Raw genomic sequence first — 72089 nt, 5'->3', positions numbered from 1 at the left:
TGAGACACTTGATGCACACTGCTGTGAGCTAGATCGGTATTAGGCATGGTAAAACATAGTAATTGTGGTAAATCAAGAAAATGAGATTTAAACAATAAGACTTACTGTGTTGAGCTATATAACATGATTAGTTTTCTGTCGATGAATGTATCCAAACAGTTGCTCACCGGTCTAATAAAACATGTAATATATTAAAGTGTCTTTGGTGTTTCCATGGTTTCTACAAAATAAAACCAAGGATAACGCCGTTTCCTGGTTAAAACTGCATATTTCTCTGGATTTAAACATTCTTGGAAACATTTGGGATAATGTAAGTACACAAGTCAACATGGTTCAAGTGGTTTTTGGATATTTTAATCTAAAAATCTTACAAATCGTGCCTTTAAAATAAAGGTTCCAAAAGGGGATTTTCACAGCAATTAACCATTTTGGGTTCCTCAAAAAAGCTTTCATTGAACCGTTCTTAAAGCATTTTCCACTTGTTTTTACCACTATAAAGACCATTTTGTGGAATGAAAAGTTTTCATGGATGTTACAGAACATCTTGCTGGGCATCTAGGTTTCTCCTCCCTAGATAACGCTGAATATTTAGTGTCAGATCTTTGGCCTGTGTGTTTGTATGTGTGTGTGAGGCATGAGTGGGAGTGTAGTTCATGGCCAAAGACTCTCAACCAAAGATATCTGTAGCACTCTGCATGCTCCATTATCTGTTTGGTACACAAAGTAGTCTTTCATTTTGCTTCTGTTGGTGTGAACATCCAGACAACATCTTCTTCAAAAAGGTCTTTGTTCCAACTCAGAACAGCACCCATTTAATCTTATCTCATCGCTCCTTTCTCGCTCGGACTATCTGCAGCTGAACTATGTTGTCACAACAAGCAGAACTCAAATCCTCAACAAAGCCTTTGTCTTAGCACTTATTCCCTTAGCAAAGAAATATGGCTTATTCATCAGGCTTAAAAGGAGCAGGAATGCTGCCATATTTTATGCATTAAGGATGGCCGAGAGGACAGTAGACTTTAAATGTCATAAAAATGAAAAAGAAGTTATGGAGATCATCAGTCATTCAGTATTCTGATGGCCGCTGAGAGAGATATAGAGGCTTACGGGCAGACGAGTGACCTAATAAATTATAAAATGACAATAAACCTCCACAACAGGATGCCATCATAGATTTACCATGCAAATCCATGAAATAAAGCAAATCCGTGTGCCGGTGAAACCGGTTTTCTGCTCAGTCAACAAATAAAAGTACTTTCAGTGCATGCTTAACTGTATATATTACACATATTACTATTAAATACACAAATCTCTGAAATACTTAATTCTGATTGGTCATTTGCAGCATTATGTGGTCAAATGTAATGATGATGTGTATATTTGATTGTTGGCAACCAGTTTCCTACATAGCTGTGCTGGTTTTATAATTCTTGTGGCACTTGTCTGGAATCTCTTCCTTCTCAGTTATACTAAATATTTGATATCTATTTTATTAATTAGGGGACTTGAGCCATCCAATAAGCACAAAAATTTACAGTCAGACATTATTGAAAAATAAACCTTTTATAGAAGATTAAAGACTCTTCTGCTTCACATCAGGGTCATGATCATCCTATCTAGTTTTGCGATGATGTACTTTATACTTGGATCAAATTCAAGACAAATTATTTCCATTTTCAGGCAACATACACGTTCAAAAAGTGCAGTTTTAAGAAGCTATTTGATTCCTTGTTGAATCAGTAATATTAAATATTAAAATTCCAATTTTTAAAAGTCATATTGATAAAAGCTCTTGAACTGATTTTGTGCTATTCTCCACACTTCCTGCATTTAATATGTGACTTTCTGTAACACAGCAAACATGACATATGTGCATCCCAACACATATGTCTACTTTATTGCAATCTCTGCAGTTTTCTGTTCAGAAATGTGTCCAGAAAAGGTCATAATATTGGTGACCTTTTGGAAACGTATTCAGGTTTTAGCAAATGGCCATAGCAGGTATATGGTGATGTTTTGAGAGGGACTGAGATTGAGAAAGAGAGAGAGAGATGTGTTGTATGTCAGACTCAGCAGGTCTGCTGAGAGTTTGATTGTATTTCCTGGGCGTGCTGCGCTGTGCCTAGTCCTGTCCCCTCTCTCCCCAACCACGCGCCATCTGCCTCTCCTCCAGTATCCAAACAGCATTTCACCCCGCCCACAAATCCCCCCACCCTCGTGGCCTGGTTCGAGCAGGGCCAGGCAATGATGATGTGACACGAGGAAAGGTTTTCTCTCCTCTCTAGCACTCTTTGTTCCCTGTTGGCATGCTGCTCTCTTACGGCAGAACAGGGTGGATAAAAACATGCCGCTCTAATGCCTCAAGTGAGAAAAGTTGCTGGGTTTCCAACTTTTATGTGGTGGAGTGAGTAATACCCAGACTTGTTTTTGTAAGACTATGAAAACAGTTGTGCAGCGTTGCGTTGCTGCTTAGATCTCAGTGAACCAGTGACGAGTAGGATGATGCTATTTGAACAGCTCACATAAATGACTGATAAAGTGAAAGAGGATTAAATGCACTTTTTCCTCCAAGTAGTTCACTAATGGGAGATTTGCACGGTAGAATTAACACTCAAAACTAGTAATTATAGCCCACTCATTGCTCAGCAAGCAGAGCCCTTTTCTGAGACAGCTTTTGTTTTTGCCTCATTTAGTTTTCTACATCATTGGACTAGTCTTTGTCAATGCATTCGCTCTTAAAGTGACAGCAGCCTAATATTCCTGCTGCCGTCTGTGTCATTAATGTTAATAAAACAACAAAAGACAGAGAAAATCACTATTAGAATTAGTGTATATTTAAAGGTGCCCTAGAACCAGTTTTCACAAGATGTAATATAGGTCTAATGTGTCCCCTGAATGTGTCTGTGAAGTTTCAGCTCAAAATACCCCATAGATTTTTTTTTATTAATTTTTTTAACTGCCTATTTTTGGGCATCATTAACTATGCACTGATTCAGGCTGCAGCCCCTTTAAATCTCACGCTCCCCGCCCCCCAAGCTCTCGACTATAATACAGTTCATTTACAAAGTTCACACAGCTAATATAACCCTCAAATGGATCTTTACAAGATGTTCGTCATGCATACTGCATGCATGCGTCGGATCATGTGAGTATAGTATTTATTTGAATGTTTACATTTGATTCTGAATGAGTTTGATGGTGCTTCATGGTTAAAGCTAACATTATACACTGTTGGGGAGATTTATAAAGAATGAAGTTTGTGCATTATACAGACTGCAAGTGTTTACAAATAAAAATAGCGACGGCTCTCTTGTCTCCGTGAATACAGTAAGAAACGATGGTAACTTTAACCACATTTAACAGTAATATTTAACATTTAACAGTGCCCTTGTGTAATGCCTTGAACATGAGCTGGCATATGCAAATATTGGGGTCATATGTTGAGATTCGCCTGTTCTTCGGAGGTCTTTTAAACAAATGAGATTTATATAAGGAGGAGGAAACAATGGAGTTTGAGACTCACTGTATGTCATTTCCATGTACTGAACTCTTGTTATTCAACTATGCCATGATAAATTCAATTTTTGATTCTAGGGCACCTTTAATTTACAGTGAAGTCTATGCAGTTTTGAAAACATTTGTGCCGCTTAAATTTTTTGTGGATTCTTTGATGAATTAAAAATCCATAAGAACAGTATTTATTTGAAATCTTTTGTAACATTATAAATGTCTTTACTGTCACTTTTAAACAATTTAATGCATAATTGTTGAATAAACTTGTGCGGTGTTTCAGTGTTCAGTATCTATCAAAAGTGGTCCTAGGAAGGAACAGTGGTGAACCGGAGACAGGGTCATGAGCAGCCAAGACTCAGCGAAGACTGGCCCGTGTGGTCCGATCCAACAGACGAGCTACTGAAGCTCAAACTGCTCAAGAAGTTAATGCTGGTTCTGATAGAAAGGTGTCAGAATACACACATATGGAGCTGCATAGCTGCTGACCAGTCAGGGTGCCCATGCTGACCCCTATCCACCACTGAATGCACCAACAGCGGACACGTGAGCATCAGAACTGGACCACAGAGCAATGGAAGAAGGTGACCTGGTCTGATGAATCATGTTTTATTTTACATCACATGGATGGCCGGGTTTGTGTGCGTCGCTTACTTGGGGAACACACGGCACCAGGATGCACTATGGGAAGAAGGCAAGCCGGCGGAGAACAAACTTGGGTCCTGCCATCCATGTGGATGTTACTTTGACACAAACCACCTACCTAAGCATTGTTGCAGACCATGTACAGCTTTTCATGGAAACGGTATTCCCTGGTGGCTGTGGCCTCTTTCAGCAGGATAATGCTCCTGCCAAAAAGCAAAAATGGTTCAGGAATGGTTTGAGGAGCACAGTTTGAGGTGTTGACAAATCCAATCCAATTGAGCATCTGTGGGATGTGCTGAACAAACAAGTCTGATCCATGGAGGCTCCACCTCGCAACTTACAGGACTTAAAGGATCTGCTGCAATCATCTTGATGTCAGATACCACATTTAACCCAGCCGCTGGGTTTAAACAGTTGTCCATTTTCAACACAACTTGGGTTGTTTTTAACCCAGCATTTTTTTAGAGTGTAGTATATGATGACAGATAACTATGTTATTGTTTATATAAATATATTGCACAAATGGGACGTCAAAAGTCATAACTGGACGATATATATTCTGAGGGTGAGTAAATAAATGATGATTCATTTTAAGTCAATTCTCTCTTTAAAATTATTCATTCAAATTGAATGGTTCCATGAAGAATGGAAGGTCCATGAAACCTTTCCATTGAACAAAAGGTTCTTTCTAGTAGAATAGCAAGAACTCTGACAAACAACTATGGCATCACTGCAAAAAAAACTTTATTTTTAAGAGTGTAGGTGGGAGAGTTTTATCCTCCAGTCTGACCCATTGAACTTTACATCTGAAATGTTTGGTCTTTAAATTTCGACAGGTCCACTTGATCTTCTACAATCAAAACAACAATGCATACACATAGACTAGCCCAAAAAAGCCTTATTTTTCCAAGTGACTTCGATCCACTTTTTCATGTACCTGCAAGCAAAAGTCACACATATTTAACAATAAATAGTTCCATCTATTTCCTCCACTATCTGACAAAAAGGCCAGTTGAAAGAAAATTGCTCTCATCTCAGTAAAGAAGATGGAATGCAGCATACTTTTGAATAGAAGGGTCTACAAGTGATTTGCTTGCCTTGGCAAACTCTAATGCCTGTAACAAAACATCTGTGTCACAGTCGGGCAGGGTTGACACTAGAAGAAAACTGCAAACAGTTGAGCGATCGAAACATAAACCTTTTTTAGAAGGTACTCTTAAAGCATTGATGATTACATGTGTAGTTGCAGTTTATCATGCACAACATGTTTTGCAGTCATTTAGATGAACTGAACTGACAGGACTTCTTTGTGCGCTTGGACAATGCAGTCTAAAGCTGAGCATGAAATAGCATTCAACCAAGCTTGGACTTGATTCAGATTAATATCTCTCTATTCAATACCCTTATTTGTTAAATAATACAGGAGGATCATAGTCTTCCCTGTCATGTGAACACAATAACCCAGTGATTTGCACCTTCATTATCTTATAGAAACAGGCAGCAAGGGAATCTTCAGATTAGCACTGCAGAGTCAGACTGACATATGAGTGAGCTCAAACTCGTAGCTGTCCTGATCCCTCTCCTGCTGCTGCTGTGATCTCAGTGTGAATTGTTATGCAGGCCGTGAGCAGCTGTTCTCATTCTAATGATGTATTTAATGCATCCATGACAGGTCCAAACACAATAAACATTAGTAGCAACTGCGCTGTTCATTGGCCAGCATTTCAATGAGATCATTGAAAGCTGTCTAATCTCAATGAAACCAATATCGTATTAAGTTCTTAAAGGAATACAGGAAAATTCACATTCACCTTCAAAGTAATTGATTCGCAATTTAAAATAATTTTTATCTCATTCCAAACGTGTGATTTCTTCAAACGAACAAAAAAGGAGAAGTTTAGCACAATGTTCATGCTGCTCTTTTCCATACAGTTAAAGGGTTAGTTCACCCAAAGATGAAAATTCTGTCATTAATTACTCACCCTCATGTCGTTCCACACTCGTAAGACCTTCATTCATCTTTGGAACACAAATGAAGATATTTTTGATAAAATCCGATGGCTGAGTGAGGCCTGCATTGACAGCAAGTGAATTTATACTTTCAGATGCCCAGAAAGCTACTAAAGACATTTTTAAAACAGTTCATGTGACTACAGTGGGTCAATCTTAATGTTATGAAGTGACGAGAATACTTTTTGTGCACCAAAAAGCAAAATAACGACTTTATTCAACAATATCTAGTGATGGACGATTTCAAAACACTGCTTCATGAAGCTTTACGAATCATTTGTTTCGAATCAGTTGTTCGGAGCGTGTATCAAACCGCCAAAGTCACGCCCCCCAGTGGTGAACCATTGAAATTTTGAAACACTTATGAAGAAACAAAGCCTTATTTACTGAAATCACGTGACTTTCATGCTCTGAACCACTGATTTGAAACAAAAGATTCGTAAAGCTTCGAAGCTTCATGGAGCAGTGTTTTGAAATTGGCACACAAAAAGTATTCTCATCACTTCATAACATTAAGTTTGAACCACTGTAGTTACATGAACTGTTTTAAATATGTCTTTAGTAGCTTTCTGGACATTGAAATTGTTAATGATCTTGCTGTCAAGGCCTCACTGAACCATCAGATTTCATCAAAAATATCTTAATTTGTGTTCTGAAGATGAACGAAGGTCTTACGGGTGTAGAACGACATGAGGGTGAGTAATAAATGACAGAATTTTCATTTTTGGGTGAACTAACACTTTAACGGTGACCAGGGTCAAGCTGAAAAACATCACCATGAACATCTTTTTTGTGGTCATCTAGGTCTGGAATGACATTAAGGTAAACAAAGACAGATTTTAATTTTTGAGTGAGCTGTTACTTTAATCAGGAGGAAAAATAAGCGATTTGATATTTCAAAGACAAATGTGTTTCATTGTACCTCTGTGGCATTGCCCCATGTTTGTTTAATGGCAGCTTTCATCAGGTGTTTTCAGGAAGCAAACTAATAATGGAGCATCTGTCAATGCACTGTAAGGACGTTAATCTGTTTCATTCATCCTCCTTATTGTGGTTGTAACTATATTAAAATTCACATAATAATCAATGTTATCATGTATAGTTTTGAGAACCAAGTACTCACATTGAGAGAAAGTCACTGAAAGGGCTTTAGTCTTAAACAGTTGATCAGTAAAATTTGCATTGGCTCTTGCCATCAAAGAACATTCTGCCCTCAGCCTAATATGAAATATAGTTAAAGACAAATTCTCAGTTGTGATGATTTGATGACAAGTTTTATTCTGTGTATGTTTACAATAAATAAAACAGTACTTGCCAACTTCTTTTAAAAAAAAAAACGTGTTATTGTTTTGACACTATTGGAATATAATTAATAGCCCTGGAGGAAAGAGATCACTGTTGTGCCGCCTGTGCTCAAGTGATCAAAGTCAGATGTATTAGATTCAAGCAGGAGATAAAAATACACGTTTTGGCTATTTGCCTTTTTCAGTGACAGGCTGCAAAAATCAGAAAAAAGTCCTGCAAAATGGAGGGACTGATTTATTATAAAATAATAACGAAAGGCAGTAATAATAATTTGAACAATATATTTTATTTGTGAACTGTTCTTTTTATAGTCACCTCATTTTCGGATCATCATCAGTCATCATGCTCGATAAACACTGGATTATTTTCTCATCCATTTTTTTGAGCAGGCACTGCCTCTCAACGGCCCTGATGTTTGTCTTCATATTAGATACTTTAAGATGTTGGAAATGAGATAAACAAACAGATCCAGATTGCTCCACAAATGCTCATCGGAACAGACAGTCTGAAAAGAAAGATACTCGTCATATGTAGTTCTATAGCTAAGTTTTTTATAGCTAAAACTGTGAAAATCCTAATATTAATTCAAATAATGTTACATTTATGATTTGTATTGTAGCACAGAGGTTGCATAAGTGCATTTATTCAGAAACCACAATTGCAAACAGTATTGCAAAGAATCATGTTTGGATTTATTACACTTCGTCACAGAGAAGCTTTCGCTCACAGATTTAGTAGCAGCAAACGGCAAGGAACACAATACTGGCTGTATGATACTTTCATTCAAGCAAAATTTCACAATGGACGTAACGCTAAACTCCAACATATACTGTACTTGTTTGTTGGTGTCAGATCATCAGCACATTTTTCCTGCCCAGAGAGCACATTAATTATTAATCAAGAGAAGCAGAAATGGTTAGCATGATTAAAATATGATTAATTACACAGCCCTATACAGTTTACTTGAAGGGATACTTCACCACTGGCAAAATGAGCTTTCAATTAAATTTGACTGTCAGTAGAAAGGCGAAAAAATTGAAATCTGTGCTACCTGACTAGAGAAAACAGAGGAAAAAAAGAGCTATTGTCTTCCCTTTTGCCAAACAGGTAGGAAAACTTTAACACCCAATGCATCCAAGTCTACTCCCCCCAGTCTGCTATGGATGCTTATGTTTCGCCAGAGGAGAACTGGCCCCCCCGACTAAGCCTGGTTTCTCCCAAGGTTTTTTTCTCCATTTTAACACCTATTTGCCACCTGTTTGCCACCTGATGTCACCTGTTGGAGTTTGGGTTCCTTGACGCTGTCGCCTTTGGCTTGCTTAGTTGGGGACACTTGACATTTGACTTGACACTCGACAGTATTCTTGACATTTATTCAACAGTGCTTTTGATCTGCCTGCATTGACACTATTCTTGAAGAGCTGCTGTGCAGCCAAAATTATGTACCAGTTATCACTGTAAAGCTGCTTTGACACAATCTGCATTGTAAAAAGCGCTATATAAATAAAGGTGACTTGACTTGACTTAATTATGAGGCAAATAATGCCTTGCTTTAGTAGGAAATACTTCCTAGCAAACTTTTAGTTATAATGGTGTTGACTTGTATTGTTTGCGGGTACAAGAATTCAAGGAGTAAATGTTTAATTGGGAGTGAGTTACTTTCGCTTTCCAGTAAAACAGCGGTTCCCAAACTGGGGTACGCGTACCCCTGGGGGTACGTGAGGTGACAAAAGGGGGTACGCAAACAAAATGCTGAGTAGTTCATTTAATTCTACCTTAAAATAATATTAAAATCGAGCATGTATTTCTAACTGCCAAAATGTCGTAAATCCAGTACATGTAATCAAATTACCTCATCATTTGCAGTCAAAAATGACTGTATCCACACAAGCAGCATGCATATGATAGATTGCGTGCCGAATCTGCTGCCTTAAATCGCGCTAAATTACTGTCGTTCTCGACAAGGCACCTTTGTAACAGTAGGGATTTAGCACTTACTCACATGAAGAACAAATATAGACACAGATAATGGATTCATTTCGATTTAAGAATCAAACTTTCTCCGATACAAAAATGCCTTGTGTGAGTTTTTGTATTTAATGATGATAACGAGCAAGAATGCAATTGTTCCCAAATATCCACATGACTGCGAACGTGACATTATTATACAACAGGTCAAAAAATAAAACGTACATTTTAAACACAGTAGTAGCCTATTTACTGTATTTTGCAATGAAATAATAGTTCTAACGAAAACCACAGCAGAACTACATCACACGTCTGTGTTTCGCGAACAATTCTGCGGCTTTGAATGAATCGTGAGAGTCAATGATTCAATGGTTCTTTCACAGCCACTTGCTTCATTAATGAATGAATGACTCGATGACTCACTCATAAAAACAGTGACTTGCTGCCACCTGCTGGTGGTTTTAGTTTAATATTTAAAAGTTTTACTTAGTTTTACCATCATTGCATATTTCTCTATTGAACATTTTTTATTTAAAACATTATTTATTTTAGAAAATTATTCATAAAGGTAAAAAAATGCACTGGAAAATCAATTTAGGGGGCAAATATTGTCCCTTAATGCTAAAGGTGTGACTGCAGTCGAAGTGGAAGAGAGGTCCAAGCAAAAAAGTTTGGGAACCACTGCAGTAAAGGATCCAGCGTGTTTGTAGGTAGTGGTTAAGGCTGCAAAAATGATACATGTTTTAAGCCAAATGTAGAGGAAAACTGAAAGAATCTGCCATTCCATCGGTTTCTGCCTGAATAAAAACGTTGTCGCGTAGACAGCTAAGAAAGCTGGTGCCATAGTGCTCCATTTTTACTATAATGTTGTTTAAAGAGTAGACATACGACACAATTTTCAGTGATAAACCTACTCTTACAATAACTATTGTGTTAATAACCCTCTGTCGATCCAACTTGGAATATAATGCAAGAGTTGGAATATCGCATAAAATATTTGCAAATAAAACACTTTGCATCTAATGTGTTCAAAAGAACAAAATTTCCTGGAGGGAAATATCTAATAAAAATGGAAGTTGCTGAAATCGGGGAAGCTACTGTGGCTCTTTTTTTATACATAATAAATGATTTTTGTCTCAGAGCATGCAGATGAAATTCAATAATCACTGTCATGTTAAGAAAGCAATCATGTGAGACACTTCTGGAAGGGAATTATACCCAAACATTTTGATGACAATCTTTGGCTCAGGCATTTCAGAACGACCAAACCAACATTTGAGATGCAGCTAAATTGTTCCGCTCGTTAGTCTGATTATCCAATCACATCCTCTGTCGTGCATTGAGGGATTTATTATATGTGTTTCTATCATAGTTTTTTCACATCTTCTTATAGAATAAAGAAATTATCTGCCTAAAATACATTTTTATGCCTGTTTTTAGAATTTTGATGCACATCTTAACATTTGAGTTTTTCTTAAGATATCCCAAAATTCACATAAAAATAATGGAGGCAAAATAGCTATACATTACTTTGTCCATATTAGAGCCACTATTAATTGTTGCTGTATGGGAAAGAGCTGCATAAAGATTCTTCAAAGAAAACTAACTGATATCAACCAATTTGATATCAGCACTTTCCCATCAGTCATCAGCACTGTGTCCAAGTAAACATCCCTGAGGAGTCTCCTGACATATCTGACAGCCATGTGTTCAGTGACTGCAGGATACTGTTTACAAGGAGCAGGCAGTTGTGTATTTCAGTCATTCATCTGCTCCTTACTTTGGCAGATAAACGACGAGGTCTGTGTGACAGCCAGTGAATGTGACAAGTGGTTTATAGTATTTCCTCTCCACATTCGCCATGTTTGCTATTACTCAGAACACTGCAGGTGAGTGTCTGTAGCTTATTCCTGGACTTTTGTTTGCTAGATCGTGTATATACACAAAAATGAAGTCAGTAATTTGCATGACTGTTGAATTTTGTTGAACAACTTCAAAATACAAGTAGCCATGAAGTTATATTGTTCTCTTTGGTCTGGAATTGTTTTATTTTCTGCTTCATCTATTATAAATGTTTGTCTTTGAGAGCAAAATAATTATCTCTTGATAACATTTGATGGACCCTCATCACATGGACACTCAAGAGACGAATATATTTTTTGAAGTACTATGAACAGATCTCAAGACTTGAGAAAGGGTAAAATGGACTAGCCGATCATTTTGAGTACAGGAACACATTCGTGACAACAAGTTAAATGATAAAACAATGCAACCATATGTGACCCTGCACCACAAAACCAGTCATAATGAGATTTATATATCATCTGAATAGCTGAATAAATAAGCTTTCCGTTGCTGTATGGTTTTTAGGATATGACAGTATTTGGCCGAGATCCAACTATTTGAAAATCTGGAATCTGAGGGTGCTAAATAATCAAAATACTGAGAAAATCGTCTTTGTCCAAATGAAGTCCTTAGCAATGCATATCCACTCAAAAAAATACATTTTTGATTTATTTATGGTAGGAAATTTACAAAATATCTTCATGAAACATGATCTTTACTTAATATCCTCTTTGTCTATGTGTCAGTAAATCAAACCAGTGACTAAATGGTCAACTTAACGTTGTTTGTCTTAGTAGGATGAAAATAATCTGTTAAATGGTGATTATATATAGAAAGCGATCAAACAACGCTCCCTTTACCATCGCTGGAGCTGTCAATCAAACAGCAAGAGTAAACTCCCGTTTTATTCAACAAATCTCTTAGTTACATCACGTTTGCACTGTTAGTTATGATGAAAGCATTCATTAGTGTGCAGAAATTTAGTTGCAATGACGAGATCACTGCTTTCATAAGCTCAACATGTCTGTGATCAGCTACAATGTTCATCACTGCAACCTTTCATGCCACGATCTAAATATAATGCCATAGATCTAAATGTAATGCAACACTTTACCTTGAGAGCTGTAATAGTAAAAACATGCTAAAAGTTTTTGAGAGAGTAATACTTAGCTATTTCATATGCAAAGATTCTATTGCGTTTACACCGAAGTCTCACAGCAGACACGCCCCTTAAAACAGAGCGTTCAAATAAGATGGCTAAAATCAGGGTAGAAAAAGTCTTTTATTTCTAAATGATGACAATTTTGATGTAAAAAGCATACTGACATTTGAAGTGCACCCCAGGAAACATTATAAAACAATAAAACAACACAGTTCATGACCCCTTTAAAGTTTACAGAGTTTAACAAGGGAAGCTACTGTGAACTCAAGAACATGCACTGTTTCACATAGCCCTCTGACGGTTAATGCAAATCCAAGGCAAATGAAGACATAAAGAATCAAAGAAGCTCACAATGAGGAAGGTCAACGCATTATCTGAGAGGAAAGAAACAGAGCTGTCACTCAAGCCATGTGTGCATGTCAAACACAGACCAGACCGCTTATTTTGCTGACTGATAGTGAACATTTCACTCTGAGGCTGTGCCAAGAAATGCTTCATATCTTTTAGTGTCTGAATCCTGGGATTAAGGGCTTTGGTTTCCTTCCTTGCATTTTTGTAAGCGATGATTGATCCATTATCAAGATACGGTTTGAAATCATGACAATGCGCAAGATCTTGAAGGACAGGATGTTACTAAATACAGATACAAACTTGGTTGTAATCCACTCATAAAACTGTCCATATAAGCAGCATTGTGAAATAGAGATGCATGTGGTTTTCATTAATGCCCTTAGGGTTGCACATTTTTCACTTCATCCTCAAAGTGCACTTCGGCAAAGTCCACCTGCTGCCAGTGGCCCGGTGCCCACCGTCTGTTGAGTCTTATTTGTGGGCCATGCCTGCTCCATGTGCTCATCCTCTCTCGCTCCATGGCAGGTCTTGGCACCAAGTGTGGGGTCTGTTTACATCATCACTGGTGGGTATCTGGACGTACCTCAATGTACAGTTCTGAAGCCATTTTGGGTCTTTATCATAAGGTGACTGTGGAGAACTTTTAATTGGGAAACTGCTAAAGAAATACCGATCACCTTGCGTCTCAACATGACACGCATTACACTAGTCTGAGTGTGAATGGAGATCTCTGTTTACATAACAGTCAAACAAAGACTACATGCTTCAGGCTGTTAGCAGTAGCGCTAGCAATAATAATAGATAATTGCCTTTGGTATCTGTTTAAAACAGTTTTGTGTTTTGCTTTCGTGAGTTAATCAGGCATTAATTTTCTTAAGTCTGTTTCGATATATTGTCCACAGTCTTCAAAAGCATTGAGGTCTACCACAAAGCACAGAGTCGGAATATGAAACCTATGAGGTGTGTATTTACTTTGAACAGGACTGCTTTAACTTTTGTGTAAAACTTAGAGCTCTACCTCACCCAAAGCTTAAAACAAACAGAAAGAGACACACACAGAGAGAAAGAAAGGGTAAAAACGCCTGCAATCTGCGTGCCCGGCTGATGGTTGATGGGTGTTGGGCTGAGTTTAGGGAGAGGGGGAGGGTTTTAGAGGGAGGGACAGTGTCATCAGGATTGGGGAGGAGAAGATCAACCTGATTCCTCAGGGAATAAGGTGTCTCAACAGCCTTGCAACTCTCTACTCTTGTGAACATGGTAAATTCGCTGGAATCGTCAACCCTAGCTTTTCTGGCAGAGTCTTAGTGTTCATTATGGATGAAAGGCGATTCGTTTTATTTCCGCACTGGAATACTGTCATACCAAAGGTGTGAGGACTTTGGGAAAAGTTTTATGTGTAGCGGCAGTCAAGGACCTCAGGTGAGTTTCGGAGATGTCAAGCATGCGGCGTCAGTTTGCCTCATTTCTGTTAGTGGATTTTAGCACAAAATCTACATATGTAAGTGTGCTAATGGTGCTTTAATTGTGGGATTTTATACATATTGTTATTTTTCTGTGGTAAGCATTTCTTTGGGCTACAGTCAAGCTGTTAGAAGTGTTGCAATGTTTTTTTTTTTTTTTTTTTTTTTCTCTTTTTCTAAATGCAGGTAAAAGTACATTTAAAGTGGATCAAAACCTTTCACCAAAGTTGTCCTAAAACCTTCTTCTTAGCCCAACTTTGATGCACTTTTTTTGATCCACTTCAAATGCTGACTACTATATTTTTAAATAAATCATGAAATAATTCCTGGTATCAAACAAGATGGTGCTACTAATTACTAATGGTCAAGTGCACTTCCCAGGTCGCTGTATGTTGATGAAGTTAATAAGATAATTGTCAGTTTTCAATATTCTAATAATTATAATATTAATATTATAAATTATTATTATTAATTCAAATCTTTGACTTGTCATTTACAACAGTGGCTAACCTCTCTTCTGAACACTTTTTGGCTGGGGCCTAATGCAATGTCAGTCAGAATTAAATTTACTAATTAAACTATTTCTTCTTAAATAAACCTAGCAGTTTCCCATCTCATCCATCAAGGGTTTTTAACATGGTGTGGTCATTAGAGATTATATATCAAACATTAAGCTGATTACATATTGAATATTTTGTGGTGTCACACATGATCAGAAGATGGTGATACATGAAGGTGGTCACCTTAAAGGGTTAGTTCACCCAAAAATTACTCACCCTCATGTCAAACCTGTAGGACTTTTGTTCGTCTTCGAAACACAAATGAAGAGCTTTTTGATTAAATCTAAGAGTTTTCTGTCCCTCCATAGACAGCTACACAACTACCACTTTGACACTTTAAAAAGTTCATAAAGAAATCGTAAAACTAATCCATATGCATTGAGTGGTTTAGTCCAAATTTATGCTTGATCGCTTTATATGATGAACAGATTGAATTTAGGCATTTATTCACATAAACATTCATCATCTCAAACATCAGTTGTGGTAAATGGAAGCTCAAGCATGTTTGCTTGATGTGTGCAAGAACCAATGAGGTTCGTTCTCGTGTTACGCAGCAAGTTTGAGCTTCCACAAGAAGTTTGTTCTTGCACGTCAAGCAAGTTCAGCTAAACTTCTGTTTATGTTCACTGATCAGTGTTTATATGTTAATAAAATCCGAAATTCAATCTGTTCATCATATAAAGTCTCTTCAGAAAATTTGGACTAAACTCCTTAATTCATATGGATTAGTTTTACGCTCTCTTTATGAACTTTTTGAAGCGTCAAAGTGGTAGTTGCAGAGGCTGTCAGTAGAGGGGCGGAAATCTGTCTGATTTCATTAAAATGATCTTCATTCATGTTCTGAAGCTGAATGAAGGTCTTATGGGTGTGGAAGGACATGAGGGTGAAATTTTTTTGGGTGAACTAACCCTTTAAGTGTCCAAGTAAACTGGGATTAAGCCAGTTGTCTAAACTGTCTATTCTCTGAAGCCCCCTAGTAATTTAGATAATTGCCTCCCTGTAGCACTAGGTGTGGACACGAGGGCATTGTGTGGTCCTCATGTTCATTTCCATAGACAGATAAAGGGATGTACTGAGACACAAAAATGTTGTCAAACCTTTTCAGAAATTGTACATTAATCTTTAATCTCCTATACAGTGGGAAATATACAGTATGCACTAAATGCTTCACTTGAAACAAAAATAACTGCATATGTCTTAATCTTATTAGCAGTTTTGCTAGGATGTTATATTCAACGTCATTCGTAATGCTTCAGCACAGTTGAAATAGCTGCTCAGTCGAAAATGACGCATCCATGGACATGTTGATGCATGGCTTTGGCCACAACTTTTGCAAACAATAAACTAACAGCAAGAGCTTGTGTAATCCTCTAGTAACCCATGCACCACAAAGCATTTAACACTTGCAGGGGAAAGTAATAATAAGTCCTGTAGAGTTTGTTAAAAAGGGAATGATAAATTACAGTATGCACGATAGATGAAGTGTGCAGTTTTTTGGCTTACTACGTAGAGGTACATGTTTTGCTACAGTTTGCTTTCTTGAGTAGTCTTATTAGTGTCTACACTTAAATTTGATTTATTATCACACAGAAACTTTACAAGGGTGCTAGCATGCTACTGTTCAGAGTATCCTTAAAAGTCATTACATCTAACTAAACTGGCAAAGTGAGAACTGATAGTGAAATATGATCCGAGTGTGTGCTGCCTGGCTGAGCGTGTGGCGGCAGGTAGCCGTAAGAGTGTGTGCTGGAGGGCAGAACACATCCTACTGCTAACAGAATCACCCTGGGGGATTTCACAACTTTTACCTGTTTGATTTCAGGAGAATTCAAAAGAGTTAAAAAGTATTGTTTCATAAACTTACCCACGCAGAAGCACAAGGTTTCCTTATCAGTTTTAGGTTTAATCAGTGTAGCACAGATTAGTGGTGCCTCTATCTAAAGTGCATTCCACGAAATATTGCTCCATATCCCCCACCCTCATGTAGAGAGATTTATGGCAGTTAGAACTGTTATCATACATTTACATAAATATACAGTAGACTGACAGAGAATAGTACTTTAAATAATTGTTAATTAGCTAGCTCTGCTCGCCTTTAACCTCTTGCATCCCTCTGACCTTGTACGAGGACATTATATTTTGGTGAATTTCTCTGACACCATACATGTCACAGATGTAAAGAGCACATTCAGGGCTTTTCAGAAGACAACAACTTCTCATTGGTCTTTAAAAATGACTAAATGATCAAATTTAGCACTCCTATGAAAATTGTTTGTTATAAATCAACATCTCAGGAAAATTTTATGGGGTTTCTAATCAAAAAATGACTTTCTGTTAAGGGCATTGATTTCATATATGTCCTCAGTAGAGGACACCAGGACTTAAATCTTGTTTATCAGGCATTTTAGGAGACACAACAAGTGAATAGGGAAAGAAATTATATATTAATGTTCCTATGAAATATTGCATATTATTATGAAAATGTTGCGTGCTATTACTTCCATTATTACACTTCTTTTTTCATTATATGTTGCTCCAAGAACACATTAATATGCAAATTACAGTGTATAAATGCATTGCATTGAATGGGAAAAACCATGTTTGGCCATTTTACCCACATATTGCAAAATGGTGATAAAATGGTATATCAATTCATTCCATTATATCATTCATAATATATTTGAGAATCATCTTTAAACAAAGTTTGTTTAAAAAACCTAAAAATTGTTTGGTAAATGAAAAAAAAAATTGTTTTTGCCTTTACATGTAATTTTATGTCATTTTATTGCTGTTGTCTACTTATGAGGACATAGCATAACATATGAATATATATATATATATATATATATATATATATATATATATATATATATATATATATATATATATATATATATATATATTATTCTATTTGTTTCTTATTGTCTAAGCAATGTAATGACATGAAAAAATACTAAATTCAAAAAACATTTTTTCCCAGGTCTTAGGAGGTATAAAAAAAAAAAAAAATATATATATATATATATATATATATATATATTTACAGTTATTTGTTTCCACACACTAGTGTAGTTGTAGTCAAACCAGGGGCATAACAACATTTTTGAGGGTTAATGCAACACAATATTTGACCCCTCTGAAAGTGTTATTTCAGTCAGTGTGATTATTTTTAACCAAATTAAAACAAAATTTAATTTAACTGTAAAAAAAACGAAAATACACTAAAATACTAAAAACTAAACTGAAGTTGTAATAACTCCTAAACTAAACTAAAATAAACATTGATTTTAGTTTTTAATAAAGAATATATTGTTATTTGAAACTGGGCTGGGTGGGATGATAAATATCTTGTTGAACGAGAGGATAAGGAGGGAGAGATCAGTGTCAGATGCCCCCAAATATATGAGATTTTGGTGCACTTCATAGGTTAAAAGTCCCATTTTCATATGATAATTATTATAGTTTACTTGTAGTTAAAAAAGACTGGCTAACCAAGTGAAAATGCATCACCTTGTTTAAAGAATTCTAGTGCTCTTCTCACGGTTAAACAATGTAACGTAGCTTGACCAGACATGTCAAAACAGGAGAAAAAAATACCTGACTATGGTTTTTTACTAGGTGAAACAGACAATGAGATGAGTGAGTATGTGTATGCTTGCGTGTTTTGTCCTTTCAGGGTTCAGTATGTGTTTATATAATGGTCATTGCAATAATACTTTGCCATATCAGCTCATTGTAAGACCATGTATTGGCACAGCATGGTCTACTTGTCAGAAAAATAATGATTTTTTCCTTCTCTTCAGGTCTGCGGGTCCATGTTGAGACGGTGAGAATGGCTTTCACAGCTATAATTCTCACTGTCATAGCAGTCCTAGGAATGTTAACCAGATGTCAGGGGAGCCTGGTTAAAGACAACTCTCTACTGAGGTTCACCCATCATTTGTATAATGCGAGCATTTATGAGAACTCTGCCCCCAGGACCTATGTGGAGAGCCCAGTCCGAATGGGCATCTTACTATCTGATCACTTCTGGGACATCAAGTACAAGGTTGTCTCTGGTGATGATGACGGCCTTTTCAAAGCCGAGGAGGAAAGCGTAGGAGATTTCTGCTTTCTGAGAATCAAAACCAGAAGCAGTAACTCAGCTGTGCTGAACAGAGAAGTACGAGACATTTACACTCTCACCGTCGAGGCTATAGAAAGTACCTACGAGAACCGAGCTAGAACAAAGGTATCGATCCAGGTGCTTGACACAAATGACCTGAAACCGCTCTTTTACCCTGCCTCTTATCATGTGCTAATCAAAGAGGACACGCCGATCAAGTCGAGCCTGGTGAGAGTGAGCGCAACGGATGCCGATATCGGCAGCAATGCAGACTTTTATTACTCATTCACCACAAGATCACACCCATTTGCCGTTGATCCTTTCACGGGGACCGTTACCCTCGTCAAGAGACTAGACGCCAGTCAGAGAGACAGGTATGACCTAACAGTGCTGGCAGAGGACAGGACAAAGAAAATTTCTGGTGTGCAGAAGTTTGGAAATGTAGCAACGGTTGTTGTGACCATACAAAAGGTGGCAGAAAACTTTACCCTCATTGCACCCACTAGTGCAGCGAGTCCACGAACGGATGACGACAAAATAATCGTGAATGTCAAGATGGAACCCAAGGAGAAAGAGAAAGTGGCGTCTTTAAGTATAGTTGAAGGCGATCCACAAAAGAGCTTTCAGATTATTCCATCTACATTGCATGAGGCTGGCTTTCAGCTTGTCTCAACAAAATGGATTGACTGGTCACAAAACCCACTTGGACTAAACATTTCCCTTCAGGCCAAAGACAGAAGTATCCCTCCTCTGCAAACACCAATACAAACAGTGCATATCCCTCCTCCTCCGCAGCAAGTTAAACCCTTGACATTTGAACAAGAACTCTATTATGTCAGCCTCAGTGAATTTTCTCCACCGAAAAGTCACGTGGTTAGAGTATCTGTAGGTTTGAGTTTCAAAAACACAACCTTCAGGATCAAAGAAAACCCTGATAGCAATAAATTCAAAATCAGTGCCAAAACTGGTGTAATTGTGACTTCTCAGTCCCTTGATTTTGAAAAGCACTCTCATTATGAGTTTGACGTTACTGTGAACGACGGAGAAGCGGTTACCCGTGTCGTTGTAGATGTAATTGATGAAAATGATAATGCCCCTAGGTTCACATTGCCTTCATACCAGGCTTCTCTGCCTGAAAATGCCCCAATCGGAACAAGCATCTTAGCTGTCTCTGCTATTGATGTGGACAAAGATATCAATGGTTTTGTAACCTACGCTATAGCAAACACCGGTCCCGTTCCTTTCAGTATCGACCCACTGACCGGTGTGATTTCGACCTCTCAGGAGTTCGATTATGAGCTCATGAAGAGATGGTACCACCTGAGAATATGGGCCTCTGATAGCGGCAGCCCTTTTAACAGAGTGAGCGAATGCTCTGCAACAATCACCATGACCAACATCAACGACAACGCTCCAGTGTTTGAGCGGGTGGCATGCAATGCCTCCATACCCAAGACTTTGCTGTGGGGAGGAGTATTACAGAGATGTCAGCACTCGATCTGGATGAGCTGCAGCAGATCAAATACAAGATAGAATCTGGGAATGATGACGGTCTGTTTACAATTGACCCTGTTTCTGGCACCATTAAACTTTTTAGAGCCATTCCCTCAAATTATGAAGACACATACTTACTTAAAATAACAGCAACAGATGGCAAACATAGTGCCGATCCCAATACCGTGACCGTACGTATCGCAGGCAAGGGCGAAGATGCCACCACGTATTGCGAGGAGACCGGAATTACTAGGCAGATGACAGAGAAGCTTATTGAGTCGTTTAAGCCGTCTCTCACGGTCAAAGAAGAAGAGTCTATCTCAGATGTTCATATAATTAACCAGCACTCTCCAAAGTTTATCACGGGCACACCGAGCTCGATCGACATCAGGGAAGACTTTGCTCTCAATAGATCTGTGCTGCAGTTTAATGCCACTGATAATGACTCTGGCTTTAACGGAAAGCTTGTCTATGCAATTTCCAGTGGAAATGAGGATGGATGTTTTACTATTGACATGAACACAGGGGACCTGAAGGTTATCTGTGCTTTGGACAGAGAGCAAAAAGAGTTCTACATTCTCAACATAACTGTGTACGACCTGGGATCTCCACAAATCTCTACGTGGAAGTTTCTTGCTGTTAGCATTCTTGATGCAAATGATAATCCTCCATTATTTTCTCAGCCAAGATATGTGGTGAACATCCCAGAAAACACAGAGGTTGACAAAAGCATCTTCAAAGTCAATGCAGTCGATTTTGACTCGGATGACAACGGAGAGTTTAAATATTCACTGTTAACCTTCACCGATTTGTTCAAAATTGATGAAGTTACAGGAGTGGTGAAGGTCTCTGGGCCTTTAGACAGAGAGACCTTTAGTAGATATGATCTGACAATTGAGGCCAGAGATCAAGCCAAACTGGACCCGCAACTTTTCTCGTTTGTAGATCTGGTGGTTGTACTGGAGGACATCAATGACAATCCTCCAAAGTTCGTACCCACAGTCTACAGGATCAAAGTTCCTGAGGACGTTCCTCCAGGCACAGTGCTGTTATGGGTTGAAAGCTTTGATTTAGATCTGGAGAGCGGAGGGCGCATAAGCTACAACCTAAAAAACAGTGAATCAGGGACGTTTTTCCTGGATACATCCACAGGCTGCTTGACTCTGGAGCGTGAACTGGACTTTGAAAGGCAGCAGTCTTATAATCTAACGGTTCGAGCTGTAGACCACGGAAAGCCCCGGTCTTTATCGTCTTCATGTTTCATTGAGGTTGAAGTGTTAGACGTCAACGAAAACCTGAACCGGCCTCTCTTCACTCTTTTTGTGCATAACGCAGCCATTATGGAGGATGCTGCCATAGGAACTTCTGTCTTAACACTAACAGCTGTAGATAATGATCTAGGACGAGATGGAGTAGTCAGATACTACATCCATGATGGTTCAGGGCTTGGCGTCTTCACGATCGATGAAGAAACAGGTATGTTTGTGATTACAATATTTCAGGTTTGTCTCGCATGCTTTACCTAGATAGGAAAATGCCTCATGGATATTACTGACCTTTTTTACAGTACCTGCCTTCAGCATTTTTGGTCAACGCTGCATGTTCAAACATTTACAGATCAGTCATTAGGCATACCAAACATGTGTAAAGACAAAGTGATACATGGCTTTTCCTTGCAAATGTTGAAAAATTTTAGGACATCTAACATCTGTCACATTACATGCATCTTTTTTTCTTTGAATACATAATTATTGGATTGTGTTTAGCAATTCTTTTGCATGTTTTGAAGTGATTTTGGAATTTCAAATTTACTCACCCCCATGTCATCCAAGACGTTCATATCTTTCTTTCTTCATTCGAAAAGAAATGAAGGTTTTTGAGGAAAACATTCCAGGATTTTTCTCCTTATAGTGGACTTCAGTGGGCTTTACCGGGTTCTTCAGTGGGCTTCTCCCGTACTAACGTAACCCATAACATAATGTAACCTAAAGCAAACCATAGCGGACCACAGAGGAGTGCAAGACGAGCATTTGTGGTTAAAAAGTATATAAATGTTCATTTATTCATAAAAAATGAATGATCGTTTTGCTAGATAAGACTCTTATTCCTCGTCTGGGATCATGTAGAGCTCTTTGAAGCTGCTCTGAAACTGACATTTGGACCTTCAACCTGTTGAACCCCAGTGAAGTCCACTATGTGGAGAAAAATCCTGGAATGTTTTCCTCAAAAACCTTAATTTCTTTTCGACTGAAGAAAGAAAGACAATCATCTTGGATGACATGGGGGAAGAAATTTTAATTCTGAAGTGAACTAATTCTATAAGACAAGCACACATGTAATGCTAATGTTTCATTGCAGTATATTGCTTTTGCTGATTCTGAACAATTACATTTTGCAGGTGTTATTCGGACCGCAGGCCTTATGGATCGTGAAGCTGTGCCACACTATTGGCTGACAGTTTATGCAAAAGATCTGGGCACTGTACCACTGCTATCCTGGACTGAGGTCTACATCGAAGTTTGGGATATTAATGACAATCCCCCTGAGCTGTCCCAGCCTGTCTACTTTGGCTCAGTGCAAGAGAATTTGCCAAAGGACAAATCTGTTCTAAAAGTATCTGCCACAGACATGGACAAGTCCTCTGAGGGGAAGCTTGTTTTCCAGATCCTTGATTCTCAACGCATATATTTCACCATAGACCCAAAAACAGGTATGCTTCAAATGGTGGATCAGAAAGTACTTGTTCATCAGTTTTAACGTTGGTGATTCATGTCATGCGATAATGCAACCTTTGAAGGACTGATTAAACATGTCTAGGCACACGTTTTACATAAGTGTGGTATGCCTTGTGAAGGGCACAATGAATAGGACCTCTAATTACCGTGAATACTGTGTCATTTTGTGTCAAGGGTGAGGATAGTTGTTTAGCAAGCCCACAGAGTCACACAAACACAAAACGCAACACATCTGACCCTTTGCAGCTTAGCCTTTGAACAGTAACTATGAAAATTAGAACCGCATTAACCAGCGTTGCAAGCTTGCACTTGTCTTGACTAAATCTAGTCTTTTTTGTTGTTTCATCTGCCTCACCCTGAGCTAATAGTCAAGGATTACAAAGAAGACAGGGGGTTGGGTTGTATTATATGAACGATTTATCACACTGAAATGCTTATTTGTAGATGTTTTATACAGGTCAAAAAAATGTTAGATGAGCTCTCTTTTCCATTATTAAAGGGCTAACAGGTTTGGCTGGAAGCTTGAGGCGAAAACTTATTTAGTATGAGCTATTTCTCTTAAAAGAGACAGAGCTCCTTGAATATTGTATGTGTGTGCTGTATAGTGCAGAGAGAATGCTAAATGAATATAAAAGTGTAATATAATCAATGCTACATCTCAAGAGTCAAATCAGTTGCATGCAGAGAGAACAACAAATAACAGTGCGGTTTAGCCTTCTTCCCCCGGGGCGAAAGGGACTAGAGTTTTTTGGCACTCCATGTCAGGACAGGACAACTTGAGATGACTAATCACTAGAATGAACACTGACTAAGCTAACCGTCTTAACAACTTAGCACCACAAAATCGTAGAATTTATTGCACACGAACAATTTCTAGAGTGAGTAAGTAGGTAAGACAAATAATTCCTGGGTGGGTTAAGAACAGAGTTTACATTATCAAAAGCCAAAATGCTCTAGGGGAGATTAAGACATGAGAATAGAGACAAAAAGGGCTATTTTGTAATATTTTGAATGCTACAAGCACCAAAGACATTTTTAAATCCATGCATTTGCCCATTGTCCCATGCATGCACGATAGGGCAATCTTTCCACAGGTGGGCATTAATGCCAAAACCACACTTTCAGGATCACCTGCCTAAATACAGACTGCCATAAAACCCCAGCAGGGTTTGTTTTGAGTGCTGCACAGGTTGATATATGCTGTGGGTCCTCTTCCACTGAAATGACACTCTTAAGTGTTTATTGCAGTGGTGGTAAACCACTGTCACTAGGGCATTTTGTCCGCCCTTAGCCTGAAATCAGCTGTTGAGTCTTGAAGCACACTTAACCAAGACCCTACAACACTCAGTTGTAGAATGGTGTCTGAAAACCTCTTATACTAATTCACAACACTGCTTTTTGCACTTCTCAACTGCTTTGGCTCTTAAGCCTTGGCTCATTTTCTGTCAGTTTCTTGGCAACTGGGATGTTTGGTCTTTCAGCGATGGCTAAATCCTCATTGACGCGGATGTGAAAAATAACTGTTGTTCCCACGGCTTGTATACCTCAGGTTGACCTAGTATAAACAGTGGAACAAAACAAATAAAGCTTGAAAAGCAAACCTGTGAGAAGGGAAAGTAAAATGGACAGCCTGGGGTGAACGAACAGGTGTGCCATCCATCCATTGATCAGCCTGTCTGTTCTTCCTCTGTATGTTTGTTTAGGTGTGATCAGCACCCTTGCTGCTCTGGACCGGGAACAAAAAGCAGAGCATATCATTGAGGTTGGTTCACTTGCTCCTTTCTGTTTACTAGGTCGTGAACCTCAGGCCTGAGCCTTTTTCTCTGGCAACATATTGCTGTTTGTATTTCGAGTGTATGCATCAATCTCGAAGGAATAGTTCTCCCATTTTTTATGTCATTCAAAACAGTTTTTTTTTTTTCTGTGTAATTTTGAAGAATCTTCAGGTATGTCTTTGCCATACAACAATACAGTAATGTATATTAGAGATGCATTGATAACGATAGCCATTATTCAGAATGATATCAGCTGATGCCGATAGTTCGGTTTTTCTTATGGAGAAAAAGATCTCTCCCAAGTAATGCTGCAAACTATATAGAGAACCCTCTCATTTGGTACACTATAATATATTGGTGGTAATTAACAGCAGATGTATTATATTAAACTGCTATTTATTTTCAGATATTACAATTAAATAATGAATAATAAAGAAATGTTTGCAGTTGCACAAATAAGGTCGTTTTCATTAGCGCTTGTCTTAATGGGAAATTTATTCAAACATACATATATAATTAACAGTAAATAAGTTCCTCTCTAGTGTTTATTTATACCTAACTAACGAACTGTGAATGTGGGATAACTTTCCTGAGGTAAATGCAACTTTTAGTGAAGCTGTGGTTGAAACACTGATTGAATGATTACAAGAGACATGATACAGATTTGTAGTTGGTATGCTCGGTATCTTTCAACATTACTTCTGATGTAATTTATTAAAGTAGAAGAGATGACTCGTGCTCAGAGTTGCCAGGAGTTGCCAAAACCGTGGGTAAAATCCAGACTTTTGGCAGGGTTCCCCTGGTAAAATTCACATTCCAGGTTCTAAATATCATGTTATTTGGGGTTGCTTTAACCCGCGAACATGAAAAACAAACCGCGGCAACATTGTTAAAATAACCCAATTCTTGGCAACACTACTCGTGCTGTCGCTTTAAGTGAGGCGCTACAACAATATGTCATGTCACATTTAAGTGCGGCAAAAAGGTATTTATTGTTTGAATTTCGTGACAAAATTGATAGAATTTGAAGGCTCTTTTTTATATAAGAAACAAAGCACAGAGCTATTTGTGATTATTGAATGAGATGCACTACAAATAATGTTTAGTGTAGGATAAAACTGCAGACCTGGCAACCGCACCTTTTTAATTGACAGGATATAATCGTCCCTGATCATCAGCTGTTTTTAAACAATCTGCCGATGGCCAATAGTGAAAATAATAGCTTTTATCGGCCGATACACAGGTGCGTCTCTAAAGTATACGACTTATTTCAAGTCTTCTGAAGCCATGCAAAAGCTTTGAGTGGTGAACAGACAGAATTGTAAAATGAATCATTTCCTCTAGAGTGCGGTTAACTTGAGATCTACTGTGACCAAATCACTGAGTCATTGTTGAATCAGTGAACATCCGATTTGAGAACGAATCACTCTTTTAAAGCCAGAACAAACCGGTTGATCCGGTTCACAAATCAAAAAACATATTTGCATATAAGAGGACAGTTCAATGTTTAATAATGTAAGGGGTCATTCTAAGCCTTTTTCTGCCATGGTACATCACATTTTTTGAAAACCTTTTGAAAAAAATTCATAAAACTGAGGGAAATAAAATGGATATGAATTCTGGTGAATGAATGCTGCCACTATATTCTCTATATTCCAAAATAAAGAATATTGCAATTATAATATTTTATGTTTAGACTTTTGTATTGTCCACTATTAAATATCTCTGATTTTAGTATGTATAATATGTGGTTTTGATGATGTTCAAGATGTTTCCCTCATCTGCTGTTGTTTAGGTCATGGTATCAGATGAAGGGGCTCCTCCATTAAGCTCCACTGCCACCGTAATCATTGAAGTCCTGGATGAGAATGATAACAGCCCTCAGTTTAGTCACAAGCTTTTCCAGATAAAACTACCTGAACAGCAGAGCATGGCTGAGCCTCAGGACATCTACAGGATGGTGGCCCGTGATGATGATGTGGGGCCCAATGGCATGATCACGTACAGCCTGGAAGACAGCAATGACGATCGGTTTGATATCCATCCTGAGACCGGGGTGGTGACGGCCAGAGGAAAGTTTGATCGGGGCAACTACAGTATTCTGACGGTAGAGACGCAATCAGTAAATCTAGTTATAAATTACAATAAAAGGGGAAAAACTTGCACATTTTCACCTTTTGTTTTCTGCTTCACTATCATAGATACTAGCAACAGACCAAGGCAACCCTCCAAGAATGTCTAAGACCCGTCTGCATGTTCAGTGGGTGCCCCAACCTGAGTCCAACTCTGAGGTACTGGCTTTTGATGAGCCGCCCTTCAACTACGTGGTGATGGAGACAGATCCTGTCTCTGACATGGTGGGAATTATTCGAACAGAGATCTCAAAGAACCTGCTCTTTTTTGACATTATCGGTAAGCAAGGCTCTATCATTTACCCTACCATTGCTCTTTACAATGAATGAACATAAACAAGATTTTTTTTTAAAAGGGACCTGTTATGCTCCTTTAAATAAGTCTCTGATGTCCTCAGAGTGTGTATGCAAAGTTTGATCTCAAAATACCCCACAGATCATTTTTATAGCATGTTAAAATTGCCACTTTTTGAGGGTTAACAAAAATGCATGTTTTTTTGTGTGTGTCCCTTTAAATGCAAATGAGCTGCTGCTCCCACACCCCTTTCAAGAAGGGGTGGAGCTCCAAAAGAGCTCATGCTGCATACCGACAACAACAAAACAGGACAATCTGATGCACTGAAAATGTCAGAAACTGTCAGCAGCTGTGTTCAGTTCAAACCGGAGTCGGACAATGATGCCTACAGATATGGAGTCAATATAATGCCGCATATATATGCAAAAAAATAAAGTTTTGCAAACGAAAATTAAAGTATTGAGGAAAATAAATGTGCTTTTTGCAAACAAAAATAAAGAATTGCAAAACATAAATGAAACTGATGATGCTTCAAACATCATGTTCAAACATCATGTAAAAGTGAATTTTGCATAATAGGTCCCCTTTAAGCATAAATCTAACAACATTTAGTAATGTTTTTGTTTAAAACAAAGTGCAGAAAAATAATTGTTTTATATGTTTTATAAAATAGCTATGTAAAAAGAAAGAAAAACAATTTTATTAGAGTCAAATGGTAAACGGCTGTCATGGGCACATGGTACTCTATGGCATGTAGGGGGTCGGGTGTCACTGTGATGCTATAGCTTCCCTCTCTGTGATAAGATCTGTGCCAGGAGGCAGATCTTAGCAGTGACACATTTCTTCAGATGACAAGCCAGAGCACCAGAGGAGCTTCCATCAGTCTCTCTGTGCCCGTGCAAGCAGCACGTATTCGCCTGCAGTTAAGGGCTGAACCTGACCTTCACTTTCCTCGCCACATTCTTACCTTCAGCCCTGCAGACTCACTCCTAGAGAAATGCGCTTCAGTGAAAATAAATCAAAAGCATTTGTAGTAGGGAGTGAAAATTAACCACAAGGAAGAAAGTTCAACTGGTTTTATCACAGCATGGTTCTACTGAACATGATATAATGACAGCAGGGCCTGCATTAATTTAAATTCATTATCTTACTCTTAGATATGTACACATTATATTTTAACCAGGAAACTGTGGTCAATTTGATGAAAAGGATTTTTTGATTTTTTTGAGTCTCATACATTACCTTATATGTTGCTCTGAATTTGTCATGCATAATTTTGTGATTATTAATGTTAGGTCACATATATGTCATTCGCTTTAAATGCTTTGAATGATGTTGGGGATGTCTAAATGAATCCAGACAGTTAGAAGTGATGTGATTAAATAAATTCATAATTAAAACTAGTCTAGTCTATAACTAGTCTGTAAACCCTACACCTATTTAATTTGCTTGAAAATCAATGAAAAATGCAAGTTATGGATTATTACTTTGCATTTCGGAATTTTCAGTGTATAGTTGATTTGTTTATTGAAACAATAAATATTCTATAATAGTTTTATATTGAAGTTTAAATGATGATTTTTAATAAAAAAAAACAATGATTTACATAAACAGTAAAGCAAAAATGAAGAAAAAAAAATCATATTTGATTAGAATATAAGAGTAAAAAGTTGAATGGTTACATAAAACAATCTCTAGTCTGCTTAACCTTATCCTCAACCCTAACTTTTTTATCATTTAGTTTGAAGGCATTGTTTGATTAAACAAAATAATAATAAAAAAGCAACAAAAGATCTTCAGACAGCTTTTCTTCAGAACGTATCTCAAAGCCTCCATCAAGGCCAGTATTAGATATGGTTGGTCTTCAGCTAAGAGGATGATAAATCCATTTGAAAACTGCTTTGTAAAGTTTGGAAATGAATATAGTGAAGAGACACTTGTAATTACAGTTGTATTAAAATGGGACCAGAAAGCCTTCAATAGGTGGAATTCTTAATAAACACCATCTGTTAAAGCAAGCATGAATTTGCCCCCACTGAGTAAGACGTCTGGTCTTTTTATACTTGTGCCAATGTATTCCCTTAAACAATAGTGCAGTATCCCAGAAGTGCCCTCCTAATGTGGCCTTGTTTTCTGTCATTATTGTAGCTGGATGGGCATAACAACAAAGACTTATGTGGGTATTATAGAGCAGTTGTGTGATTTTTACCCATACTCTCAAGTGTGAAATCTACAGTATGCTGGTACTTTTCATCAAGGCTTTTTTTTTTTTTTTTTTTGCTAGTCATGTAATTGCGAATAGTAGAGGATTGTATGTGGATTACACTTCACCTGAATCTTACTGTCATAACACTTGGTGTTTCTCACTCAGCCCTGAAATAGTGCATACGGGTTCACCCACAAAAGTTCACTCAGAGGTGTCGATGGTAAACCATCAGATGTGTGAAACAACATGTTATTCTGGCCCAATGTTTTTTCTAACACAGCAGATTTTATGGTGACCCGAGACACAAACAAAATATTAAAGTAGTGTTGTAAAGTAAACAATAATTCTCTTGAAATCAAACATTAAAATTCAGTATTAATATAATATTGAACTAATATTGATCTTAGCAATCAATAATGCACACTATGGCTCAAAACATATTTGTAAACCAAAATAAAGGCAACCAGAATCAATACGATTACATCAATTCATAATTAAAAGCACTGTATATGCCCAACACCTATTTAATTTGGAGGCAAAGCAATGAAAAGTCCCATAAGCAAAGAGTGTAATAAGGTATAATGGTCATGGGTTATTGTAATTATTATGGAATATTGAAATGCATAAGTTTAAATAATATTAGATGAATATGCACCAAAATACCATAAAGATTGATTGAATAAAATACACTGGAAGTTTTTTTTAACCTTCATAAGGCTTTTATTTTGCTATCCTAAATATGTGCAGTTATGTGATTGGTTCTGACCTATGTTGAGAACCACTGATCTAACCACTGTTGTATCTTAGGTGGTGATGAAGAGCAAGACTTCTACATTGAGAAGAACACAGGGAGTATTGTGAAAGCTAGACGTCTGGATGCAGGCAGAAGATCTCATTACAACTTAACAGTCAGAGTCACAGATGGATTTCAGGCCATAACCACTCAGGTATGAGCACACATGCCAAATCCATCACATGTCGATAAATTCATAGCATGCACCTCTGCAAATAGAATGCGAGATGAAAGATTTACCATTGTTATCAGGTCTGCATTTTAATATGTCTCACTTTAAGCCAGTGGACAGCTGAGAGTGTAACAGTTTGTCTTTCTTCTCTTAGGCCTACATTCAAGTAGTGGATATAAATGAGCATCGACCCATGTTCTTGAAGAGCCTCTATGAAGTAAGGGTGCCAGAGGACACATCTCCGTGGAAGGAGATCCTTCACATTAGTGCCCATGATGCAGATGCCAACAGTGGACTCTTTTACACCATCCAGAGCAGCCTCAACCCAGACAGCCTCAAGTACTTTCACCTGGACCAAAGGAGTGGTGTGCTAGTCATTAAAGAGGAGCTAGACTATGAGACCATCTCCACTCATACTCTGATTATAATGGTAAAGTGACACTTGACTTGATTCAACTAGACTCGCATCTCAAGGTCTTATGTAAATAGTAATAATAGCCAGAGCAATCAAGGCTATTACAAAATCAATCCAGAAAAAAATGATACTTTGATTAAAGTGTTAGTTCTGTCATTAATTACTCACCCTCATGTCGTACCAACCCATAAGACCTTCGTTCATCTTCGGAATACAAATTACGATATTTAATATTTTGGATAAAATCTGATGGCTCAGTGAGGCCTCCATTGACAGATAATTAACACTTTCAGGTTTATTTAAAACAGTTCATGTGACTACAGTGCTTCAACCTTAATGTTATGAAGTGACAAGAATACTTTTTGTGCACCAAAACAATATCTAGTGATGGGCGATTTCGAAACACTGCTTCATGAAGCTTTGACGCTTTACGATTCTTTTGTTTCGATTAAGCGGGTTGGAGCGCGTATCAAACTGCCAAAGTCACGCCCCCCAGTGGTGAACCATTGAGATCTCGAAACACTTATGATGTAACGAAGCCTCGTTTACTGAAATCACGTGATTTTGGCTGTTTGGTACATGCTCCGAACCACTGAATCGAAACAAAAGATTAGTAAAGCTTCGAAGCTTCATGAAGCAGTGTTTTGAAATCGCCCATCACTACACTCTAAAAAAATGCTTGGTTAAAAACAACCCTAGTTGGGTTAAATATGGACAAACCCAGCAGGTTGGGTTAAAGGGCACCTATTATGCCCTCTTTCACAAGATGTAATATAAGTCTCTGGTCTGGTCAAGTTTCAGCTTAAAATACCCCACAAATTTGCCCCTATTTGGGGGTGAGCAAAAGCATGCCTTTTTACTATATTAATATATTGCTGGCTAAAAAAATAAATCCAAAATTGGTTGAAAAAAATGGCTGGGTGAAAACAACCCAATCCCTGTGTTTGTCCATATTTAACCCAGCATTTTTTAGAGTGTATATATTGTCGAATAAAGTCACTATTTTGTTTTTGTTTTTGGTGCACAAAAAGTATTCTCGTCACTTCATAACATTAAGGTTGAACCACTGTAGTCACATGAACTGTTTCAAATACTTCTTTAGTAGCTTTCTGGGCATCTGAAAGTGTTTATTATCTAACTGAGCCATCAGATTTTTATCAAAAATATCTTAGTTTGTGTTCCGAAGATGAATGAAGGTCTTACGGGTGTGAAACGACATGACGGTGAGTAATAAATTACAGAATTTTCATTTTTGAGTGAACTAACCCTTTAAATGTGCATGTTTTAGGATACCAGTTAAATCATCTTGATCAATTATCTTGAGTCCCTGGCATAATGAGGTCAGAGCTCAGAGAAGACCATAAATCCACATTCCCAAAAAATTCCTGACCTCAATAAAGTGCCTAAAAGGGTCATCGTTGGTCAAAAGTTATTTCCCTAACAATTGCACCCCACACACATTGACCCATGTACTTTATCTTTCCAGGTACGAGATGACAAGATTCCAATAAAAAAGAACTTTGCGAAGGTTGTTGTTCATGTAGAAGACTGTAATGACCACATCCCATCTTTTCTGAATTCTCATTATGAGGGCTCCATAAATAATCTGGCACTCACTGGCATTGAAGTGCTAAGAGTCAAAGCCCTGGATAAGGATACAGGGAGCAATGCGGAGATTGTTTATTCTTTTCACTCTGGTAAGAAATTTGCCTGGAGCACTATATTACCTTTGCTTCATGTGAAGCACAGATATAAATTAATGAAGTCTTGCCTTAATACTCATTTATAATGTGCCTTAATGTGGCATTTATAAATTCTCTTTGGTGTCAATTAAAAAATGATAATCACATTTAATCTGTATTTGACATTTAACAAAATTCTCTTAAAGTGAACAATCTCCTTTTTTGTCCAGGTGGGAATGTGGATGGTGCCTTTGAAATCGACAAGGAGACAGGAAGCATTCGTGTATTTGATGCATTGGACAAACTTCCGCAGGAGCGGTATCACCTCACAGTAAAAGCCACAGATCAGGGCTTTCCCCAGCGCAGTGCCCTCTGCCCTGTTACCATCACTGTAAAGCTGTCTGAATTCACACCACCCAAGTTCTCCTCCGAAGAATACATCACTGAGATAAGTGAGGCCATACCTCCTGGCTCTCCTGTGCTATCTGTCTCCGCCAGCTGCCCGTCCTCAGTGCTGTACAGAATCAATCAAGGCGACCCCAATGGGACATTCCACATTAACATCATCTCTGGACTACTATCTGTCCAAAATGCACTTGATTTTGAGCAAAACTCCTCCTACCGTCTGCAAATAAGAGCTACAAATACAGCGGGAGTCTCATCTGATGCTGTTATTTACATTTATGTGATAGATGAAAATGACAACGCACCTGTTTTCCGTCAGGACACTTATTACGGGCAGATTAGTGAGTCTGCACCCATAAACAGCATGGTGACTGGTGAGAACAACACACCTTTGGTGATCAAGGCGTCAGATGCGGACAAAGACAAAAATGCTCTTCTGGTCTTCCAAATCCTTGAGCCTGCAGCACAGAAAGTGTTTAAAATAGATCCGAGTATGGGTACCATCTTCTTAAAGACTACAGTTGACTTTGAGACGACACCTGAATTTTTCTTCAGCGTTCAGGTGTGGGATTCTGGTGAGCCATCGCTAAGTTCTTCCAAGCCTTGCAGAGTAAACATTCGCGTAATGGACTTTAATGATTGTCCTCCCAAATTTGTTTTACCTGTATATGAAACTGGCTTGAGCTTACCAGTTTTTGAAGACATGAAAGTGATCCAAGTGACAGCTCATGATGCAGATTCAGCAGTCACCTACATGATTTCGGAGAGTCGTAATAAAAATGCATTTAAAATAGACCAGTCCACTGGAATCATCTCAGTGAATGATTCATCTGAACTGCAGTCTCATAATGAGTTGAAGATAACTGCCTCCGATGGGTTATATAAAGACACTACCCTAGTGAAACTCAATATCACCAATGCAACAAAGACTAGTCTGAAATTCGAGGACAGGATGCATGTAGCCACTGTACTGGAGAACACTACGTCTGTGAAAACTTTAGCTGTTCTGAGAGCAACAGGTATCTATCTGAACGAGCCCTTGCAGTACACTGTTTTGAACCCACATGGGAAATTTGTGGTGGTTCCATCGTCTGGAGTCCTGCAGACCACCGGAGTTCCGTTTGATCGGGAGGAACGGGATGAGTATGATGTTTCCGTGGAGGTCCGAGACATGAGGCATCCACCACGTGTTGATGTCACTCATGTTAAAGTCTACATAGATGATATCAATGATAATGCACCGAAAATATCAAATTTGCCTCATTCTTTGATGATATCGGAGGAAACTGAACCAGGGGATGTTCTCTTCCAAGTGCTAGCAACCGACGATGACTTTGGTGAGAATGGATCTATAATATTTTCACTGGAGGATGATTTCAATCTCTTCCGGATTGACTCTTATCTCGGGGATGTGTCCTTACAAAGACCTCTAGACTTTGAGTCTATGAATAAATATGTGCTCACTGTACTGGTATCAGATGAGGGTGAGCCGAGTCTGTCAGCCGCCGGGACACTCTACGTCCAAGTGCAAAATCGTTCTCATCCAATATTTCAAAGCCAGTACTACCCACTGAAATTACCTGAGAATATTGCTCCTTTTACAACAATCCTGCATGTGCAAGCAAGAAACCCAGAAGGATATCGCCTTATCTACAATCTAGAGGAAGACAATGCATCCAGGTTTTTCAACATCGATTTCAAAACAGGGGTCTTAAGTGTCACTGATTTCCTGGACTTTGAGACTCAAACAAAGCATATTTTGACTGTTCGTGCCACAGATTCGGTGACGGGTACCTTTAGCGAAGCAGAAGTAGAGATTGATGTGGAAGATATAAACGACAATGCCCCTGTCTTTCAGAATCTGTCTTATGTTACAGATGTGTCTGAGGGCCTTCCAGTAGGCACATCTGTTTTACAGGTCTCCGCTGTTGACAGAGATTCAGACAGGAATTCAGATGTGACTTACCAATTGATTGACAAAAGTGATTTTTTTGAAATTGACCCACTAAGTGGGATTTTGGTGACATTGCAAGTATTGGACTATGAAACCATGCCGCAGTTCACTCTGAAAGTTAAAGCCACGGATAAAGGTGCACCACCGCTCAGTGGTGAGGCTCACATCATTGTGAACATCATAGATGTCAATGACAACCCTCCAGATTTTAGTGAGCCATCTTATCGGGCCTCTCTTGATGAAATGGCCACTTGTGGCCACATTGTTATCAAAGTTCAGGCTTCAGATCGCGATAGTAAGGATGACCTCCAATATAAGATCCTATCTGGCAATGAGGGGAGATATTTCTCTATTAATGAATCATCTGGACTTATCTCATTCTCTAATGTGTGCAAGAGAAAACTGGATCCGTTTTATAACCTCACCGTAGCAGTTTCCGATGGTGTGTTTCAGAAGACTGCCCCTGTTAACATTGACATGACAAACGGCAACAAGCACAGCCCCTATTTTAGCCAGAACATTTACGAGGCAGATCTGGCAGAGAACGCAGAAGTGGGAACTCGTGTGATCCAGACTGGCTGCTATTGACCCGGATGATGGGCCATACGGCAGTGTAGACTACACCATAATTAACAAGCTTGCCGACGAGAAGTTCTCCATCGATGAAGATGGACAAATTGTGACTTCTCAGTCATTGGACAGAGAAAATCCAACGCAAAGAGTGATTGCGATTAAGGTCATGGCCAAGGATGGTGGAGGAAGAGTGGGGTTTTGCACTGTAAAGATCATTCTTACAGATGAGAATGATAATATCCCTCAATTTAAAGCCTCAGAGTATCAGATTTCCATTCAATCCACAGTAAACAAAGGCTCGCCAGTGATACAGATAATGGCTTATGATGCAGATGAAGGTAAAAATGCTGATGTCACTTACACAGTAGAAGAAGCGGAGGAGGTTACTGAAGATGTTATTGAGGTCAACCCTTTCACCGGAGTAGTCAGCGTCAAAGAGAGTCTGGTTGGTTTGGAGAATAAGATTTTCACCTTCAAAGTCAAGGCTCGAGATGGAGGCATTCCTTTTTACAATTCCTCTGTGCCAGTACAAGTCAAGGTGGTCCCACCGGAGATCGCTCTGCCCCGGTTTACTGAGCCATTGTACTCTTTCTCAGCATCTGAGGACCTCCCTATCGGATATGAGATAGGCACAGTGAAGGCAGATGCTGACATGCCGCTTATATACAGCTTGGTGAATGGCAACACTATAGACAGCAACAAAGAACATGCTTTTGCTGTTGACAAAGATAGCGGTACAGTTGTAGTGCAGAAGAACATTGACCATGAAAAAACCAAAATATACAAGATTGATGTGATCGCTCAAGGAAATCACAATGGCACCGATGTTGCATCTCTTGTGTCCGTTCACATAGAGGTTCAAGATGTTAATGACAATCGGCCTATGTTCGAGGCCGACCCCTATAAGGCCTTCCTGGCTGAGAATTTGCCCCCTGGCACCACAGTTATTCAAGTAACAGCTAATGACGCAGACACAAACGTCAACGGAGAAGTCTCATATACGATTGAGCCAGAGTCAGATGATGTTGGCGACATGTTTACAATTGATTCACAAACTGGCTGGATTATTGCTTTAAAAGAGGCTGATTCTGAGACCAAACAGCTTCATAGATTTTACGTGGTGGCCACTGATCATGGTGACACTGTCAAACTGACCTCTTCAGTTCTAGTTGAGGTGACTATCACAGATGAAAATGATAACCCACCCCAGTTTACAGAGGAACTGTTCCAAGGGTCCATCCTAGAGAACAGCAGGCCTGGAGAAACCATTGTCACTCTGACAATTGCTGATAAAGATGTGTCTGCAGAAAATAGACAGATTGTATGTTATATAACAGGTACGCAAAGTCACTTGTTTAGTTAAATTGTGGCTGATTGTCTATTTAATAGAATGTTAATATAATACTATTAGTATACTGAAACTGATAGTTCTCTGGCTTTACAGCTCAGCTTTGACATTTTACTTCAACTTTGGTTGTTGTATAAACATGTTTTTCCATGGTCGAAATTATGTATTTTGGCTTTAAACACATACTGTTGCTGTTTTCATCTCTGAAGATGGAGACCCATTGGGCCAGTTCTCAGTCACAGCAGCAGGGGACGAGTGGACAGTGATTTCCAAAAGTCCGCTTGACAGAGAAGACAAAGACAAATATACCCTTAATATAATAGCGACAGATGGAAGATTTCAAACCTCTGCCAATGTTGAAGTCCATGTTCTTGACCTCAATGACAACAGTCCTTTGTGCGAGCAAGTAAGTCAGGCATTCTCCAGAAGATATCAGTATGTTTTTTTGCATTTTTTAATGTGTGTTTCTTCAACTATGGGCAGTTTTGTCCCTGTGGATATATAAAAAATACATGCTTAATATAAATAAATAAACAAATAAAATGAATGATGAAAACAGTAAGACATGGTGGCTTTAATGTGCTATTCATTAAAACAAACAAAAAAGGATGTTGGCATTTATTCAATTAAAGGGGACCTATTGTGCAAAATTCACTTTTATAAGGTGTTTGAACACTGATGTTTGTCCACAGTGTGTGTGAAAAAACAGCCTATAATGATAAAAAATCCACCTACTGCTTTTTTATAATCCCCATAAATCAGAACCAGTGTCTGAAAATACGCTGTTCCAGTTTTTTTTTTTTTTTTTTTTTTTTGCTGCGTGAGATTGTCCAGTTTTGTTGTTGCCGGAGTATCCGAAGCACGAGCTGTAAAGGCTCCACCCTCTTCTAGAAAGGGGGTGGAGAGCAGCAGCTGAATTGCATTTAAAGATACACGAATGAAAATGGCGTGTTTTTTGCTCATACCCAAATAGAGGCAAATTTTACATGCTATAATAAATGGTCTGTGGAGTATTTTGAGCTGAAACTTCACAGACACATTCTGGGGACACCAGAGACTTATATTACATCATGTGAAAATGGGCATTTTAGGTTCCCCTTTAAAAATCACCCATGGGACATAAAATTGCCTTTAGAAAAGCCTACATACTAGAACCTAAATTGAAGAAATTCTAAAAGTTCTTGGTTTATTGTTCACAAAGTACAAACTTTAACCAACTTAGTCCAACTTTTTTCCCTTTTCCCTTTTCCCAGTTACTTTATACCGAGACAGTCATGGAGAATTCCTCATCAGGCTTGTTCATCCTGAAGATCTCTGCTTCTGATCCCGACATTGGAACAAATGGCCTGGTGTCATTTACTCTGCACGGACCTAATGCAGACAAGTTCCATCTTGACTCCAAAACTGGTAATTTTGATCTCTCGATTCTCCTGCAGGTTTCACTGTTTAGAGCAGTTTGAGATTGAAGAAAAGTTTGAGATTGCTTTTGTTTGCTGTTTGAGGAAATCAAATCAACAAAGAAGATAAGAGGCAACTTTCTCAGGACATTTGGAATTTTTGGAATTCCTTGAAAACAATGAAAGTATTTGATTTATGATACGTTTATGTGACCTAATCTCTTCCGTGGGATCCTATCTAAATGTAACATCTTTTAAGACAGTTATATTGGGTTAACAAGAAACAAGATGCATGAAATGCTTTGGGCAAATTTAGAAACAAAAGACCGTGTCCAACTCTGTAGTGTTAAGTTGAAACAACAACTTTCTTTGTTTTTGAAGCCATGGTAAAGAAATGAAACCACTAACTCCAAGTAAATAATCTGTTGCACACATTTATCCAATAAATAACTAGTCAAGGCTTGTCTTAGATTCCAAACATGTTACAACACAGTGTTTAACCCTCCCCTGTTATTGTCATTTTAAGCCCTGTTTCACCTTGTTCCAATGGCTTTATTTAATTAATTTTTTTATAGGTGAGCTATACACTCTTGCAGTCTTGGACCGCGAGCAGGAATCAGCATATGATCTTGTTGTCAAAGCGACTGATGGTGGTGGCCGCTCTTGTCAGACAGACGTCACACTCATGGTGCAAGACATGAACGACAACCCGCCACAATTCTCCACGAGCCATTATGAAATCACTGTGTTTGACAACACCACGATAAGGACGCCTATTGCTGTCATCTATGCCAAAGACCCAGACACAGGTATGGCACTGTTTCTCTTGTCACGAATGGCTGGTTTAAAGCAAAACACACAGACTATTTTCAGCTTATCCACTTAGAAAGTATTAAAAGCCCCACAGCTTTTTTCTTTGACCCATCACATGCAGGTTGAAAACCTAAAGGTATGCAACGTTTGATGTAGGATTGAAAGCTGTGACAGAAAAACATGATTAGAGAGGGACAGACCACACCTGGAGATGTGTGCGAACATGTAGAGTACCGTCACAGGGATTCGTGTGAATTTGAACTACTTTGCTCTTATATAATATGTCTTCAACAAGTGACTTAAAGGGATAGTTCACCCCAAAAATTAAAATTTGTCATTTACTCACCCTCAAGTTGTTCCAAGTTGTTGAACACAAAAGAAAATATTTTGAAAAATGTTGGTAACCAGACAGTTGGCTGTAGCCATTGACTTCCACTGTATTTTTTCCCCTACTATGGAAGGCTTGTAACAACATGAGGGTGAGTAAATGATTTCTGGGTGAACTAACCCTTTAATGCCCTTACGTTTCTAAGCATAAGTAATGCACAAATGTGCAAAGTCAAAGAACATAATGTTTTTATCTTGCAATGTGAACATAAAGTCAAAGAACATAATGTTTTTATCTTGCAATGTGAACATAAATCAAGAGTAGCCAATGGGGGTTATGTGCAACAAACTTCCGTCTTCTGTAAAACAGGTCGCAAATCCTCATATCTAGTCATCTGTTGCTCTGCTATTCCAGCACTGAAATACTGAGAATATTATGTTGTATAACTCTTCCAGGTATGAACTCAGAGGTGAGGTATTCTCTTCAAGGTGCCGACAGTGGCTTCTTCTCCCTAGATGAAATCTCAGGCATTTTGAGACTGGAGAGATCTCTAGCTGAGGAGACCAAGTCCGTTTATGAGATGAAAGTTAAAGCCACGGATCGAGGCCTCCCTCGACTTTTCTCCTTTGCCACGATTGCAGTTCATGTTGTCATCCTGAGTGATTATCAGCCATTGTTCCTTAGCTCGGAGTACTATGTACAGATCCCAGAATCATTCCAGGTCGGGTCGGAGGTGATCAGTGTGTCTGCACGCACCAAAGATGACACCGATAATGAGCCTGTGCGATATACTATCCTCTCTGGCAATGAAGACGGCCGATTCCAGATAAACCCCATGACAGGTAAGGGCTTTTTAATTTCGATGTTTAATTTGTTTTGTAGTTATGAAACCTGGAATATGTGGCAAGATATCAAACATGTCAACATTTTTACACTTTAATTAGGGGTTCAAGCACCTACTGTAATTGTAAGGACTTGTGATCGTGCAGACCGAACCGTAAGTGCTAGAGACTTGAAACTTGGCCAGATGATAGGTCTCAGTTTGGGGAGAGGTGGATGGAGAGGATGGAGAGAGTATGACCAAGATTGGCCAATAGGTGGCGGTACAGCGATTAAAAATGCAAAACTGCTCATAACTCCTAGTCCGTTTGTTGTGTCAAGTGTCCTATATCATTGTAATCCTTAGCTCGAGACGAACAAACGGATTTCATTTCCGGTATGAAAACATTTCCGCCATTTTTGATATTGTCAAAAACCTACTTTTGCGAACTAGACCTAGGTTTTTTGCCCGATCAGAACCAAACCAATGTAGAAATGTTCTCTCAAGTCTGAATATCAATACTTACCAAAAAAAGTTGAAATTTTGAAGTTTAAAATGATCATTAAGGGCGGAGCCACTTTTGGTACACATGTGTATGGGCCCAATCGTTGGTCATAGTGGCTCTATAACATGAACAAAAACCCAACCGTTACTTTGATTCACTTAAAAATTGGCATGCAGTGTTTTGGTCCAAGGGGGCATGATTGTGTTTGAGGACATTGTCGTATCTCAAAAAACATGGCTGCCATCGGCCAATGAATTTTGAGCACCTATTAGACAAGGTTAACGAAGGCCAATTGGAACAATCGGTGGGCAAAAGTTCGACTCATGGTCCTAGAGGTCTGTAAGAATTTTGAAAGAAATCGGCCACTAGTTGGCGCTAACGAGACAACAGATCCACACAATATGCATATCATTTGATAAATCTCCTCATACTGAACAACTTTGCCTCAAGAACCAATGCTGTCAATCAAATCTTCATTAAATATTTGTGATTATGTGAAAAACCTACTTTTGCGAACTAGTCCTAGGTTTTTCGCCTGATCAGAACCAAACTTGTGCAGTACAATTCTTTGGACTCTCTTGATCAATTTTCAAAAAAAAGTTGAACTTTACCCATTGGGTCGCTATAACAGGGTCATTTAGAAAATGGGCATGGCAAAATATACTCAAAAGCCTATAAATCCTAAATGAAAACTTTCATGAAAATAGGTGAGCACATGCAGCATATGAATCTAAAGAAGCATGCATAGTCTTTTAGAGATTGGACCATAGGTGGTGCTATAACAGTGATAAATTGCCTGAAAATGGTCTGTTCCTTCTGTAGTTTAAGTGGTTACATGCTTGCTAAATAAAACTTAAATGCTTGAACCCCGATAAATGCTGCTTGTAGCTTTAAATACAGAGGTAGTTTTGGGTTTATTTTTTGGTATTTTGACAATCTTTTATCATGATTTAATCAAAGTGGAACGAACAGGAAAAATGACAAGAAATGGTTGTTTGGATTGTTAAATATCAACCCCTTAAAAACGTCATGATTACATGTTTACATAAATACACTCACAAAGAAATTGGTTAAGGAAATTAAGGAAAGTAAAAAAAAAAGCACTTTTTACTTATTGGTTACATGACATTTTTTAAGTGATTCGTTTTAATCTTTTCTTAAAAATGGTATAAAAATTCGAATGCAGTTTTCATGAAAGTTCTTATATCTCTGACACTTTTAATTTTCATTAACCCTTTTTTTTTTTATTAAAAATTCTGATCTGAAAAGACTTAACTATAGCCCAATAAACCAAGTCACAAAAAATTACGAGGTTGAGACTGAATATGTTTGTGATCAATATTCATATTAGCATGCCACCAGTGATCCCCTGTGGCTTTATTGCTGTTGTGTGAAGCTGGAATCTTCGTCAGCATGAGTAAATGTTGAATTGAAGAACCTGTGCTGACATGTCTTGAATCCACACAGGCAATTGTTAGCTTGTTTATTCCCATCTGTTCAGTTCTCTCAGTCTCCCTGTTCTTTCTTGCTCTTGTCCTCTTATCGCGAATCCTCAGAGCCTTCATACTGCAAGACTTTCATGAAGGATTGAGCCCAACTCTTTATTAGTTGTCAAACAATACACAACTGTGAGTTCTGCCTGCAAGCAAGCATTCTGCAGAAATCAATTGGCTATTTAGAGGTCATTTCCTTCTAAAAGCTGTGTAGTTTCCCATATGTTTATAGCAAATAACAGTCTAGCTCAGATCTGCTGAGCATGCATTATATTTTGTATTTTTTTCTCTTTCATTTTGCCTTGAGTTTAGTGATTCATTTTAAGATGTGTCATCAAGAAAAACCTTTATATGTTATAAGAAAGTGAATAAAATAGATTCTCAAAAGCAGTTCTTCAGTGGTCAGCAATATTTCCTTTCAGGTACATTGAACTCTTTTGGTGAAGTTTGCATTATTTGATCATACTTTATATTTTCTATCCTGATGCCACTAGAATTCAGTAGAAATCTCCCCTTCTTTGAAGAAGACCTGAGGGTTTTATAACAATAGTTGTCAAACTTTTTATCTTTGATTAAAGCGCCCCCCTGTCTTACCAAAACGTGGTAGCTAATCACATTTTAACTATAATAATCAAATAAAATTTGTGCATGAGAATGTTTTGTGTGTGTGTGTGTAGCATGAAATAATTGAGCCATTTTACAATTGTACTGGCATTCCCATTTATGTATTAATATATTTTTTTGTGAAAATGAAACTCATCAATCATACATCAAACCTATATTACTTTGCCTTTTTCTCATTTCATGCAAGGTCAAACTGAATAATTGCAGGATTAAAAAAATAAATAAATGTAATTTACTGTTGGCAGTTACACCTAATTAAACGTAATGAGAACCGGTAACACTGATGATGATTTTCATGATGCAGCCATGTATTACACACAAACACATATAAAAATAGTAGCATTGATCACCTTATTAGACAATTACCTGACCTACTTTGGTGAAAAATCATAATTTAATTAACAACATAATGCAGTTTTGCCACTGCAATTTTAAAATGACTTTAAAATGATAAAAATAAGAACATCACTGCTTACCTTCACCTGATTGATGAACTTGCATGTTTGCACATGTTAATTAAAATAGGAGGTCCACAAGGGTTAATTTTTTTTGCAAGTGACTCATTTTGCAGGTTACTGTAGGCTAATTACTGCTATTTCCCCCCACCCATATGGACCTTAGTCAAGGTAGACAAATCGAGGTAGCGTATTTAAATTTCTTTGTGAATAACAATGAGGTACAATGAGGTTGTACAGTTGTGTATCTGGGTGTTGATCATCAGTCAAGTAAGACATCCATTCTTTCTCACACCAATTATGAAAATAGGCAAAGCTACTCGACATGGTATTTCTTATTGAGAGCTGAAGGAAAGTAATCTTTTATTGTCAATAAAACATTCCTATGTGTGACATCAATATCAGAGAATAAGAAGAGCTACAGTTTAGTTTCAACACTGTTTTTAGACATTATGACATGATTAAACACATGGTTTTATCATTCCAGGAACCCTCGTCATGAAATAATTTTTTATTCCAGTAGATGTCACAGTTTTACATCTTATTACCCACAATTCAGTGTCAATTTTGCCCTTTCTCATGACAAGATCAGTGGGCTGTGATCTCTGCGCTGAAAGAATGTTGAAAAGCTGTTACTGTCATTTAAACTGAATAAAAAATAAAAATAAGACCAGACATAAACTGATGTCTGACATTGATGGTTATTGCATTTCAAAGGAACTGTTATTTTTTATAAATGCTGAGCCATTTGTTTCCAAAACAGCCACTCCATTCTACAATTAAATGATCTACAAATACACATTTGGCCCCCTAGTGTGCCATTCGTGGCCAAATGCAGAGAACACTGATGCATCTTCATCACACTTGACACTGACAAGTGCTCCTTTTGCTTAGACGAGGATTACTATGGCTGCTCACTCTTGCATGGAACACAAGCTCTATGTTCAAGCACAAACACACCTATATTGACAGAACATGTGCCAAGGACAAACACAGCGCTGTTAATAATATGGTGGTGGATCCGTAAGAAAGCCATTAAGTGACACAACATAGCCCTTGATCTTTTAAATCAATAAAAAGAAACATTACAGAGAGCAATTTTGCACTTGTTGAAAACTCGATTCTTGAGCTAAGCAAAAATGCCAATGCTCTTTTGTTGTTCTGTTCCATCTTGTTTTATTACTTCTAATGTGAGAAGACAGATCAGCAAGAGGTCCAGTTGTAAACTTTCTCTGCTGCTCAATGAGACATACAATAGCAGCGTCTATAATGCACAGAGCAAATCCCACTAGCTTTTCAAATGCTTTAGATGAATCAGCCTCTTGTAGGAATCAACCGCTTTGCAAAAAGAGAAATGCAACATTGCATAAAAGAGATCAGTCCAACTCCTATGGGAAGTACATGTATAATATGTGATATATAAGTCAAGACTGAATGCAAGTTTTCTATACAGTCAGCTTATGCAGCAAATAAAAGAAAATCAGCTGGTATTATATTGTGAAATGATTTAACTCTCATTCGCTTTACTATTATATACTGAACATACAGTATGTTAGGCACACAGTACAGCAGAATTAGTTTGGATAGAAATCTTTAGACACTGAACAATAAATCTTGATATTTAATCTTTCAAATTAGAAACAAGTTTATGTGAGAATTGTAAATGAGCTCCTCATCAAACCCCCAGACCATATTTTGTATTTTGCCCATATTGTGCACGTGTTTATGAAGCGATATCGTTAAGCCAAACCTATCAAAGTAAATGGTTCGAGATCTTTTTACAGAACAAACTTAAACCAACTGGTCAGTATATCCGGGAAAACTGATATAGAGACAGATGTTTTCTGAGAAGAACTAAGAATGCCAGTCAGGACTGGATGTGATTTTGTTGCTCTGTGCCACAGGTTTGCTGTCGCTGAACGCTGCGCTGGATTTTGAGCTCTGCCGCGAGTATTACCTGTCAGTGGAGGGTGCACGGGGCAAACCACTGCTCAGTGACATCGCCACGGTTATCATCAATATCACAGACGTCAACGACAACCCACCTGTCTTTAACCGCAGTAGCTACAGAACTGTGATTGCAGAGGACATTTCACCTGGGGACATAGTTCTGCAGGTATCACACTTTTCCTTAACTGTCACTGAACATCCATAAAGATTTTCTAAAGCTTATTTCTGCAGATTCAATATCTAAATATTAGTAAAAAAATATCTAAATTGCATATATGTATAGATAGATAGATAGATAGTTATCATACTGCCTTTGACATCACATGTAATGTGAATCAGACTTTCTCCACAATTCTTTATATGAAGCAAAAGACAGCTGTTGTCAATCTGGTGACGGGATTGAGACAAGCTATTGTGGCAGCTGTTGAGCAAATGATTTACTGCATCTGTCAGTTAAGCAATCAGAAAAACATTTTGAATGCAGCAATCAGCTAATGGTGATTGTTTATGAGCCCTCACAGCCTTTTCAGATATTCATTGGGACATTAGGCGTGTCTGATGCAGACCACTGGATTAGAAGAATCGGCCATAACCCAGAGCTTTAAAGCTTTGTTTTGAGGGATAGTTCACCCAAAAATGAAAATTATGTCATTAATTATTCACCCTCATGTCGCTCCAAACCTGTAAGACTTTCGTTCATCTTCGGAACACAAATTAAGATATTTTTGATGAAATCTGAGAGCTTTCTGTCCTTCCATAGACATCTTCGCAACTACTACTTTGACTCTTCACAAAGCTCATAAAGAGATTGTAAAACTAATTTAGGCTTTTATTCACATAAAAATATTGATCAGCAAACATTAACAGAAGCTCAACCGAACCTGCTTGACGTGCAAGAACAAACCTCACTGGTTCTTGAGGAAGCTCAAATGTGCTGCGTAACACGAGAATGAACCTCATTGGTTCTTGCTGAAGCTCAAACGTGCTGCGTAACACGAGAATGAACCTCATTGGTTCTTGAGGAAGCTCAAACGTGCTGCGTAACACGAGAATGAACCTCATTGGATCTTGCTGAAGCTCAAATGTGCTGTGTAACATGACAATGAACCTCATTGGTTCTTGCTGAAGCTCAAACGTGCTGTGTTTCAAACCTCTTGGGTTCTCGCACGTCAAGCAAACACGCTTGAGCTTCCTTTTAGCACAACTAATGTGTGAGTTGATGAATGTTTATATGAATATAAGCCTACATGCAATCTGTTCATCATATAAAGTGATTGTGTCTCTTCAGAAAATTTGGACTAAAACGCTCAATTCATATGGATTAGTTTTACAATCCCTTTATTAACTTTTTGAAACGTTAAAGTGGTAGCTGTCAGATTTCATCAAAAAGATTTTCGTGTTCCGAAGATGAACAAAAGTCTTATGAGTTTGGAATGACATGAGGGTGAGTAAATGATACAGAAATTTCATTTTTGTGTGAACTAACCCTATATCACTTAGGTGTGCAATCTTCCTTTAATTCACTCTGCATCTGTCTCAGGTAACTGCCATCGACCTTGACGGGCCTCCGAATAACTTCATCATGTATTCCATTGTGAATGGTGATCCAAAGCAGCAGTTCAGCATCAACCCTCGCACCGGCCACATAACGGTGCTCTCCATGCTGGATAGGGAAGAGGTGAGTTTCAGTTTCACTCCTGAATCACCACCCAGAACACGTACTTACTTGTTTTATCAGGGATTTAGTTATATCCTCTGATCACAGATGAACATTTTAATCACTACTGTGCATATTTGACTGCTGTTATTGATGCCATGATGTTCATATCTTTGTAATCCCTCTGCCACGGTTCCTTGCCTTTCAGATAACGCACTACTCATTAACTGTGCAAGCTGCTGATGAAGGCAGTCCCCCTTTATCCTCTGCTGTCCAGGTGACAGTGACCGTATCTGACGTCAACGACAACCCACCGATGTTCTCCCAGATCAATCACAGCCTCATTCTTCAGGTAAAAACACACACACATCGTGCAAAACCTCCCTGCCCAGCTAGTCAATGACTTCTCTTTCTTCAGAGAGACACTTCCAAGGCACAGTTGGTTGGTATCCAAAAAAATAAAGAATAAAAAAATCCAACCGTAATATCACGTCAAGCGATCTAGAACAAATTCAAATGAGCTTCAGAGATAACCAAGCAAGTATTTCATGATTACAATGCTTATTTTGCAATAGAAATTAAGTAAGGTTAAAAATGAATATTTACTTCTTACCTCCTCAATAAGACACCAACCTTCAACTGGCCACTGAATCACACATATTGTTGTGGGACATCAAAGGCCAAAACCAACCAGATGCCTCCATATACTGCTTTTTTTCAGCTTTCGGACACAGTTGTCATCTCATTTCTGCTCTAAGCAACACATGGGCACAGGGGAAGGCAAGAGTTCAGGCTAAAGAGCCAATCAGCCATGCATAATATAGCATTTTTTTCTGCGCCAGCATGTTTACCCCTTCAGAGTCAGCAGGATCCATTGCTTCTAATTATATGGCCAACTCTGCTGACTTGGAAATATTTCTCACACCCCATTTACCTCACCCAAGGTGTCTGTGTCTTTAGAGTGCAGTGGCTATTTGGCACCATGTAGGTGGTCAGTAACAATTAGGCTCATATCTGCCAGCCAAGCACTCTGTTTCAATTACATGTTCCAGTTGTGCCAGCTTGAAGGGAGACGAGAAATTCGTCAATCCAATCAGTAGTACTTTGAGTGATAAAAATCACCATCTGTTCTTGCTGCGTTTTCATTTCGACAGAATTGGGTTGTCTTCAAGCTTAGATTTGTTTTTTTTGTTTGCATAAAAAATCAGTCCCATCACAGAAATACGCTATTGATTTTAAAAAACAGCAAAAAACATACAAACTTCAGGGCAGATTGGTTCTTTTCCAACAATTCTGAAGGTTTGTCTCTGGACACTAGAATACAGTAAAACTCGTGAGAATCGTCCTGATCAAAATAAAGAATGAATTTATGTGTTCATCTAATTTCAAGAAAAGACAGCCACAACTTTCCTTAAAGTCAGATGGTATTTTCCAAGCATGTGCGACTTGATTAATAGTGTTTTTCTGTTTACAGGAAGGGGAGGCTGTGGGCAGTGGAATTCTGCACCTGCTGGTAACAGACAGAGATACACCTCAGAACGGCCCTCCCTTCTCCTTCCATATTGTCTCGGGAAATGAGGACAGGAGTTTTTACATTGACCAAGGAGGACTGCTGTCCGTATCCTCCCCGCTGAGGAGAAGAGCAAAGCCTCAGCATCTGCTAAAAATCCAGGTGAAAGATTTCATTCATTAACTTCAGTTACGAGTACAACACGTTTACAACACATGCTTGTTTTAAGTTTGAAATGAAAGACTGGCATAATTTACTCATCCTTATGTTGTTCTAAAGGTGTGGTAACATCAGCAATATTTCAGCAGAATTTTGTGGGCAAAAACAGGTCCGTTGTCTTTTGTCAGTAGCATAGTGATATATGAAGCACAGTTCACACAGAAGTCACTTTCAAATAAAGCAGCTTTCTGTTGATCAGCATAGTGAATTCAGCTTGAAAATGAGCGTGGGGAACTTTTCTGCCCACATGCAAAACTCACGGTCGTGTGGATTCCTATATTGAAATGAATAAATTTCGCAAAATTTTGCAGAGCAACCATATATGTTACCGCACCTTAAAGCTAGAGTACTTATATTTTTTTCTGAGAAACACAAAAAGGAGATGTTAGACAGAAATTTTTATACTGTTCTTTTCTCTTATAATGAAAGTGAACAAAGATTGGTGCTGTCAAAAACTACAGAAAACACTGTGAAAGTGCCATAAAATACAGTTTGTATGCTATAGGACTATTCCAAACATTCAGAAGCCAATGCATTCAATTACATTGATTAATACATATCTAGCACCATATCGCCAATTTCGAACAAAGATATCATATGGCTTTAGAAGACTTTTGGTGTTACAGAACAACCTTTAAGGTGTTTTCTTTTGTTCAAAATTCAGAATTTAAGAATTTGTTTCCTTTCAATTAATGATGTAGAATTAGAATTTATATTATATTATATTATATTTAGTGCTGTCAAATCGATTAATCGCGATTAATCGCATCTAACTTAAGTTTGTATTTATATATGTGTGTGTGTGTGTGTGTGTGTGTATACACACATATATTATATAAAATATAAACAAACTTTTATGTTAGATGCGATTAATCGCTATTAATCGATTTGACAGCCTATATTATATTATATTATATTATATTATATTATATTATATTATATTATATTATATTATATTATATTATCAAATTACATTATTTAAGGTGTCTGTGTTACAGTGTAATTATGCATTTAAGTAGTGAGTTATAATAATGAACTACATGTACTTATATGGTTAGGATTAGGGTGTGGTTTAGGGTTAGTTGCATGTAATTATGCACATTTATAGTAATTACTATAGTAACAACATCTAACGTGTAATAAGGACACTGTAATAAAGTGTTACCTATATTTTTAATTCAAATTTGAATTGGATCCTAAATCCTATTTTGCTACCTCAATTCAAATTGTGTGGAATTCTTGAAGTGAAAAACATTCTTAATAATCAAATTCTGAATGGTGCTCAACCCTGGTCCCCATTCACTGTTATTATAAAGAAAAGAGTTGCATGAACTTTTCAAAATTTCTCCTTCCTGTTTTCCACAGAAGAAAACAAAAAACAAAAAACAAAAGTCGTACGGGCGTTGTAACAACATAAGAGCGAATAAATGATGATAGAATCTTTCATTTTTCTTTGAACCATTCCTTCAAATGGAATAAGACTTGTATGGTCTAGGCTGACATATGGTTGTAAACTTCATTGTTATCTGTGGGCCAGTGATTTTACCACACCATCTTAAATTATTTAAAGCGACTCCTCAAAGGTCAGTGTATTGTTCACACGTCGCAATGTTTTTTTCACACTTCACATAAATATCATCTCTGCAGGTCACTGACAGCGGCCACCCTCCACTGTCCTCTATATGCGTGGTGAAGATCAACATCACAGAGCAGAGTCGATATCCACCCACTGTGACTCCACTTGAGGTTTTCATCACCACCGCTGGGGGGACGTTCTCCAAACGTGTCATCGGCAAGCTGCACGCTACGGACCAAGATCCCCAAGACATCCTAACTTACAAACTGGTTTCTGATGCCCCAGACCGAGGCCTGTTCTCTGTGGATGAAATGGATGGAAAGATTGTGGTGGAAAAGGACCTGCAGCCAGGCCTGTACCACTTGAATGTGAGCGTGTCCGATGGGAAATTTAGCATCTGGGCTGGAGTGAAGGTCCACGTTTGGGCTGGAGCTCATCATGATCTGGATCAGGGCTTCACGTTGCAGTTGGCTGGACTTTCGGCTGAAGAGTTTGTGTCCGATCACTGGAGAGGCCTCCAGCGCAGCCTGGGCTTGGAGCTAAACATACCCAGACAAGAGCTGCACATCGCCAGCTTGCAACAGCAACCAAACTCCGTCAACATGGAGGTACTGCTGATCCGTCGAGCTCAGGATGGCTCTGTCCAGCCGGTGCCTGTTCAGCGCCTGACTGGGGTCCTTTCGACTGTAGAAGATACATTGGGTTTGAATGTCTTGAGACTGAAGCATGATGGTTGTGTGGGAGCTGGTTGCCCACCCCGGGGTTGCAGGAACGCAGTAGTGATGAGGCAGGGGAGAATGAGTAACTACGCCACAGCACGGGCCAACTTCATCACCCCGCAGCACAGCTGGGAGAGCGTGTGCTCCTGCAACGGTAGGCAGACCACCGGCGTCTTCTTCTGCATTCCACTGAGGATAAGCCCAGAGGCCTTGAATATTATCTAGCTTCTCACCCTTATTTTGACTGCTCTGGGTTTTGCCTTAAAGGGACATTTCTTGCAAAATGAAATTCCCCTTCATGTCATTCCAAAATCAAAACACAAAAGGAAATGTTTAGCAGATATTTCAAGCTCCACCTTTTCATGCAACAAAACATATTGTGACCCGGGGCTTTCAAGCTCCAATAAGTACAAAAAGCAATAGTCTGTATCAGTGGTTCTCAATCAGGATGCCACAAGGAAACCTCAAGATGACTTAAAATTAGAGATGCACTGATGTATTGGCCAATAATCGGTATCGGCCGATAAAAGCAAATTTAATATATAGTTTAAAAACAGCCGATAGTCAGGTCCGATATATCCTGTCAATCAAAAGAGGGCAGGCAAATGCACTGAATTTGTGCTTTGTGTAAATGCTAAGAAACCAGTTTGATGTTCAATATTAATAGTAATTATAAGAATGAATAACATACAAAAAGATAAGAAATATTATTTTAATCTTCAGAATTGAGTTAATGTGTGTTAATATTAATTTGAGTAATGTGTTTGTTTATAACTAAGTTGATGAAATGGAGAGAATAAAGTTTTTATTTGCATTTCTTTCAAAATATAATAATTAAAAATATAATGATTGATTATTAATTATAATGAAATTATCATTAATTTAAAAGAAGGTATAAAAGGCAGAACCCCCAAACTGTCGGTATTGTTATCAGTATCGGCAGATGTCACTGTGCATAATCGGATATCTCTATTTAAAATTATTTAAAATAAGACAAAACAAGCTCTAAAACAAGTTAAACAAATTAAAATCAAGATATTTCTTATAAATAACCCCCTCAACAACTGTTTTTGTCTTTGAAAAAATAGGATTCTTGGAAGTCTTGGAAAACAAAAATATGATAAAATATTTTTAGTCCTAGAAAAGTCATGTAATTTAATGAAATCTTTAAACATCATGGGTAAATTCTTTAATGAACATACATTCTTCTAGTTATGCCAAACTCTAAAATATTTTATCTGGTAAAAATATATATTTTAAATCTTTATCTTTAATCCTTAATATTTAGTAAATTATGCACAACTGGAAAAGTCATGGGCATTTAAATATTTTTGTGGACACTGGGGGGCCTTGGAGTCAAAAAGGTGGAGAACCAATATGACTTTATTATTTATTATTAATTATTATTATTATTATTATTATTATTAATTATTTATTATTATCATTATACTCCAAGGTGTCTGAAGCTATATGATAAATTTCTTGGAGGGAAAAAAAAAAGATTAAAAAAAAGTTGCTGTTCACAAAACATCGTTCCCTCTTCAATCTCATTTGTGCATGCTCATTGTGCGACATGAGACATGACATGAGGCATGTAAGAACCAACTCATCTCATTGACGTCAAGTGTGATGCGTTGTGACGCACTAGATTTACAATAAATGTAAATAAAAGAATGTCAATAAGATTTGATGGAGGGGAAAGATTCAGTGAATAATGATTGCAAGTCTATTGATTACACAAACACTAGGAGACAACACATTGGCATATACAGTAGTTTTGTATTTACATTGATACTTTTATTGTTCTTTTTTGTTCTTTTTTAGAGCTTGACAGCTGCTGGTCACTATGTGCTTTCATTGTTTTGTGTTTCACATACACTGCCGTTCAATGGTTTGGCATCATTGTGATTTAATTTTGAAGAAAAGAAGTATTTTATGCTGACCAAGGCTGCATTTATGTGATCAAAAATACAGTAAAAACAGTAATATTGTGAAATACTATTACAATATCAAATAACTGTTTTCTATTTTAATATATTTTAAAATGTAATTTATTCCTGGGATCAAAGCTGAATTTTCAGCATCATTACTCCAGTCTTCAGTGTCACATGATCCTTCAGAAATCATTCTAATATGATGATTTGCTGCTCAAGAAACATTTCTTTTTATTATCAATGTTGAAAACAGTTGTGCTGCTTAATGCTTTTGTGGAAACCATGACACATTTTTTTTCAGGATTTATGAATCAAAAGTTCAAAAGAACAGCATTTATTTGAAATGGAAATCTTTTGTAACATTATACATTTCTTTACTATCAATTTTGATCAGTTTAATGCATCCTTGCTGACTACATGTGTTAATATCTTTAAAAAAAAAAAAACTTTTGAATTGTAGTGTTTGTAAAGAATACAGTATTTTCAGTTTTTGGTGAAATATTCCTTTAAAATGGGAGTAAACAAGATTAAGATTATAAAGCATTAAATATATATTTTTTTTTTTACTGAGATACTGGTAGGTCTGTTTAACTTGATGTCAATAGGAACAGGAAGTGGACAGCTGCAGCACATTTAGCCAAATGTACTTACTATTTATGCTTCCTGCATTGCAGAATCGGCTGTGAGATTTGATGGCAAGGGTTATCTAAAATACCTCTATCAAATAGAAGATGGCAGAGAGAACTTCCATCTGTCTTTCCGACTCAAGACATCTGCTGCAGAGGGCACAGTGATGTCCACCAATGCCTCTGACTGGGGGACGTTAGAGGTATGAACTTTTTCTTCTCGTTCTTGCACAAAAAGCTTACTTTGAGTGTATGATATGCAAGTACAAATCTGAAATACAAAGAAAATTCAGCCATCCAGATAATAATAGAATGATCACAGGAAACTTCACTCCACCCCATGACAAATACAACGTCCAAATGTTTGCAATAGAAGCTTGTTTGTTCTATGAGCGACTAACTGCGCATTAAACACGTTAATATTCAAGAGCGCGTTCCATAAGGGAAGTGAAGAACTTTCATCCCACCCTTTGAGCACATCAGTGATAAATCAGCCTGCATTTCTGAAATGAGTGTTATGATGAATTCATGGTTGACTGCTCTCCTCCTTTGACTCAGAGGCACAGTGAGGAAGCTATGAGTATTTGTTTATTTAAAAGACCTAAAGCAGCTTTGAAGGTAGGTACTACACAAAAGAAATGTTCTATGTATTGTGAGTAATATAAAGAAAACGGAAAGCATGACTTAAAACAGCAAACTCTGCTTCAAAATCATATATCTCTCCCGGAGGACGCCTCATTTATGTGCCATAATTGAATATTCAATTTAAGAGGCTTGCAACATCAAAAGTGCACTCTCCATTTTTCAAAGCTTTACCTCTGGGTTTTGAAACTGGACCATTTCATTGTTGCATAGGGGCTTCAAAAGGAATTGTAAAACATGGTCATTCAAGAAATCTTTAGGGCATCTTCACATGCTGCATAGCCATGCATGATATAATTTATGTGTCTCTCTGGAGAATTAACATTCTGGTGCATCACAGCAAATACCACATCTTATCAATCATTTAATTTGAAAGGAGCGACAGCTTATGTTTGGGAACTTCTCAACACATCAACTCTGCCCTACTCCTAAGTTTTTCCATTTTCTTACCTTTTAAGTAATTACTTTCAAATGGAAATTGAGCCTATTTAAGCCATGCCATCTCTGACAAGAGAAAGAGAAGAAAAGGTGACTTGTCAGTTAAGCAGCTGTAGCATTTATGAATACTGACAGCTCTGATCTAACATTATTAAGAGAAACAAGATCTGTTGCGGGGTAGATACGGTGGAACTGATAACCTTTAATGCAGTGAGGAGTCCGAGCATGGGGGCATTGATCGCAATAATTAGGTTTTTCTTCTAACTGGACTCACATCAGGAGGTCTGTTACGAAACCTTCCTAGACAGCATTGAAAGGCATCACAGGCACGATCCCAATTGCCAAGACTCTTCCAAAAAGTAGGGAGCAAAAAGTGCAAATTCTAAGGCAGCATTTTATCCAAGATGGCAGACGGAGATTTAGATTTATTTATAAATGTATACACTGATGAGCCAAAACATTTTGATCAGACACAGGTGAAGAGAATATCATTGATCATCTCCTAACAAGGCCACATATTAAAGTCTGGAAAGATTAGATGGTAAGCAAACAATCAGTTCTCGTAATCAACAGGTTGGATGCAGGAGAAATGGGCAGGAATAAAGACCTTAGCTACTTTGACAAGGGCCAAATTGTTATGGCAAGGCGACTAGGTCATAGTATCTCTGAAATGGCAAGGATTGTGGGTTGCTCCCGGTCAGCGGTGGTGAGAATTTACCAACAGTGGTCTGAGGAGGGGCAAACCACAAACCCGCGACAGGGTGTTGGGCACCCATCGATGCACAAGGGCAATCCCGTCTAGTCCGAGCCAACAGAAGGTCACAAAATTTTAATGATTGTTATGGGAGGAATTTGTCACAACACACAGTGTATCAAGACACCAATCAGAGTGTCTAGATGACCACTGTTGAAAGCACCTACAGTGGGCACGCGAGCGTCTGAACTGGACCTTAGAGCAATGGAAGAAGGTCACCTGGTCTTCTTTTACATCACGTTGACGGCTGTGTACGTGTGTGTCGTTTACCTGGGGAGTGATGGCACCAGGATCACCGTGAAATGACGATAAGCTGGTGGAGCTAGTTTCTGCTTGGAAACCCTGGGTCCGGCCATTCATTTGGACATAAATTTGACATGTGCCACCTACCTAAAACATTGTTGCAGACCACGTTCGCCCTCTTCATGACAATGGAGTTCCCTGGTGGAAGTGGCCTCTTTCAGCAGGATAATGCACACTTGCACGCATTGCTCAGGAATGGTTTGAGCATGATGAAATGTTCAAGGTGTTGACTTGGCCTCAAAATTGCCCAAATCTCAATCCAATTGAGCATCTGTGGGATGTGCTGGACCAACAAGTTTGATCCATGATGGCTCCACCTCACAACCTACAGGACTGGAAAGATCTGCTGCCAGTGGCTTTGGTGCCTGATACCACAGGACACCTTCAGGGGTCTTGTAGAGTCCATGCCTTGGGGGGGTCGGGCAGGTGGTGATAATGTTTTGGCTGATCTGTGTATATCCCAGACACCAACATAGTGTGGCCCAAATCTGGCCCAGATCTGGTACATGTGGATTACACGCGGACCAGATGTGGGCCAGATCTGGGCCGACCCTATGTTGCTGTCAGGGACACTATGCCATTCAAAAGTTTGGGGTTAGTAAGATTTTATAGAAAGAAATTAATACATTATTTCAGCAAGGATGCATGAAATTGATCATAAGTGACAGTAAATACATGTATTTAGCTTTGCATCACAGGAATACATTACATTTCAAAATATATTAAAATAGAAAACTTCTTTCAAAAACATTCAAAAATCGTATTGACCCCAAACTAGTATATATACTTTCATACAAAAGCAAATCAGTCATTCACTACTAAAAAGTATCAAAATTTATTAACCCTTTAAATCATTCTATTTGTATATATTGAGTTGCCGCCATCTTGAACAGGATTCTGCCTATAAAGGCAGTGGACTATAAAGCAGATACATTTTAAAACAGAACTTTCATCCATCCATCCATTAAGTGAGGGATAATATACATTCAGGCAGTATGACTGTGTACAGGATGATCAGAATGCTTATATTATCCATAAGGTTTATTTACCTCACATATTACTCGGCTGCTGGCCAAATACATAAATGAATGGAAATCTAATATTGATTTGAGATGAAATTCTTTTTATTTGAACACAGAATGTCACGATAGACCAATCAGGATCAAATATTCCAGAGAAATGTATAATATAGTATTGTGTAAAATAATAGTTTAACTATCAGCAAATCTAATTTCATTATCTTCTCTCAAGATGAATAGGTTGGGAGGCAATATCACTTCCTTTTAAGGATACTTTCCATTGCTTGCTTGACCATAAATGTTTAGTTAGCTGACATTTTGTGGCCAATTTACAAACAGAGCGAGATCATGTGCTATATATATATATATAAAATATATATATATATTTTTTTTTTGATGTGGCCCTTGTGGATAAACAACCTTCTTACCTGTCAAACTCAGCATTGCCCTCAAGGAACCAAAACTCGTATCGAACATTCACCCTCGATGAGTCCTCCTGGGAAAAGTTCCTCTTCCTTTTTAGTGCTCATCTCACCACCATCACCACCACTGCACACTCAGCTCGGCCCAGCACAGCAAAATCAAACAGCTCTGTCCAATGAAAGCAAATGAGCAAAACCCATGGGCTGACTGGTATCAGATCAGAGCGAAAGGCTCTGTGCTCACTTCTCACTTCGCAAAACTCTCTGAAGATTCTGCCGCAGCAATTAAGAGGTTGGCGTGAAGGAGATGATGCTTAATAATGCATACTCTCAGCATCAGTGTAATACTTTCAAATGTGAAGTGCACACACAAGCTATGTTTTTTTAATGCACAGAACATGCATATGTGAGCGATCCATTATTTGTGGGTGGAGCGTTGAGGAGGCATGGTGTCAGCGTGTTGATTGCACGGTGGCTTTGCACCACAAAGTTGTCGGCCCGTTTGAACAAGAACTAACTGTGTTCTCCCGCGAGAGCTGTCTTTCGCAACTACCTTCAACGCTCAAAGGGCTTCTTATCTCCCACAGAGCGAGTGCAGAGAGCACACGCTTCCAACTGTGCAAAAACACAAGCTGTGTAACCTATCTCAGCAAGAGCATTGCTGGCTCTTCAGCAACCTGAGCACAGTCCATAAATATGTAACTTTATTCAAGCCGCAGACATCAGGCTAAAGCTAAGTGTGAATTGTGTATTTCTTTGGTGTTAAAATATTTTCTTTCATGCCAGACTGAAAGTTTTATGGGGGTCAATGAGGTGACACTATTTTTTCTTTAAATAATCTGTTCAAAAATACATTCAAAATGCAATTCATACATACAGTGCATGTGAAAAGCTTCAGACTTTAAGCTTTAGAAGAAAATGGGTTATACTTTATTCTGATAGACCACTTTACTTTGGCCCTGTTTCCACCTGGTATTAAGATGCTTTTTGATCACAAATGGACAACGCTAAATACAGGTGTAAAGGTGGTAGTCAAAAACGCATTAGACCAGATTTCTTTCTTAGTGTAGATGTTCATGTGTTCAAACAGCCACAAAAGACCATCTACTCTCCACCTACTGAACTAATGCATAAACATTATTGAAAGCTCTCCAGCCAGCTTTGTCGGCTGAAGGCCCAAGTTTGGTTTGAAGATGAAAAATGTACCAAGCACAATGTTCTCTCACCATTCCTGATTTCTAACACGCAATAGTGATTAGTGACTGAAAATTGTTACTGAAAAGTGTAACACTCTCTCTACAAACATAGACTTTATTTATTTAGATTATTTTTTGTAGAGTAAGTGTTGCATTTTTCTTCCTAAGTTTGAAATTCAGATTTTTTTTTTTTAGTTGAACCTCCATTACATTTGGTTAAACATCTGCCTTTTAGATTAATTTTAAAATAAATTAAAATAATTAATATAACATTTTAGTTTAGGGTCCAATTCTGACTATTAACTAACTATTAACTATGACTTTTGCATCTATGAACTCCTAATTACTGTTTATTAATAGTTAGTAAGGTAGTTAAGTTTATTGGGTAGGATTAGGGATGTAGAAAATTATCTTGCAGAATAAGGCATTAATAACTGCTTTATAAGTACTGGCAATATCCTGATAATATGCATGCTAATAAGCAAGTTAAAGGATTAGTTCACTTTCAAATAAAATATTTACTCACCCCCATGTCTTTCTTTCTTCTGTCAAAAAGAAATTAAGGTTTTTGATGAAAACATTCCAGGATTATTCTCCTTATAGTGGACGGTTGAAGGTCAAAATTACAGTTTCAGTGCAGCTACTTACGTAAAAAAACGGAACTGGCGCCGCATTCGTTCCATAAGTAGGGAAGGCGTAGGACATACAGCGTAAGCTTTTTGAAGAATACGGAAAGCGGAAGCACGTGCAAGGCGATCATTTGTGTTTATAAAGCATATACAGTTTTTCAAAAATGACCGATCGTTTCGCTAGATAAGACCCTTATTCCTCGTCTGGTATTGTTTAAAGCTCTTTGAAGCTGAACTGAAACTGTAATTTTGACCTTCAACCATTTGGAGGCCACTGAAGTCCACTATAAGGAGAATAATCCTGAATAAAACATTCATTTCTTTTTGACTGAAGAAAGAAAGACATCTTGGATGACATGGGGGTGAGTAAATTATCAGGAAAATTTTATTTGAAAGTGAACTAATCCTTTAATAGTGGGAATTGGACTCTAAACTAAAGTGTTACCCATTTTTATTTTTTGTTATAAAATGATGATGACACCATAACGATAATACCATAATGAAGAATTTTCATTCAACCTGACAAAAATTGCCTTGTGTTTTAAACTAGATTTTGTTCTGTTCATCATCATCAATACTCTTATATGTCATTGACCCTTTTGTGTTTGTGTTTCTAGCTGGTGGACAAGGAGCTGTGGCTCAGATATAGCTGTGGCAACATGCGTCCTGCCAGTATGCAGGTGGCCAACCACCCTGTGGCTGATGGCCGCTGGCATGATGTCTCTCTGGAAGTCAATGGCACAACCCTTAGACTGACCATCGATTCCAGCCACTCCAACTCTGTCGTTCTGCCACAACCCTGCAAGCTGACTCAGTCCGGTGGGGCTCTGGTGCTGGCCAGCTCTGATCCCAGCACAGATGCAGAGCGACTGGGCTTCACAGGCTGTTTGGAGAGCTTACATTTCAATGGAGAAGCAGTGAGAGGAAAGGAGGGGGTGACAGGAACTGGCCTGCAGTCTGGCAGACTCTTTGGGATCTACCAGTGCTGCTCTGATGTGAAGATCTGTGCCAGTAATCCTTGTGAGAACGGAGGCACTTGTGAGGAAGACTCCAGCGGAGGTGGGAAAGCAGTTACTCTTAGGGGGGAATATTTGCACTCACTATCTACATTGTTTTACCTACTGAGTTATAAAATAAGAAATGCAAATTCGGTCACCAAATCTGTATGCCATTTGCACAACATTGTTTCCCATCTTGCTTGTCTACACCACGAGTTTTGATATATATGGATGATCATAATGCTGCATCATTTAATCAGCATATGATGAATTACTACTGCCATGATCACTAGATAATGTACATACAGTACAGTCCAAAAGTTTGGAACCACTAAGATTTTTATTGTTTTTAAAAGAAGTTTCGTCTGCTCACCAAGGCTACATTTATTTAATTAAAAATACAGTAAAAAACAGTAATATTGTGAAATATTATTACAATTTAAAATAACTGTTTTCTATTTGAATATATTTCACAAAGTAATTTATTCCTGTGATGCAAAGCTGAATTTTCAGCATCATTACTCCAGTCTTCAGTGTCACATGATCCTTCAGAAATCATTCTAATATGCTGATCTGCTGCTCAAGAAACATTTAATGTGTACAATTGTACAAAATATTTGTGTACAATATTTGTTTTTTCAGGATTATTTGATGAATAGAAAGTTCAAAAGAACAGTGTTTATCTGAAATCTAATCTTTTGTAACATTATAAATGTCTTTACTGCCACTTTTGATTGATTTAATGCATCCTTGCTGAATAAAAGTATTCATTTCTTTAATTTCTTTTCAAAAAAAAAAAAAAAAAAAATTCGTACTGACCCCAAACTTTTGAACGGTAGTGTATAATGCTACAGAAGCTTTGTATTTCAGATAAATGCTGTTCTTTTGAACTTTCTATTCATCAAGGAATCCTGAAAAAAAAAGTACACAACTGTTTTCAACATTGAAAATAATCATAAATGTTTATTGAGCAGCAGATCAGCATATTAGAATGATTTCTGAAGGATCATGTGACACTGAAGACTGGAGTAACGATGCTGAAAATTCAGCTTTGCATCACAGGAATAAATTACTTTGTCAAATATATTTAAATAGTACGCAGTTATTTTAAATTATAATAATATTTCACAATATTACTGTTTTTTACTGTATTTTTAATTAAATAAATGTAGCCTTGGTGAGCAGACGAAACTTCTTTTAAAAACATTAAAAATCTTAGTGGTTCCAAACTTTTGGACTGTACTGTACATATATTTTATAGACATTTTATAGACGTTAAATAGCAGTATAGAAATAATTTCATAACAAATAATAAATTCATTGGTAACACTTTAAAACAAAATTGAAATGGTTAACATTAGTTAATGCATTCAGTATCTTAAACTAATGATAAACATCACTTTTTAATATCATTATTAATCTAGCTTAATGTTTATTTCTACAACATTTCAAGTTTAACATTAATCTATTATGAATAATCATGAATTAACAGTGAACAATAGTCTATTTATAAATTAACATTAACCTAGATTAATAAATGCTGTAAGAAATTATTGCTTATTGTTAGCTTCTGATACCTACAGTAGTATCAAATTTTTAATCTGTGTAAAATGAAATGCATTTTATTGCCAAAATAGTAATACATATACAAAATAATAAAAACAGATAAGGTTTAATAAAATACATATTGCACTGAAAATGATAAAAAAAAAAAAAAATTAATTGGTAACACTTTACAGTACAGTTTAAAGTCCCCCTGTGGTGAAAATCAAGATTTTAATGTTGTTTATATGTCTCTGTGATGTTTTTAATATGCTTTAAGACAAATCATGTGCAAATTCATGTCAACACCATTTAATGAGTATTTTCTCATTAAAACTGCAGTGAAAAAAGATCAAACCTCTCAAATTATTGACTACAGGGGGACTTTAATCATCGTTTACATTAGATTAACAGGAAATGATGTATATTCATAAATTAACATTAACCTAGAGTAATAAATGCTTTAAAAAAAATCATTGTAAGTTACTTTAATGTTAATGAATTAAACATTAATGTAATTTTAATACACAGTGCTAAACTAGCACATACTGTACCAGAACCTGGTCAGGTTGGATGGGTAGTGAAATTGTGCTAAAGTGGTGCAAATTTATTCACTCCTTAACATATTTCACATCTTTGTTTGCATCTCTGTTTCATGTTATACAATTGTGAAGTGTGGAATTCATTCTTGAATATTAAGAGGTCCCTTAACACATTGGTAAGAGACAACAAACCAAAATGCTGGAATGTCTTTGGAGTATCTAAGCAACACTACACGGATATGGAAATAAAGCCACTGTATGTGCATCCAAAAGATCTCTCAATACCCCAGTGTCTGTCCACACTTTGATCTCAGCACAGAGAAGTTCCTATGGAAATGTCTTTGTTATCTTGGCTAATACTCTTTCTGAAGTATAAGATGCATTTTTTTCACATCTGTCCTCCAGGGTTTCGCTGTAGCTGTCCATTGCCATACAATGGCTCTCGCTGTGAGAACGGCAAGCTGCCGGACGATCCTTGTGCATCCCAGCCATGTGCCGGTGGATTGTGTATGCCAAAACATCAAGGGTACATCTGCAACTGCTCCACACAAATTGCTGGAAACAGGTGAGACTCACACAGCAGAGCTCTTGAAATCACACATTCATATCATGTCCTTGGTGAAGGCATTGAGAAGTCCTACTAATCTGCATGAAAATAAATACTTGTGCATTCTGTCTCTTCATCTCGTTCATGAACCCTTGCCCACACAGGTTATGTGTGATATGTGCGTTTGGCATGAAGCCGTAGCTCGCCTTTGAGTTAACAAATTAAAGCATTATTGATTGTCCTCGTTCATATATAACTACAAAGCTTGAGCAAATTAGTCATGGAGTGAGAATTTCAATCAATAGATGTCCTTCTGTGTGTCTGTCTCTGTGTGCATCACAGCATAACACCATGTTGGTTACTAGCATCACACGTTTATGTACAGCCCAAGACGGGAAACTCTACAAACACTGTTTAGTTATGAAATAATATATATATATATTCACTGTCCAGTATGCTGCACATTATATCTGATATATGTGATATACTCATATATGAAAAATTATTATTTTCACTAGTGTTGCAAGACAAAAGCCAGAACAGCACATTTACTCTGTATACTGCATAATTAATCATTTTTAAAATTATAGTATTGTAACCATTTTAATTTAATTTAATTTAATTTAATTTAATTTAATTTAATTTAATTTATTATGCAATTATTTCCTGGAGCAGTGAACACATTGCTAATGTTAGATTTATTGTAATTATTTTAATATGTAATGTGTGTTATATGAACACTGTTGTGTAAAATGCCACTCATTCCAAAAATCCATCAAATTTTCACTCAAAATTGTTACATGAAAAAAAAAAGTTTGTAAATATTTCTTCTTTGACATGTCTTAACCAGTTTTCGGGGTAACACATTACAAGTAATGTGAGTTATGTAATCGGATTACTTTTTCAAGTAACTAGTAATGCATTACTTTTAGAGGCGTTGTGTGTGAACATGATGTTTAGTGTAGTTTTAGGACTATTTGCCCAAAAACAGATTCAGTATTCCTCAAAATGAAAGGCAAACTCAGATTATGTAAACCTGCAATAATTAAATGTTAAATTACACAAATATACTTTATGTATTTAATCTCACTTTATAAAGCAGTGTCTTTGCTGCTGATCTTCGATGATCCAATTCAACTATAATAATAAACAAAAATGTCTTTAGTTAAATCACTTTTTTTTCTGAAGTAAGAGTGGTTTCTTCTGTCTGATTCTTCTGTGATCCAGAAGAAAGGTTTGTTTGAGCGGTGCCCTCTACTGTACAGGCGTGAATTTGCATTTCCTTCAGCCTCAGTCTTATTTATTTCACTTTTGGTGTGAAAAGATCAAAAATACAACTTTTGTTGATGTTGTTGTTAAAAAGCAAACAAACAAGCCCAGCCCAGGTGTGAAAAAGTATCAAAAATAATGTAAGTAACACATTAATTTCCATAAAAATTAATTAACCCAATTAGATACTCTTTAGGGAGTATCACAATTGTAATGCATTTCTTTTAAAAGTAACTTTTAAAACACTGGTCTTAACAGTAGCATTGTATAATAAGAAAAATGTACAAAAATATCTCAGATAAACATATGGAACCATTTAAAAAAGAAAAAGATAAAACTCTTCTTGTCTGCAGATAAAATGAGTTGTGCAAAAACACCCAGATGATAGATGGATAACATAACTGTTTGCAAACATCAAGGAAATTTAAAAGAAATTTATTTGGTAAACTGAACGTATACACTGTAAAAAATCAAAAGTTGAGATTCAGCAGATTTTTGAGTTTTCTCAACTTGTTTTTGTTGGAGATTTTTGAGTTTTCTCAACTTTTTGTTGTATGAACTGAATACAAGTTGAGAAAACTCAAAAATCTGCTGAAGTTTGTTGCCTTAAACTTTTCAGTTTTCTCAACTTTTGATTTTTTACAGTGTAGAATGAGGAAGATATTCATTTCTGATAATCCATAAATGACATACGGGATGGCATGTATACCATTGAATTGTAAGCTGTGGTATCTGAGTTTGAGAGTATCTAGATCATTCATACATCTTCTCTTTGCAGATGTCAGATTGCGTGCACTCCAAATCCATGTCTGGATGGTTTCTCCTGCTCGATGGCACAGAACTCGATCTACTGTGAGCGCACCACCACCTCCCCTTCTTATGTTGAAATCGCAGAGATCTGCGCAGGCGTATTGGGGCTTGTCCTCCTCGTTGTGGCCTTCGTGTGTTTCCGAAAACGCTACGTCAGCAAAAAGAAGCACAAGTCCGGCTGCGTGCAAGACTCCAACGGTTACTTCCCGACTTTACCTAAAAGCATGATGAAAGAAACTGAGATCAGCTCTCCCATGGAGATCAACACCCTGATTGGCTCCGTAGGCGATCTGGACAACAGTCCTTTCCGATCACTGAAGCCTCGTGAACAGCGGGAGCTCGGCCCTCAGGTGGGACCCCGGTCTCAGAGGCCTCAGGGTCCTGTCATTTGCAGCGTGGCCCCCAATCTACCTCCGCCACCCTCCACCAGCTCTGATAACGACTCTATTATGAAAAATAATTGGGAGCACGACTACGAAGGTGAGAACTTGAGTTTTATTTATTATTTACCCGGCTTTTACAGGCACTTCACTTCATTTGGAATTTAGTCACATCATGAAAGATGAGAGAAGTGGAGGACAAATAGCTGTGTGTGCTTGTGCAGGTCAATGGAAAAAGCATGTGCGGGTCGTATTCAATTATATCTTCTGTTTGCTGCAGCACTGAGCACTTTCTCCATGAAAAGCTCTCCTTAAAAGCTATGGCTCAAAAACTGTAAATATCACATTTAAAGTTGGACATATTGAATTCTCAAGGACATTTTGCGCACTTAACATTCAAGCATTTAAAAAGCAGTTGAGAATTAAAGAACATGTTAAAGTAATCACTAATTTTTACACTTGACTCATATACTGTCCTCCACCGCTGTGGAAAGTGCATGAGTAGATCACCATAACTGTGATAATAAACAGTGCAAAAAACTGTCATATCCCATTCTTTATTAGTTTCATATATTTGGGTATATTAGGTATTTGGTTTCATATATAAAATGAATGCCACACAGCATTGAGAGGAATTTTCTCCTGCTCTTGCCATTATATTGGTACCGTACTACTAGCATTTACAATGACTGATTTTTTTTCTCCATTTTTCGAAATTGTAATATACAGTATGTGTCTGTGTGTGTGTGTGTGTGTGTGTGTGTGTATAATGTTTTTAAAATAAGTCTCTTCTGCTCACCAAGGCTTCATTTATTTGATCCAAAATACAGCAAAAAATGGTAATATTGTTAAATATTTTTACAATTTAAAATAACTGTTTTCTATTTGAATACATCATAAAATGCAATTTATTTCTGTTGGTTAAGCTGAATTTTCAGCATCGTTACTCCAGTCTTCAGTGTCACATGATCCTTCAGAAATCATTCTAAAATGCTGATTTGCTGCTCAAGAAACATTTATGATTATTATCAATGTCAAAAAACAGTTGTGCATGTTTTTTTTAGGATTATTTGATGAATAGAAAGTTCAAAAGAACAGAATTTATCTGAAATATAAAGCTTTTGCAATGTTATAAATGTCTTTACTGTCACTTTTGATCAATTTAATGCATCCTTGCTGAATAAAAGTATTAATTTCTTTACAAAAAAAAACCAACCTCTTACTGACCCCAAACATTTGAATGGCAGTGATAATGTTACAAAATCTTTCTATTTCAGATAAAAGCTGTTCTTTTGAACTTTCTATTCATCAAATAATCCTGAAAAAAATTGTATGCAACTGTTTTCAACATTGATAATAATAATAAATGTTTCTTGAGCATCAAATCAGCATATTAGAATGATTTCTGAAGGATCATGTGACACTGAAGACTGGAGTAATGATGCTGAAAATTCAGCTTTGATCCCAGGAATAAATTACATTTTAAAATATATTACAACAGAAAACAGTTCTTTTAAAAATCAATAATATTTCACAGTGTTATTGTTTTTACTGTAGATTTGATCAAATAAATGCAGTATTGGAGAGCATAAGAGACTTCTTTCAAAAATATTTAAAAATATCTTATTTGCCCAAACTTTTGAACAGTAGTGTATATCAGGCTTTTATTGTTAGTTTCTGACCGAATTTTAGTATTGGTGGATCACTAGAACACCTGTAACAAACAAGTAAAACTTCAAACACTCATGTAGTCCTACTTGTTGACATAGACTCAACTGCTGAACCGAAGTGAAACCCATATCTAAAAGAAGAAATAAACAATGTATAATAATTCTCATTCACAGTGTATCCAGCCGATCCAGACTACTATGGCCGACCCTCCGTTCAAGAGTTCCCCCAGTTTGACATCGTAGAAAGCACCTACTCGACTACTGCCACAGAGTCGCGCAGGAACTCTCGTTTCGGAGGCTTCCCTTTCCCGCTGGACCGCGCCGACCGCCGCGCTCCATTACCCCCTTGTTACAGCAATCAGAACTTGGATGACTTCTTGGGGTCGGACGGTCTGCCGCTGCCCAGCTCTCAGTGCCCTAACGAGTACACGGCCATAAGCTACTACCCTACCCAGCACACTCGCAGCATGGACAACGTCTCCAGCAGCTATAAGAGGCTCAGTGTGCGTTTGAGCGTTGCACAGCCTTCATATGCGGACAGCGGAGGATCCACTCGGCCTGGATCTACTAGAAGGACATCTCGCAGTTATGCTGGCTCAGACATGGTGGAGAGTGACTACGGCAGCTGTGAGGAGGTCATGTTCTAGGCAACAAAAAGGATCAAAGGTCCCGTATGAGTGGGGAAGGTTATGTCGTGCATATAGTATATGAAGCTCAAAGGCTAAAAGCCACAGAAGCACTATCAGTATTAATAGTCACTTTCAGGGAAAACAAATGCATCTGTGTGAAATGCAGCTTTTCTTATTGTTTTGCCCTTTACAAATCTGTAGAATTATTGCATGACCTTAAAATGTCTACAGTGTGGTTATAAATTACGTCTTTTAGTGTCTGGAGATAATGCGCCCTTATTTGTTCTTGCGAGTTCAATCGCACACCGTCCGGTTTGGTTGAGAAAACTATGTGACATGACGTGCTGGCAAAATGAGTCGCAATACGCATAGGCTAACAGGCGAAACAAGTGAAAAATATCAATTTCGGTCGAAATTGAGGTTTTCACAAAAATGAATTCATTAAGCAATCCCAATGCTCCAAATAGCAATTAAACATCTAAGTATCTTTATTTGTATGTTTTCTGAGAGGAGTACCTTTCCTTTGACCATGAAAAATGCTGTTTTTCTCTGCTTGCTTCTCGACGACTGGTGCTTTCCTCAGCACAAGTTTGGTATCATTTTAAAGCGCAGCATTACAACTTTGTGAATATTCATAGTGAATTCTCGATGGCATGAATCTGAACCAATGAAATGTGATTTTCAAACTCATGCTGATGTAAAAAAAATGATCTAACACGCGCTGACCGACATATCCGAAGCGCGCACACAAAGACGCCTCAGTGCGTGATCCCGATATACACTTATACACTGAATTACAGTAATTGCAAAATCCGTCTCGGCAAGTATTTCATGCAATCATTATCTGTTATGTCTTAAGTGAAAAACATGTGATGTGTAACCTTACATTAGAAATGTTTGGTACTGTCCGTAACTTTTTTGTACAAAAATTATATAATGAGCGAGTACATCATGAATCCGTTTTCCAAACTGTGTTTTTGTCTTATCCTGAATCACTACGGTACACCTATAATAAGTGTTTATATTAGACAGGTCCGGTGCGGAGTAGCACAGTACCTGCGTGACTCGTCAAAGACATAAACAGAGAGTTCCAGCTACAATGTTCTTCCGCAAGACGCATGCAGTTCTGTTTATTAACCACTAGAGTGCCAAAAGTTACGGACTGTAGCTTTAATATATAGGTTGTCTGTTTCATTAATGTGTGTTCACACTTGTCACGTTTGGTTCGACTAAAACGAACCCTGGTGCGATTGCTCAGTTAGTGCGGTTCATTTGAGCATGTGTGAACGCTACCATCCGAACCCTGGTGCGCACCAAACAAGCAGACCAAGGCCGCTGAATAGATGGGTCTCGATCCGCTTCCAGACGAACTCTGGTGTGGTCCAAATGATATATGAACGCAACACGGACCAAAGACATGTAAACCAAACCAAAAACAGGAAGATAAGACCCTAAAAACGACAGAATCCTCATGCATATCGGTTTTTCTCATCATAGTCGCGAGTTTGCCCATCACAGGCAGCACTCCTTTTGACTCCTTTACACATTTTATAAGCTCTTCATGAGTTCCCAGCTGGCCAAAATACCATCATATGCAGGCTACGCACACACAATGAGTGCATTTACCTCAGCACACGGCATTGTTTTTGGATGTTCAGTAAGTTCCGTCTCAAAATAGGCAATACGTCATAAAATCCGTCATAAAATCAGGTTGTGAATGTATCCCTGTGCCTTTAGGTTCGGTATCTTTTGGTTCGAAATTGGCAATCTGAACACTAATTGGACCTTTGTGCAGACCAAACAAACCAAACGTACTGAAGTACAAGTGTGAACGCACCCTAATCAAACAATTGTGGAATCATGGAAAAAAGTTGAATATATATTCCTATAGATACGGGTTTTGACGTAGTTTGTGCCAAATTTGGTGGTATTACCAGGGATTTTAAACTATGATTGCTTGATAATTTTGTTTTGGAACCTTCAGAAAACTCTCAGAATTTACTCTATCGACTTCAAACAGGTGTAGCTCAGTCATTTTTTGTCAGATTCCAACAAATCATACACCATTTTAATAGAGAACGTGAGTATAACAATAACTAATTTTTGAAAATTTGCTCATTCTGACTCATTTTGGCAGCAAGGGTCACATATGTTATTATTAGCATTGACTGATTGTAGTGTTGCATGTCATTATCAGGTTGGATGCCAGCTGTGGGACGGATGATTACATCTGCAAACAAAGCTGAGGTGTGTTGTTCTTGCAACCCATATGTGCTCACCGAAACCAGTGTGCTATGAAATTTGAATCATGTTCAAGTGTACCATATGGTATAAAGATTTTTAGCGATGCAAGGAATACAGAAGCACATTTCACTACAACAAAACAGCAGTATAGTGGTTATATTGATTTGTACAGTCGACTGAAGCAGAGGCTGGTTCTCTGCTGGATCAAAACATTAAGCACCCAATGTGAAATATTACATGTTTGTTCAAAAAATATCAAATATAGTTCCCCGCAAGTTGATGTGTTATTGGTTACTGGGAAATTTGCGAGTACCCTTAGGCTGTGTATGAATTGCTGTGTTTGGTGAAGAGTACTTTTAAATGTGAACTATGCTTAAGCTTCTTATGCTGCAGATCTTATACAGTTTCAGAAGGTTTCAGTGATCTGAGGCAATCATACAGCTTTTTAATGGCTCATTATGCTTCTTGACAAACTGTCTAATGCTTACTAATCATTAAAAAGATCAAAAATACTGCCAAAGTATGAAAGAAATTGGATTGATTGAAGAATCGTGTGTGTGTGTGTGTGTGTGTGAACATCACAAACAACAGCTGCATTTTATATTCTGAAGCGCTTCTGTCTTTGATCCATGTTCATAACAGTAATGTCATCTTTAGGGCACAATATTTTTGTTTTGTTTTGAGAAGTTATGAATAGGGATTTCCACCACAGCACATCTTATTGGATGCAAAGATGAGCTGAATGCGATTCATTTAGCAGACTGGTGCATGCGTCATCAAATTGTATCTGCATGCGCTCAATGAAACCACTTCCTTCCGTCATTGACTGCTACTGTACGTCATTGTAGTGTTTAGTCTGTAGTGTTTCAAATGACATAGTACAGTGTTGACGTACATATTAATGGCAGCTGTTGCAAGTATTTGTTATGATCTGCCGGATGTTTGTGCAGTGGCTGTGGTATGTGTGAATGTATTTTTTTCTTTTGTATTTTGAAAATTCAATGTGGGACAAATCCCATGTTTAAAATGAGTTCCTCTGTGAGAGAATCTGTGTTGTCTTTGACATTTCCAATCTCTGTAGAAAACACTATGAAATATATTAAATAAAATTATGTTTAATAAACAGAATGCACTGTGTTGTATTTTGGATGAATTATATGCTTGCTTGAGGATTCAAAACAATGTTAAAGGGGTGGTTGATTGTGATTTCACTTTTTTAACTTTAGTTAGTGTGTAATGTTGCTGTTTGAGCATAAGCAACATCTGCAAAGTTACGACGCTCAAAGTTGCAAAGGGAGATATTTCCTTTTAAAGAATTCTCTGTTTAAGGACTACAACAAACGGCTGGTAGGAACTACAACGAGCTTCTTCCTGGGTTGGTGACATCACTAACCCTAAAATTTACATAAACCCGCCCCCGAGAACACGCAACAAAGGGGGCGGGGCCATGTTGGGCTGCTTTAGAGAAGAAGAAGAGTTGTTGTAGTAGAGTGTTGTTGTCATGTCGTCATTTTACGCTGGACTGCTTCACAAATGAGGGTCAATTCAATGCTGGATTTGCACAAAAGATTAACATGACGGCACATGCTAGTGGATGAGTTGAATCAACTCCACAGCAACTACATAAATTTATCCACTAACCATTCAGAAACGTCTAAAAGTTGTAACTTCTTCCTGAGTCTCTCCATCAGTGTCAGTTTGAACAATGTAAGGCTGAACACCATTACTGACAATCCTCATTTTGGCTGTGTGAGATTCTCCAGCTTTGTTGTTGTTGAGCTGTTAAAGCTCCGCCCTCTTCTGGAGCAGCAGCTCATTTGCATTTAAAGGGACACACACCAAAACGGCGTGTTTTTGCTCACACCCAAATAGGGACAAATTTGACAAGCTATAATCAATGATCTGTGGGGTATTTTGAGCTGAAACTTTTTTCTCTAAACTATGACTATGAAATTTATTCTCAATATTTAATGAGTTTATTTTCAACATTTTATTTAGACTTTTTTAATCCTAAAATGGTTTTATTATTGTTTGGCCCTAATCCTCTTCCATACAATTCATCAGAAACAACTATAATGCTGTGTTTTATAGATATTTAGGTTTTATTTAGCTTTAGTAAAAGGGCATCACACAGTTGTTGACATTCCGGACATCTCTGAATGAATTTAGTGATGGATGAGGGAGAATTAAAGCGAACAATGTCCGTGGGGAAATGACTGGATACACAGTAAAATCTCCAGAGTTAAATCAACTCTGCTCAGAGTACATATGGTCCCTCTCTAAATAGTGTTAAAGTAACACTGAAGCAGAGTTCAAGTTAATGAGATAATTAAGCAATTAATAAGGCTGTGACTGAAGTCAGTTGTAGTTCTTGTGTTTCTCTTTTCTTCAGTGATTCTGCTTGTTAACAGCAGGTGTTCATCATTAATGCACAATCATCACTTAATTAATTGCTTAATTATCTCATTAACTTTAACTCTGATTCAGTCTTATTTTAACACTATTTAGAGAGGGACCATATATACTCTG

At 37.7% G+C, this 72089-nt stretch overlaps 1 protein-coding gene across 1 annotated transcript; it reads left to right on the top strand.

The window, feature by feature from the left end:
* The first annotated feature begins 13982 nt into the window (after window positions 1-13982).
* Window positions 13983-70688, top strand: fat2 (FAT atypical cadherin 2). The gene is given in 26 exon segments (XM_048176076.1): window positions 13983-14215; window positions 18620-20380; window positions 20383-21891; window positions 22814-23125; window positions 24854-24912; window positions 26721-27032; window positions 27127-27337; window positions 30366-30505; window positions 30678-30953; window positions 32425-32635; window positions 32851-35552; window positions 35554-36889; window positions 37110-37306; window positions 38154-38307; window positions 38873-39106; window positions 39894-40280; window positions 45240-45451; window positions 46826-46963; window positions 47151-47294; window positions 48417-48614; window positions 50319-51120; window positions 53575-53729; window positions 59547-59988; window positions 62417-62576; window positions 64606-65117; window positions 66862-70688. Coding segments are annotated over 25 exon segments (13008 nt in total). The 5' UTR covers window positions 13983-14215; window positions 18620-18648; the 3' UTR covers window positions 67335-70688.
* Window positions 70689-72089: the final 1401 nt, after the last annotated feature.

Source organism: Megalobrama amblycephala, linkage group LG23 (genome assembly GCF_018812025.1).
Source record: "Megalobrama amblycephala isolate DHTTF-2021 linkage group LG23, ASM1881202v1, whole genome shotgun sequence".
Taxonomy (NCBI): Eukaryota; Metazoa; Chordata; class Actinopteri; order Cypriniformes; family Xenocyprididae; genus Megalobrama; species Megalobrama amblycephala.
This window is presented reverse-complemented; position numbering and strand designations above follow the sequence as displayed.